The sequence below is a fragment of the Pavona decussata genome, unplaced genomic scaffold (genome assembly GCF_977016875.1).
Source record: "Pavona decussata unplaced genomic scaffold, jaPavDecu1.1 SCAFFOLD_73, whole genome shotgun sequence".
Taxonomy (NCBI): Eukaryota; Metazoa; Cnidaria; class Anthozoa; order Scleractinia; family Agariciidae; genus Pavona; species Pavona decussata.
Window position 1 is genome coordinate 628495 of NW_028145492.1, and position 71890 is coordinate 700384.

Consider the following 71890-nt stretch of genomic DNA (forward strand, 5'->3'; position numbering starts at 1 on the left):
GAAGCTTCTCAATTCAGCTGATCCATATGGAAGCTTGACCATGTTCCATTTACTGATAGGAGTTTCCAGGCAAATCGTGTTCAGTTTCACCGCTGATTGGAATCTTAGGAAAAGTTACTTTTGAATGTTATGTACATCGGTAATGATTTGCAATCCAGGGCCTAGTTGTTGGTCAGAGACTGGATCACTTAATCAAGCGGATAAGTCGCTATCCTGCGAACAAAATGTTTTAGTTGGAGTACTGGGTGTTTTATCCACTGGATTTGCGATTTTCGTGGCTTGTTTAGTCCTCTCTTGGTTATGCTTAAATGTTACTTATCCGTCATTTTAATCTTTTATCCCCATTCAAAACTGTGAAACTTCTTTGTATTTTTATATTTCACACCTTCCTGATTTATTAAGAATTTTAATTTTAAAACTAAAGTTGAGCCGATTCAATAACCGTTTAAACCTGAAAGAAGTCTTTCCAGAAAGCAGCTGAAAATTTTCGGGGAGATTCTAAGTCGGTAAGACCAAAACGGTGAGGAATTCCACGAAGGAAACACCTCAGTTGTAGAAAACAAAGGCTTCATTCTCTGTGTTTCCCGGCGTTAACATGATAATATATTTTTTTTCAATGAAATTTTGAGGAAAGCCGAATTCGTTCATCCTATTTCAAATCATGCCTCCAATCATTACCAGCTGAAGTCATCACCTCTGTATAAAGCTTTCGTATTATTTCAGTTTTTCTCCGGCTACTCAGTTCGGGGAATATCTTAATAATATGGCCTTTGCGAACGAACGAACAACAACAACTTGAACAATAATTTATAAAGGTATTTCCATATATTCAATGACATGGCATTACCTTTCTAAAATTATTAAACCTCACAATATCATTTTTGGAGGAACACTGATTTTGTCTGAAGAAAGTTTTTCGTCTGAATTTTTTAAATCGTATGCATAAAACTAACACTGGTTTGTGCAATAATTTTTTTTTTTTTTAGTATGTTGCTAATTACCTACACTTCAATTGTTTTAATTCAGCACACAAGCAGTCATAAGTAGCCGAATGAAAACATATGGTTCTTTGATAGCTGGCCAGTTTCAGTGGCTTCAACGGCTCGAATTGCTTTTTACTGATTTTTTTCTTTCATTACCGGCTTGAGTTCTCAAGACGTTTAATTTGTAACGAGCATGGTCCTTAAATCAGCTCATCAGTCTGAACAGATTATAAACTTTTCTACTTTTCTTACCAACGTGTTGTGGAAGCGTTTAACTCCAGTGACAGACTTTGACAAATGATTTGTGCTTCTTTTTAGATTGACCTTGTATTTTCGAATTTATGCCTAGCAAACGGGTACGTAATGAATAGAAGAATAGAACTCTTCGTCAGTTACCGCTTCAATTCAATAAGAGACTAACACTGTGTTAGAAAGCAATTCAGTTTTCCTTGGGGAGGCAGCTGCCCCCTCTGCCCCCGCGCTATGTACGGCCCTGCTAAAATATAAAATAACATTTTAAATCAACTCATCAGTCTGAATACAGTAGAAACTTGTCTTGCCACGTCTTTGTGGGGGCATTTGAAGTTCTCAAAAGGTGTTCATTTCCCGTTAGAATTTAGGCTAGATGTCCAACAACCTCACAAATTTCTGGATGGGAATAAATACATTCAATTATTTTAGCGACATTATAGCTAACGAATTGGAGATGAGTGGCAAAGAAATTTCAGTGGAAAGCGGAAAAATAAGAAGTACATTTAGATTAATATTGTTGACGAGTTTCAACCTGTGGCGTGATCGATAATGATACAGAGCAGAGATTGTCAGTGAAAATGCACAAAAATGACGAAGAACTTCACGAAATAAGCGTCCCGCGCGCAGAAAATAATTTCATTTTAAATCAACTCATCAGTCTGAATAGATTACAGACTTGTCTTGTCACGTCTTTGTGGGGGCGTGTGATCAGTGACAGACTTTGACAAATAATTGGCCCATCTTAATAACACATGAGTAATTGGAGAAAGCGCCTGAAGGAACACTTTTAAGATTGACATTTCGAATTTATGCCTCGCAACGGTTACATAATGAATAGAAGAATAAAACTCTTCGTCAGTTACCGCTTTTAAGTTCAACAAGAGACTACCGCGTCGCAACTCTCTTGGAAAAGTGAAACGAATATTGAAAAAAACTCGCATTCTTCATCCAGAAGTAAGTCCCAGTAACTTTCTTGATTTTTCAGAGAATTGTTTATAAGGCTAATCAATTTACCTGCCGATTATGTCTCAGAAGGTATTCATTAATTTCCCGTTAGAGTTTTTTGCCTTTCCAACAACCATTCACTGACACATTTCTTTACCTAAATAAAGGCATTTTAGTATTTTAACGATAACAGCTAACAAATTGGAGACAATTTAGAAGTAAAGGAGTCAAGTAGAATTAGAAATCCAAAAAAACAACCAACGAATTTACAGACTCTAATCTTCAACTTGGGGCGCGATTTATCATGATTGTAGAGCGTGGAGATTCTGAATGAAAAAGCGTCGGCAAACTAGTGAAAAATTTAACTAAGCAATTGTTTTACTTGCCAAAAAGAAAGCCCTCATTCTCTGTTTCTTAATACACACCAGTGTAACAAACCTTCGGCTGCACCTTTAAAATTAATATTTGAGGGAAGCTAAATTCGTTTATTCTATTTTAAATCGTGTGTATCTACCTGAGCAAAATTATTCGATGTGAAAAACTTAAGCTTTCCTTGACTTTGGAAACAGTATAAAAGAATTTGTTGGTGAAATAAAAGGCATAAAACTGGCCATGGGCTTGTAAAGCTTTAATATATTTCTCTGTCTTTGTCTATTCAATGTTATTTTAACAGGTTTGATACTTCCCTTTGTTTGTAACAATAGAGCGCAAGAGGAAACGTTTTGAGATTGGATTTCTGTTATAGAAACTTTGACTATTACTTTTCATCAATGAATAGAATATTAAGTTCACCCGTCTTCAGTTCAAGAGCCGAGCCTATAAAAATCGCAACTCGCGTGGAAACTAAAGAGAATATCAAAGAAATTCGAATCTTCATACGAGGGCAGGTCCCAACTTGTGTATTTTCAGAATAGTGCGACACTGCTTTGTCTCTTTGAAATGCACCATGAGTTATTTGGTGAATAGTTCCCAGAATGTGTTCATTTCCCTTTAAAATTTAGGCTATATATCCAACAAGCTCACAAATTTCTGGATCGTGAAATAAATACATTCAATTATTTTATCGACAACAGGTAACGAATAGGAGATGAGGTGGTAAAGAAATCTTAGTAGAAAGCGGAAAAATAAGAAGTAAACTTTAATTGCTGAAGAGTTTTAACTTGTGGCGTCATCGACAATCATACAGAGCAGAGATTGTTAGTGAAAATGCACCAAAATGGTGAAGAATTTCACGAAGTGACTTCCCGCGCACAGGAAATAATTTCCTTCCCCGCGTTTCAACTGTTTTATAACTTTTGTGGCAAGCTGAGTTCGTCTATCCTCCGTTTAACTCATTCTTTTACAAGCCCAGCAAATTTATCACTTCTGGAACGGACAACAAATTTTTCTGCTCGTGAACTTTTTAAACCTCATAGAAAAAAGTCTTTCTAGGGAATGAAACTGATACTGTGTACAAGTATACTATTAACGTTTTTCCCTATTTGTATAAAATCATTTTCTTTTCTAATGTGTATGCTAGTTACTGTTGCTTGTTACATTACAATATACTATTCTTGAAAACAAGTTTCCATTCAGCACATAGCAGACTTCTATTTTTCTAGTATAAATAAGCGAATGCAAATAGATAGTATTTTGATCGGTAGTGGCTTCGACGGTTCCTATTTATTTGGTTGAAGTTAGACTTGAGTTCTGTTTCCTCTGTTATTTTTTTTTCTCTTTCTTTCTTCTTTCTATCTGCGTAATTTGTTTGTTGTTTTGTATTTGTTTTTTGGCATTGCAAGGCTAAAATATAAAATAACATTTTAAATCAACTCATCACTATGAATAGATTACAAACTTTTCTTGCCAACGTGTTTGATTAGTGACAGACTTTGACAAATGATTTGCGGTTCTTACTAATAACATAAGCAACACATGTCAAGTTATAGTAAAAGACTCAAACAAAATTAGATATCCTAAAAACAACCAACGAACTTATGTAATGTATAAAAACGAGCAGGAGTGTTTAATTGGATTTAAAACCACGAGGCGAAGCCGAGTGGTTTTAGACCCGGTAAAACTCGTGCTGCGAATTTTTTGAACGGCTTCAAAAACATTACCGGAAAGCGTGAATTATGCTTTTGTAAACGTTGTAAATTAGCATACGAGAAAATCACCGCATCCTAACGAGGAGTGTTTTATCAGCTGATAAAAAACCGTAATAAGGAGGAGGTTTATCGATATTTGAGGGAAGCTGAATTCGTTTATATTATTTTAAATCGTGTGTAGTTACTGAGCAAAATTATTCGATGTGAAAAACGTAAGCTTTCCTTGACTTTGGAAACGGTATAAGAGAATTTGTTGGCGAGATAAAAGGCTTGTAATTAAAGCTTTGATATATCCCTTTCTTTGTGTATTCAATGCTATTTAAACAGGTTTGGTATTGGGTTTGTTTGTAACAATATAGCGCGTTTTGAGATCAAATTTCTGTTATAGAAACTTTGACTATTACTTTTCATAAATGAATAGGACATTAAGTTCTCCCGTCTTCAGTTCAAGAGCCGAGCCTACAGAAATTGCAATTCTGACGGAAGCTAAAGAGAATATTAAAGAATCTCGAATCTTCATACAGAGGCAAGTCTCAGATCGTGGTTTGTCAGAATAGACAAAATTGCGACACTGCTCTGTCTAGTACATGCACAATAATTTATTTTTCGATAAGGCCTCAAAATGTGTTTATTTTCCATTAGAATTTTGTGGAACATCCTCAAACTGAAATTTCTGGGATGGGATAAATGCATTCAGGTATTTTAGCGACAACAACTAACGAATTGAGATGAGGTAGCAAAAGAAATTAGAAAGCGGAAAAATAAGCAGTGAATTTAGATTGATGAAAAGTTTCAACTCGTGGCGCGATCGATAATGATACAGCACTAAGATTGTTAGTGAAAATGCACCAAAATGGTGAAGAATTTCATGAAAGAAAGGTCTCGCGTGTAGAAAATAATTTCGATATTTATATGTTTTTTTTTTTTTTTATCCTGCTGATTGTCGTGAAACTTCAATAAAAAAAACGTCTAAATTAACAAAGGTTTTAACATTTGATGTATGACTTCCCAAAACTACACGCAGTTTTCCTGGAGATTCAAAATAACGCTAAACCACGGTGAAAATATGGTGGAGAAAATGTTCACGTGCATCATTTGAAGAAAACAGAAGTTTCATTCCGAACTAAAACTTCCTTTCTTTATGCTAATGCTAGCTACGGTCCTGATTTGTCTCTCTAAAAACAGAAGGAGTTAGTTTCCTAGTGTTTGGAAAGTTTGAGGTGCTATTTCGCTAAAGAAAACTTCAGTTTTCGATTACAATTTAATCCAAATTTCTTGGACAGAAAAGGTTTTCCGGACAGATATTCCCGTTAATACCAGTCATTGGGTGCCTTAGATAATAACGCAATTTTGATCTTTTAATGTTTACCCAATATTAAAAACTATCCTACAGCTTAAATGAATGTTGGCATTTAAATACCTTCATATTTGGTCGACAATAGCCGACAGCCCAATTGAATTCATAATGATACAATTAGCTTATGCAGGAATAATATTGTCGCAGTCCAGTATGACCAAAGTTGTTATAGATCTTCCGTTTGGTAAATTTTCACTTTCCTTAACAGAGGAGCATTTCGTAAAAACAGGTTCGCAATACCAGTCGGTGAAACAAGGACATGATGTACAGCAAGGAAATTCTTTTCGTGCTAACACTTACAACCCTGGCACAATGTAAGTATGAATACATATGACACATTCAGAAGTTTATTCAGTTATATGTACTCCGGCTGTAATAATGGGCCGGTTGCTGATAGAGCATCAGTTCCTTAAACACTGTAATGCGCACGCACACAAGCCTGGTGAAGAAAGCTGTTCGACATAAGTAGATAAGATCGACTTCTTTTTCCTTGTGTCTATGTTGGTTATGTCATTTATCCCCGCAGACTTGGCACAAGCTCTTCATAAGTTCATGACAATGAGTTATTACTACTGTTATTACTCATGCCTCGCTTTTGTTTTATTTCTTAGTCAACAGGACCCTGTTGATAACAGTACTCTATACTGAAGGGTTCGCCTGCATAAATAATCAATTATTATTATTATTATTATTATTATTATTATTATTATTATTATTATTATTATTATTATTATTATTGGCCAGTGGTGAACCGCGAAACAGACAGCGACGTTTGTGAACTCAGGTTATATAAGTTCCTTAATTAATTAGACCTGCCAAATTTCAGTAATTACCGTCAAATTTTAATTCTGCATGCTTTATTGGTTTAAAGTCAAAAAGTGACGCCTTAAAAGTTAAACCGGCCGATTAGACTAGGCTTGAAGAAGTACAACAACTAAGCAGGTACAAAGAGGGACTTGGAAAAAAAAATCACGCTTTTGAGGGTTCGCCGCAAGCTAACAAATCCTCATGTTGCCGACTTTATTGCAAGGGGTTCTTCGATAGTACGATTTTTCGTGCTCGGTTCCCATTGGTGACTATTTGACGTACACTCGATTGCAAAAACGTTGACACCTAAAAAGCATAAACCGTGAACGATGAGACCCAATGGCCTTATGGGTATAAGTGTACTACATTTATTTGCATAATACTCTATTCTCGTGCGACGGCCGATAACCAAATTAAAATTAGTTGCTCGCAGTGAATGATGGAAACTGTCCAAGCTTTCCTTTAAGTGTCCAAGTTGGCCAAGAAGGGCCAATAAATTAATTAGAGTGATATACAATTCGCCATTTGCCTAAGTTCAAATCAGTTAATGAACTTAAGCAATATTTGGTAGAAAATTATTCGGAAGAATTAAGTCAGCACTGTATTTTTTTATTGCCAAGAATGAGAATGCTAAATTATTGATTTTGGAAACGAGGTTATTGTTTAAACACTACCCACAAATCTGTGGGGTCTCATCGTTCACGGTTTATGCTTTTAAGGTGTCAACGTTTTTGCAATCGAGTGTATTCGCAATCATGAAAACGTGTACATGTTATTGTCCTCCGAAGTTTCATAACTAAATTGTTTCTTTTCAGCATGGCTTTTCAAACCAAGACCGGTGTGTTACGGAAAGTATGGCTGCTTCGAATACTTTTCACCTATATTAAGGAAGTTGCCACAGGAACCGTCCGAAGTTGGAACAAAGTTTCATTTGTTCACAAGACACAACATGGAAACTTCTCAGATCATTGACGATGAGGATGAAAGCAAGCTGAGAGCTTCTTATTTCAACCTCTCCAGACGAACGATTTTTGTGGTTCACGGGTTTACTGGTAGGTGTGAGTTAGTTATTTTAAAACAAACTGAATTTCCAATCCAGTAAGTCGAATTAATAGCTTAAGTCAAAAGGTATTGCGGGAAAAAGTGTTTGACAACGTTTAACGTAGATGAGATTGACTGTTTAGCGTCATGCATCATCAGTTCAGTGGGAGAAATGGGAGAGGGGAAGGGAGAAAGTAGGGGTCTTTGAGCCCTAGAGGCCCTAAATTTTTGTCATGTGGTTAGAAACCGAATACCTATTAAAGCCTGTACGAAAATACTGTTGATGGCTAAATGGGGCTCAGGGGTACAACCATTGAACACTAGAGCTCTTATTTTCAGGGCCTAGTATCAGTGTGCGCGGGGAGCCCTGCAGCCCTGTAATTGATGGATTTTAATCGATCGTCATTCATTCGTGATAGACTGATAAGGATCGAAATCATCCAGAGTCAGCTCCCCGTCCCCATATTTACGCCAACGAGTAACCAGTCAATTTTATCGCCTAATGAAGACTTGCAGCAGGCATGTCAAACAATCGATAATCGCAGGTGTTATTGAGCACGACAATCAAGGCCACTACCCTATCGACTTCCCTTCAATTTTCTTCACAGTTAGAACCAGCCCTTGGCCTGGACCAATGAAGGACGCACTTCTAGATCGAGAGGACTGCAATGTGATTTTGGTTGACTGGTCCAAAGGAGCAGGATACCCTTATGGACAGGCTGCTGGAAACACTCGGCTTGTTGGGGCTCAAATAGCCGTTCTCATAAGGTTCCTGATTTTCAGTAGCAATGGTTCCTCTCCTTTGGCTGATCGATTCTACATTGTGGGATTCAGTCTTGGAGCTCAAACCGCAGGATACGCTGGGAGCAATATGCGGGCTCATGGAATGTTGTTGGGTCGTATAACCGGTACGTGGTTTATATTACTTTCTAATACATAGACGTGAAAAGAGATAGTAAACACTCCCGTGTGTTTGTTGTTTTGGTTTGTACACAACAGGTTTGGATCCTGCTAGCCTGTATTTTACCAACTACGAGAACAACGTTCGGCTGGACCCAAGTGATGCTCGATATGTGGACGTTATTCACACTGATGCTGGAGGTTTTGGCACTTCTCGGAAGGTTGGTCACATCGATTTCTTCCCAAATGGTGGCTCCCAGCAACCTGGCTGCAATTTCAACCTACTTCGTAAGTTATAGAGAGGAACCTTATTTAAAAAAAGAAAAGTTCTGAAACTAGCAAAAGCTCTTTTAAGGAAGTTTTCGTTTGGACGGTCACACCACATAGATCGTATCCGGAGCGGGCTGACTGTTGCCGGCCTTCGGTTTCATTTTTTCGTTTGTTGGTTGTTTTTAGTGGGGAGGGGAGAATCAGTTTACCTCTGCTTTCATCTTGGAGAATGCTTGTTACATGCACACTGCTTACAATCCGTAGATAAATAATTCACAGCTATATCACAACTATAATAATTATTACAAAGAAAACAATCCTCCGTTATTGATGAGCTGTGTGTCACTTGATATCCTTAATATCACTGAGGAGCTGATGACTAGGAGCCTCTATCTGGATTAATTCCTCGAACAACACTTGCCCGAGTAAATTACTTTCAGAACTACTTTTCCCACGAAAACAATTCATTGATTGGGTATTTGAACAGTGGGCGTTTCAAAGTTCCCCAAAGACCCATTTTTTTTAAAAATACATGTACTCGGCCTAGCATGAGAGATAGAGACTTTGGGTCATGGTCTCCTGTTTGCATCCACTACAAGTTCGTAAAACCTTTCTCGCAAGCTCCAAATAATAATAATAAAAAAAAAAACCACACACACACACATACACCCACACAGATCAACAAAGTTAAACATCGTGTTGTTGTTGTTGTTGTTGTTGTTTTTTTTTTTTTTCATATTAAGAACCTTCGTCAGTGGCATGCGACCATAGGAGGGCGCCTGAATACTACACTGCTTCTGTAAAAAGACAATGCTCCTGGACAGCGTATCCATGCTCAAGCTACAACGACTTTGAGAGTGGAAAATGTCTGAATTGTAATGGCGAATGTCCAGCCATGGGCTATGATGCGGATCGTACCGAAAAGACTGGAACGTACTTCTTGAAAACAAACAGCAACACTCCATTTTGTGGTAAGTCTGGGGTAAGTGCCCTGATTCCACATTTGATAATTGGTGAATGTTTATTCAGCACCCAAGTGCATGCTAGGCACTACAGCTACGTACGTTTAAGGCTGGTTACGAACTTACAGAAGGCCAAACTCCCCGCTCTGATGCAATTTGCCTAATCTCTTGCCTTACGTCTTCACAACGTACTTAAGAAAATCGATTCTATCTCTTTTTCAGCAATCACACCCTGAGGACGATAATACGCTGAAAGTCCACAAGAATTGGTGTCGATCTATAGTATAGTTTCGTTTGTGTGACTGTTCTTCTAAACTTTATCGGTTAACGCTGTAACATGGACTAATAAACTTTACCGTAATAATACCCGCCGCAAAAGTGTGATTTGATAAACTACAGTCTTTAACGGCCTGTTTATATTGGAGTAAAATTGTCCAGAGTACCATGGGCGAATAAACAATAAAATCACATTGAGAATCAAACTTAATTGTCCTGTAAACTAAACGCAAACCACAAAGTTTTTAAAAGAATTTGCTGGCAATGTCCTTGTGATATTAACCTTTTAATTGTCTTAAAATAGTAAAGGTTACCTGTATCGCATTCGGACAGAATTTGTCCAAGGTAGCTGATTTGTTGTCCTAAAGAAACAACACCTGTGATTGGCTTAAGGAAAGCGCGGTATCTCAGGCGTCTAAACCGGTTTGCAAGACGATACTCGTACAGAAGCATGGCGGTTGCTTTCGGATATTCGTGCTTTTCAAAATGCCGTTCTGTACGCTTTAGCTTCCAAGATTTTAGAAATACGGAAGCGAAAACCAGTTCAAGAAGAAGTGCTAATGGAGTTTATCCAACGGAAAGATGTCGTTTGTTGTCTTACCAACCATTGATATTTAAAATTGCATGCTTTCTACATTTCCTTATTGAGTGCCATATTCAAGAACTTGCCAATCAAGGTATTACTGCGTGCTCTCTTGGTATCGATGGCCTTCTCGAGACCGACATTTTGAAGCACTCCGTGGCCTGGCATTTACCAGCCTAGCCGCTCATTGTTCGCGATTAAAGCTGGCGAAAATTTTACAAAGCAAGGGCGTTTAACCCTTTCACTGCTAAAGGCGACTAATGTCGCCGTTTTAGAGGCTACCACTTTCAAGATTGGCCACGTTCTCAAATCCAGAAATCTGGTTATTATGGTCTACTAATAGTATTAATTAGTAAGTGTTTTAGGCTTTAAGAGCAAATAAACTGAGTTTATCTTCCGTTTGCCGTTCCATATCAACATTTATTTTCAAGCAAAACCAAAAATGCTCGTTTTCTGCGGCATCGACAAAGCTGAAAAACACACATCTTTGCTTCCAATTTTTTTAATTCAAAATCTCATCTTAAAACCAAAATTCCTTCATGACAGCAAACTTTAATCTCATGACTAAGCATTTATCTCCAATTTTGCCTCTCACGCGTACAGCTGTTCGAACTTCAGCCATTTGATTCGAGCCACTTTTCAAAGCCCGTAATTTCCCCTTTGCCGTCCGAGTTGCATTCTGGGTAATTTCGATACAACGACGAAATGGAGGTCCCGCCATCTTAATTCAGTAGTAGTAGTGCAACCCGGTCCTACTGGCAAAATATCGCACACATCGTTTTCTTTGCAAGTCAAATCTCCCCCAAATTGCCTAGGTAGGTCCGAGAATCCACCCACAGAACGGCCAGAGAGACAACTTCACTCGTCAGCCACCATGACTCGATACGAACACTTTTGGCGTCCCAGTCGCTATGAAATCATCTCTCACCTCTGGATTCTTTCTTTCTTTTCTTTCTTTCCGAAAGTACACTTATAAACCGACAACTTACCGATTAGAATGTGTTTGTGCTCGCGAGCAAAACAACAACGGTTCAAATAGGTGACGTCACAAAAAAACTTGAGTCCTCGTTATTGCAGAGCAGCGAACACTTCAAAGGAGATCTTCATATAGGACAACTAAATCCGTTTTGGTCATCTACATCGAGATAATTGTCCAGAGAGACCAAGAAATTTGGCAGTGAAAGGGTTAAGAAAATGTTTTTGGTTTAGTCACCGATGAGCCTCACGTACGTTGTCCCAAAATGGTAAGTTGACGAAGTATACTGCTTTGTTCGTCCTTTGGTTGTTTTGTAATTATTACATAGTCAATGAGAGGTTAGATAAAGCTTAACTGGCTTAGTTTATAAATAAAGTTTGATATTTTGGATCGCTCCGGGACGTGCAAATATTACCAGCGAAAATGACAAAAATGAAAGCAAACAGATGCAATGCCGCTCCGCGAGCGAAAATCGATTTGGTGGGATACCTGAAACAAGAAACTGCATGGAAATGAGGTTCTCGGTATGTGTGACCAGAGGTGTTTTTCTTTTTCTTTTTTTTTTTTTTTTCCCTCCGCTTCGCACCTCGTTGCGCTTCGTCGCGGTTCTCTCTCTCGCGCAAAAAAATATCCTCTGGCACCCAGGACAGTTGAGGCTAGTCGGTTTTGTGTATCTATTTTCTTTTTGTATATGTGAAATCCGAAAAACCAATTCGCCTCATGGTTTTTTTTATATGGTCATGGTTCATTTTATGCAAATGAGCACTATCGAAAACCGCAAGAAACGAACAACGTAAGTCAATAATTTATTAATTTATTTCTTTTTCACAACTTTTGTGGACTCCCTGTGTCTTAACTAAGCTAAATTTACAAAAAACTTGGTGTACTAGGCTAAATTTACAATTTTAAGAAAACATGTCATATAGATGCCTCTCTACTGATTGTTGATGTCACTCTATTACTAATTTATGACACCGCCTTGATCTGAAACCATCAAGAATAGCATTAAAAAAATTAAATAAATAAAATAATGAGTGCTACGTATATTGTTACGCAATCCGGCGACACCATCGCCTGATAAAGACCAACAGTATAGCGGTTGGAACGTCACGATCCACATCTGTGTTACTCAATTGTGAGACAAACGATTAAACTAAGCTGTCATTTCAAACCACGATGACGAACACCTTTCATAATAATGAGTATATAGCAGCCCGGCGTGTTATGCAAAATAATTTAAGAAAACAGCGTTTAGAAAATGAAAGCGATAAAAATGTCATTGTTTTTAATTATTTACCGAAATTAATTGATACAACGGTTTAAAGTATATAATGATTACCAAACGAACTTGTTGCATAAATAGTACGCACAAAGATGCTTACTTTTATGTAGGTCCGCAGCGAGAAGTGATTTCTGGATCTCCCCAAAACTTATGAAAAAATGAACGAAAAGTAATCAAAACCAATAAAGGAACACTAAATAAAAGGAGATAATATATAAAAGTAATAGCAAGGAAAGTTATTTCTGTTCACTTTAAAAAGGCATTTCAATTTTCTGAGAAAGCTGCCTGTCAAAACTTGGTGTCTATGGTCAAGGGACTATGAGGTAAGAAAGCTAATCCCTGTGCCCCATGATAATTATTTTCAATCTTTTTTTAGTTCGCACCATGCTATTTTGGAAAATTATAATCCGCCATTGAGTTTAAATTAAATGACGTCACTCTTACTGACCAATAAGATGTCGATATTAAAATAGCAACGCAAACAAAAGTAGATTGAAAAAAAATTTCATAGGAAGAGGGGCATGTATAGGGGATTCGCTCTCTTACCTCATAGTCTCTTGCTATGGTAATATTAAATTTAGTGAAAGCTAACAATCGGTCCACATCAATTGTTTCCCAGACAAATTTCTGAAAAATGTAAGGAAGTTTGATGGTGGTTTCTCAAATATTGAAAAAGGTATAAACATGTAAAATCAGTTCGCGTAGAGTCCGCATATCCCTACCCCTCCTCCCCTAGTCGGAATGAGGCCGAATGAAATAATAATAATAATAATAATAATAATAATAATAATAATAATAATAATAATAATAATAATAATAATCTTTTAATTAAAAGGGATTTGCTGAAGCAAAGACATGCAAAAATTACAGAGAGATTGAAGGCTCGACGTTTCGGAGTCAACACATTAATAGATGGTTAAGCAAATACTTTAGCGCGAATTGAATCAGTTTGCACGTTCAGTTCTGGTTTCAGTTTGCGTATGAACGTGCAAACTGATTCAATTCGCGCTAAAGTATTTGCTTAACCATCTATTAATATGTTAATTTTCAGCTCTAGCCTATTTTCTAGCCTAGCCTATTCACAAACTGATTTTTTCTCTTGATAATAGAGTCAAGATGACTCCGAAACGTCGAGCCTTAAATCTCTCTGTATTTTTTTAATAATAATAATAATAATAATAATAATAATAATAATAATAATAATAATAATAATGATGATGATGATGATGATGATGATGATGATGATGATGATGATGATGATGATGACGATGATGATGATGATGATCAAACGAAGCGAAATGAAACGAAATTAAGTTTGCCTGTCTAATTGTCAGGTGACTATCTTGACACGTGATAAAAACGCCCAAATTGAGACCGAACGGATGCGTCACTGTTATGTACTGATTATTTTCAATAGTAAGGAAAAATATAATTCAACGAAACATATTGACGATAAATCTTTATTAACTTACGTACGCAGTGAACTCAGCGTTAATAAATTTTAAGGGAAAGTCGAACACATGGATTATTAATGTACATCATCTACTTTTTATATAGCATTGAAATGGCTTGTCGTTATTGTCTATCACTCCCAAAGTAAAGCCACGATTCTTTTCGAGCAATGCCGTCGTTATACTTAACTTCTGAATGAAACTATCCCGTGTGAACCATCAACTGTTTATCTTCTGGGTAGTATTTTCTAGCGACTGGTAACTAAAGGCACTGTTGCACATGCAAGCTGTACGATTCGTTAACCTGAAATGAACATTTCTCGCCAATATTTATGTTGCCGCAACAGACGAGAAAAGTAGAAGTCGGTTCTACTTCCTCGACGGTGACTTCAACAAAAACAATGTGAGACATGTTCTTTGTAGCATTTCAGGGTATGTTACACTACGCCACGTTTCCTGCAACTTGTGTCGCAACTGCGCAACGGAATTGCGAGACAGGAAAAGGACCCACACATGACGTTTGTTTTCTCTCAAAAGGAAGTAAAAATCAACCAAGGATTGAGTCCATTTAAATGCTCTTGACAAAGTAAATCATAGATATTTAATTGGGAAAGGAGTGTCGCTATTGGTGGGTTTATATTAAGGGAAAATTAATTCTAATTACTTATTTACTCAAAGAACTGAAGTGTTAGTTTACCTCGCGGAGAATAACCTGGATATAGCATTGACGTCTCAAAATATTTTGAGATGATGACAACTGATGATATAAACGAAGTAAAACACTCGTTTACTCTTCAAGGTGAAATTTTTGGTAATTCAGTTAAGATATCTCTAACCAAAAAGACTGCGTTCGTGTAGTTGATCTGGTAATAAAATCAAACCTCTCAAACGCACTGAAACGGAAACACTGAAAATCAAACAGCGCCTCAAATAAAGACCTTTTACTTATTTATTTTCAACGTCTTATTTTTTGGACACTTTTTATGCAACTGAACTTTCTTTTGCCGTTTGGTCTAGCACAAAGGCAACTGATAGCTGGATATTGAAACAGCTGCCTCGAGGACTCACAGGGAAAAGCAACAGTTTAAACAGTGCGAATTGAACTCAAATTATCTAGACCTTTTAGAAACAGGGAGATAACGGAAATTAATACAATACGTTCATTACAGTAGTAAAAGAAAGAAATATAAATTGCCATGACGAGTACTTATAAATTTTTTGAGAAAGCGTTAATTTTACTGGCTTCAGTATATTCCAGAGTTCATTGCCACAAATCAATTCACACGCGCTCCGTGCAATCAACTTTAGTTCCAAGATTTGAACAGCAAATATTGGGATTTGCTTTAAAGGATAACAAAAATTCTTTTCTTCAGAAAACATTAAGCCTTAACGAATATTTAGAAAACGTCATACGGTGATATATTCAAAGCAAACACATCAAAGCAAGTCAGTTCATAAACCAAGCACGTACTCAGCTGCACGTCCATTTTTTCGAAGAGAGAAAGACCAGTAAACTAATACTGGCGCGGTTTCGTCTAATAAGCTCTAGGTAGGAGATTGTTAATGCACGTTTTGGGTCACAATTGCGGATTAAGCTGAATTAAAACAGCAGTGGAAGTAGTTAGGCTTTTGTAAGCGTCAGCGAGCATCTGTCTTCGTCACTGGTAAGTGAGCAGGCCTCGTTGCTTTAATTAAACATAAACTTAATTGAATCTGCTTATTCGGCAATGAATTGAAGAAGGTTTTGCAAACGAATTTCTCATCATTTCCTTTTTTGTAACCTGTCGATATCTTCTTTTTTTTTTCCCAACAGTACAACGGTTATGCACTATATTTATGTGACGCTTACAACAATTTTATGAAAGTGAAAAGCACAAACCTTTATACTATACTGCATTTGTCTAAACGATCTTGAAAGAACATTTTAAAGTCACTGATTATAAACTGGTACGGAGACGGTTGTAATCCCGTCGAAGAATTGTCATCGTTTGCGAACATAATAGGCAATGACAATGGCAACAAGCGATGGATTTCCAACAGCAATTGTCGCTTCTTTCATCTGTTTTTATTCCGTAGTGTTTCTGTTATCGACCGTGGGAAACTCAATTGTCTTATATAGCTGCTATAGGACGTTAAAAAGACGACCATCTTCGATAAAATGGTTTATCGCAAACTTGGCTTTCGCCGATTTAACTTTTACAGTGCTGTCTCTTTTGGACTTAACATCCTTTTTATGGACCTGGGTTGGTGGTGAAGTGTCTTGCAAGTTGCAAAGTTTTCTCATTGAAGCATGCTACACTACTTCAGTATTAACACTTGTCCTTATAAACTTTGAGCGACGAAAGGCGGTGGTTGCGCCGTTGAGGGCGAGAGCAAGTGTCTCTGACGGGACCTTTAGAAAGCTAGTAGTCGTTTGGATATTAAGCCTAGTTGCTGGCTCTCCTTTGCTTTACGCCTATCAAATTGAAAACGATATCCTTGGTTCCTTGATTTGCTCGAACACCAAATTCGGAGATGTAGGAAAACAGGTGTACTACAGTATCCATGCTGCTTGTATTTTCATCGCTCCTTTAACATATATGATCTATGCGCAAAGTACCATTTTCCTGACTTTACGCTCTAGAGTCTTCCCGACGGAAAACGCTTTTTCAAGGGTCCACTCCAAGCGGCATCGCAAGGTCGCCAAGCCACTTGCGGCCTTAACTGCAGCGTTTATAGTTTGCTGGGCGCCATTTATTATTGTTCGAACGCTGATGTATTTTCACCTCACTGAAGGTGGCTATTACTGGAGAGCATCACAACTTCTAATTTTCTTAAACACGGCGTTAGATCCAATCCTATATGGAATTTACGCGGAGGACTTAAAGGGATTTCTTCAACGTTTATTCAAGTGCAGACGTTTTCAGCTGTCTACAAGAATTCAAAGTTTTTCCATTAATGGGTCAACGAAAATAAATAAGCAATACAGCTCTACGATGGCAAGAATGAAGAAAGAAGGATTTGATTTAGAAATCATTGAACTCTCAAATGAATTCAAAAACACTACAAACAGAAATTCAGCTGGCTGTGTGATCCAGCAGGGTGTTGACAATAATGAAGATCCAAACGGTATCATGGAAACGCAGGAAAGCAATACTGTGGTCATCCATCATTTGAAAAGATGACGGAACTTTTCCAGTGTACTCAGTGGGCGCATAAACTGATCATGGAAACATACAGGTTGAATAATGTGGAAAACGCAACATATTTCGGTAGTTCCCCTCACAATGAAATATGCTTCGGTTGCATTGACTCAAAGAAGGAATTCGAGCTTTATAACCGTAGATGTATACAGTTATTAACCAGATACGTAATATAAGCATGTATTGCAATTACGTAGTTAACTGTTTGTATGTCTTTGCTGTTTATTTGTAATTGTTTATTTATATTTATTTATTTATTTATTTATTTATCTTTTACTCTTTTCAAGTAGTTTGTGTAGATGTGTTGCAAAAATTAATAAACATCATTGTAAAACTCATTAATTATTCATCAAGGTTTTGACCAATCAATAGGTAGTATTTGAGCCACATGTACACCTCTGTAAACCTCAATAAAAAATCAAATGTCTGAAAGCACGAGGAGGGATTGAATAGGTAGCAGAGAAAGGCTGGGGTTGATGAATTATTAAACAGTAGAATTAACTTTTGATACAAACTCCTGCTGAGCTAATTAGTATTCGTTAACTTTTGATACTATACAGATCTCTACTGATTAAAATGCAAAACAAAAAAATTGTTTCTTCAGAGAATGTCGTTTTACCTCCTATCACTTTTGTCCAGTATGCTGAAAGCCATTTTTCCCTGTACATATGCATTTGCCAAATTTCAGTTAATACCGCCAACAAGTAGGAAGAGCTTCTTAAGAGGGTACCGTTCCCTCAGTTTGCTTTGCCACTTCACAAATGAATTTGCACAACTCTTTGAAGACATGTGCTCGAGTGGGGCTGACAAGTCCTCGACATTAGTTCTCTCAAGTCCGTTCCCTCCAACTGTTTCCAACTGTGCTTTTTTTTTGTTCATTCTCGTGTTCTGCCAGGTAGTAAAAACGTTCACTGCCCATTTTGTATTTTATTACTGTTTCTGACAGTAAGGCAATTTCTTCCGCTCCAGTTTTGGGAGAACGAAAACGACCCGCCGCCATACTCACGGTTTACCAGTGACTGAAAATTATAAATTATAAATAGTTCTTCTATTGTCCTGTGCTCTCTCTCCTGTGGGACCTATGATATTTTGACATGCATGGCCAATGACCAAATCACATAAAAATGCTTTGCATTCAATTCAGTGTTGTTTCTCTTCACAAGTACGATAAAATATTCGCGTCCGATCTGTATGGGCTTTACAATGGCGATACAGATCTCCCGCTTATATTTTATCTAGTACATAATCTTTTTTTTTTTTTTAGAAGACACAGAGTCAGAATTTGGTCGTTACAAAGGGCACGATAAATACGTAGAAACGGAAGCCTCTAGACAAATATTCTCTGGCAACGTTCTCTGACAAGAGAAGTCACATGACCATGCATTGGTCCACCAGCAGTTGGTGAACAGGGGCACTGCAGCATTATTTAGGGTCACGTGATTTGCTGTTTGAAATAATTTCCCGTGCAAACAAATCTATATTCTATCATTAGTAGAAAACACACGGCACAGCCTAAATCCCAGTTAAGTTCATAAGCAGTGCAAATATATGAAGTCTGATATATTTACTCGATATAAACATTCGTATGAACGATTTAAAAACACTTTTGCTTTGTTAAATTCAACACTTACATAAGAGAAAACGTTTTGTTATTTTAACTTTGCTTTGCCCGAGTGTCCGAGAGAATATGAAATTTTTTCACGAACTAGTCTCCTGCTCATAAAAAACTGTCTGGCCTGGGAACTTGTCAAGTAGGAAAAGCTTCAGCGGAAACATTGCCAAACAAAACTTATCAGGGAAATCTTGTCATGACAAACTTGTTATTTTTGCAGAGTCAATCAAAATAGAAATGTGATGGGCACTTGTAAAGGTTATTAACTTGTGCGAAATAACGCCTGGTTTGCATGCATGTATCGAAAAATCCCAGACGATCGGGAATTTTGCGGTTTCTCAACTTTTCCAAAATTTATCGACTTTATCGAAGGTATTCGAAGGCCACCCCAATTAACCATTGTGTTAGCTTTTCTGGTGTTACCCTCATTAAATACTGTCTTTATTATTATTATTATTATTATTATTATTATTATTATTATTATTATTATTATTATTATTATTATTATTATTCCCCATTATTTGGCATGGGTGGCTATAAATCCGGAAAATCTAGAGCGTTTCCATTTTCCCGATGCGTCCTAGATTTCTACGATGGTGAGTGATTATTCCCGACATATGAAAACATAAATGTTGACTGTCAGGGAGCATGGCGATCGTTAAAATCGGTACAGGGCCTCCTTAAACCTCAAAAATTCAAAATGGCGAACTTTCCCTAGCTTCTTTATTCCGACATCTCCGACAGTCCACCGACACTTTTGTCCAATTTCAGTAGCAGCTGGGATGATTCGGAAACAACGCCTCCGCCGATTGTCTGGGATTTTACGATATGTGAAAAACAGGCGTAGACCCACAAACCTCTGAAAAAAAGCTGCCCCTAGCTAGCCCTTCCTATTAAAAAAAAAAAAAAGAAAGAAAATCTCGAGTGATGAATCACTTCAAGTTGATAAATTTGAAAGGAGCAAGTCTTTTACACAATAACCAATCATTCAATTGGGAGGTATTGACCACAACTTTTAAATGGTGCTTTTATGTTTTCCTGGATACTTCTATTCGTCCTCAGTTCTGAAGATAGACAACGTCTAATTGTTACATGTTGAATTTTGCGGGTAAGGAGAATATCAGTTAAACTGGATGACTGGACTTCGTAAGTGGTCCAAGCAGAAACGGCAAGAAGGAAGTGTTAGGGATCAAATTAGTTATTCGTCTTCCCTTCCTCTTTTTCCCATATCGGTTGAGAGAAGATCAACTGAAGAACAACTTTTATATTAACTTGCAAGTACCATCACTCACAAAGACACTGCACTTTTATCACAACTATATCCGTTCAGACCTTTCAGCACATTTTCCTTCCAAACGAGCCTTTGGATGCCCTCATCTAGCCATGTCTCTTTATGGGCGAAGATGCTGGTGTTTAACAGTCAGTGACAAAGAGTGTAATTGTAGTCCCAAGGAAAACCTTTATGTTTTAATATAGCATCATCTTTGCGTCTCTCAAGCTATTTTTCTAGAAAATGGAAAAGTTTTGCGTCGCTGTCAATCATCAATGACAGCCAATAAAATCTCTCGTTGGTTTACTTTTTACCTCAGAAATCGAATGTTGATTAAAGGTGCATTGATGTTTTTAATAAACTGTCAGTGGAAAGAATGTAATTGTGGCCAGCCAAAGCCGCCGCCGCCACGAACACAAAAATAAAATGCCACAGCTTGAATGCACTTCCAACGTTTAATGAAGAAGAAAAAGGCAAAATACGAAGATGACGTTTAATCCAAAACAAGTGTGCTAGTGAGTAATTCGACTGAAATAAAATAACACGGGAATTATAAATTACAAACTGAAAAAAGCAACAAGAAATACGTGAAATAAACAAACCGAAATATACAAGCAAACAACTGAGAGAAATACTACAAAACTGTGGCCATAAAAAAACTAGAAAGTAAAAATGAATGTGAAGAACGCTTCCCAGCCAGGGGCGTAGCCAGCCATTTTTTCCATTTAAGCCCAAGTTGCACAGTGTAAGTCACGCGGCCATCGTCCAACGTAAGAAAAAGGTGTTCTTACAAGTTTTATCCAAAGCAGTCAACAATCTTATCCTTTGAAATAATAAAGATGCACAGCGGATTCCTTTTCTATGTGGGATTTTGGTATGTTAAAAGGAAAATTTAAAATTAACAAAGACCGCCTGGCATGATTATGTTTATGACTATTACGGACTAGCCATCAGTCAAATGCAAGCCTACTTGGTTTGCTCGCACAGAAGTCGCTGGTGACTCTATCGGGGTTAATCGGCATCTCCCTGTATACGTGCACAAGAGCCAGAGATGATAGTCGCTCTGTCAGCGTAGTGGACTGCAAGTGTGTTTTCACTCTTCTCGTGGCGCTAAATGATCTCTCTGGTGTAGCAGTGGACACTGTCATTGTGAGGAGAATAGTAAGCACGGTGGCAACCATTCAGATAGAGATCTTCACTTGTTCAACTCAGTGTATCCTCCATGTTGTTTGGTTTTCTCCCCCTCTGCAAGCGCCCATCTCGCGATATCTGATAATTGCTTGGAAACCTCTGTGAATCCCTGCCATGTTTGCCGCCCCATCATACCCTATGCGTGCATGCGGTCAATATCTATCCAGGCCATAGCCCTGCTGGGTCTCTAGAAACCTCTCGGCTAGCGCCTGTCCTGTGGTCCTGTGGTCTCAGCTTGTACAAACCCAAGGAACTCCTCCCGTACCTGCACCTTCTTGTTGTCTTCTTGTGTGTGCAACACGCTTTATTTAGTTCTCTTGCTGATTGATCAATTGAAGTCATTGAAAGCATTTTGAATGATCAGCTTATGTCCGTTCTACTTTCTTTCTTACAATTACAGGCGCACAGCTGTCAAAGCCGCTGTAAGGCGAAAATCAACAGTCATGCAACTAAATTTTCGTGCGCAAAACTGTTTCAAAGTTCTATAGTAACAGTTCTATCCTTTGTTTACCTTTCAGCATCTTTTAATATCTAAGATCAAAATCCATTATTTTTTTTTTAAAATAACACGTTGATATAGCGGGTATTCGCTATTGCATACTAAGCAAAAGAAAATACGGCCTTACGGCTAATTAGCTAATTACGAAAATTCTTATTAAGCCCGTGCTTAATGGCTTAAAGGCCAGCTACGCCCCTGCAAGCTGAGAAATATGCCCGCTCGCAGAACACGGCGCAATACAAACTTGAGACGGAAAGAAAATAACCTAGCTGGAAAACATTAGCTTATATAAATGTTTATGTAACACACTGAAATAATTCCGTGCAAACTCCTTAGGGATAAATTGATTTCTAGGCGCAACAGTAATTGTAGCCCTTAGGGCAAGCTTTATGTTTCAATATAGCATTATCTTTGCTCCTCTCGATCTATTTCTAGAATATGGTAGTATTTTGCGCCGCTGTCAATCATAGACGACAACCAGTCTAGTTATTACCTTAGAAGTCGTATATTGATTAAAGGCGCATTGATGTTCTTTATAAGCTGTGGGTGGATATCATTAATTTCTCAAATCCAATAGGGAAAATATCTTGAAATGTATTTGCAGGTAGTGAATTAAAGAAGGATGTCTCCCGTCTTAAATTAACGCCATTAGCGAATTAAACACGTCATCAGTAATGCATCATTTACATACTTTTGATCATTCCCTACAACTGCTAAACAACAAAAGCCAGATAACATCTGCTTTTTTTCCTGATCATTGTACCCGATATCATCACGTCAATGAGCCTACTTTTTTGACGATTGTGTTTGAGGTATTACCAGGCTTATGAAAGATCGGAGATACAATGTTGGCATTGTAAGTAATACCGACGTATCTTTAGCATTTGCAGTCCGCGTCGGTGCACATTGTGGATATTTCCTCAAGAAAAAACTTAGGAAGTGAATTTCATATGCGATTTGAGAGGCTGAGACCGTATTAAAACCAAAACGTCGCCGAGTATGTTCATAAGCTATGTCATATTCGGGTTCGTAAGTATAAGACGATAGATCGTGAGATAAAAATAGCGCAAAAACTCAAAAGACTGCCTTGTCATCCAAAGCTTCACCAAGTGGTTGATGGTTTTAACATTAATAATTCATTGTTTATATTTCTGGCGATGTTTTAAACAGTGTTAAGGGGAAAACTTTAATTATTCCGCAAGCAGGATATCATGTTGACAAAAGAGAAGCTCTCTCGGAATAAAGCGTTGTCATTGCGCAATTTAAACGAGATGTGAGGTTGGCACGAAATAGACGATTAAAGAAAACTATATAAAGTAACTAGATTTCGTTCCTTTCTCAGAGTTTCACCTATGCTATTTTCCCTGCGTGTGACTGGTGTGAGCCAAACCGAACTTTTCTTGTCTTCGAACTTTTCCTCATCTTCGTGTTCTGCCAACAAAAGGTATTAAACGTCGCATTGGAGGGCAGCGTTGGAATACGAAGAGGTGAGAACTCAACATATTACTGCGCTGTATACAAAACCTAAAACGACAGGAAGAATTTATCTTTTCTTTTGCGTATTCTTATTATTGCCCAAAACAAGTACCTAGCACAGATTTAACAAAACCAACTGCTACTGCAAGGAAGAGAATTGCCATGTACTCCAAAAACTAAAAGCGAAACTTAGTACTGAAGAATATGGGAGCAATTGAAGGCATTTCTTTGCCGTTGGTTATCTTTGGATCTTCCTTCTACTTCGTGGTGTACACATTATCTATCGGAGGAAACTGTTTTGTCCTATCAGTCTGCTACCGAAGACGTCCATCTTCGCTGAAATGGTTCATAGCCAATTTGGCCATTGCTGACTTGACATTCGCGCTGCTGAGCATATTGGACATAATAAGCTTTCTTTGGACCTGGCTTGGCGGTCAGGTGACATGTAAGGTACAGTGTTTTTTGATTGAGGCCTGTTACACTACTTCAATAATGACTCTTGTTGTCATAAGTTATGAACGAATCAAGGCAGTCGTCGATCCATTCAGTACAAGATTGAGTGACCCGGTACTCGCGTCTAAGAAGGTGCTCGCCTTGTGGGTAATAAGCCTTGTGGTCGGCTCGCCGTTGCTTTATGCCTATCGAATAATAACAGACGACAGTAGTGGTAAGGTCGTCTGCACCAACAAGCCGTTCGGAGATTTAGAAAGGCAGATCTATTACAGTATCCATAGCGTTTGTTTTTTCATTGTTCCTTTAATATACATGATATATGCCCAGACCACAATTTTCCATACTTTACGTTCAAGTGTACGGACTTTTCCATCACAAAACTCTTTTGCAACATCGTCAACCAACAGACACCGCAAAGTTGCCAAGACTTTAACAGCCCTAACCCTTGCCTTCGTCATATGTTGGTCGCCTTTCATGATTTTCCGGACGCTGATGTATTTCTATGTGTCGAGTGAGGGACACATCTGGAGAGCTTCTCAACTTCTTATTCTTGCAAACACAGCAATAGATCCGGTATTGTATGGAATTTACGGAGAAAACCTAAACATAAGACGATCACTTCAACGTTTTTTCATGTTTTCCTGCTTTCCAAAAAAATCTTCGACAGTAGGGATTATCAGCTCAGAGAAAGGGAATGAGCTAATCGTGAGGAGTAGTTCCAAGATAACCAGGTTAAACGGAAGCAAATTGACTAACTTAAATACCAGTGAACTATGACAATTGAATGGTTAAAGCAAAATATCTACATTTCGCCTTTATTTAGGACTTAAAATTTCGATAATTTCTGTACCAGAACTAGATTATAGATATTCTTTACTCATTGTGACAGAACGATTTCGAATTCTTGAAGGAGAAAATGTAGTTTATCTACAGACTTGCTGAGTAATTGCGAATCATGGTGAAAACAAAGGCACACACCCCCATACTTATGTTAATACCCAGTGTGATCGAACGCGACAGCTGGCATTCTTTGTTGTCATTTATTTTTACCCTGTTTTAGTCTGCATGTGTGGGTGGAAGCCTTAAGACTGAAAGTTAATGGCTGCGTGCAAGGCACAGCAGGTGGCTCTTCGCCCATCAGGCAGTAAATGGACTGGCGTTCCCACGGTTTGCAGGAAGCCGGCATATAATAATGCTTCCGTTGGGAATATACAACACTAATTCGAGTGTTTTAAACGAAAATGTAGTAGTTTTACTGCGCTGTTTGTTCTAAATATATTGGCGTTAATTTGTAGAACTAGCATTGATTCATTCTCGACTACAGTGAACAGCGGGTAACCACTTACTGGAGAATTTCGTGTTAGGCAAATTTACCTTTCTGCTCCATTTTAGCTGGAAATTAGCCATAGCAAGCTATTTTTGGTTACTTTCTGCTACGTGTTACTTTAACAGCTCATAAAGAAAATATTTAAAATAAGACTGTAAAACAACAACAACAACAACAACAAAATTAGACTGCTATCTACCCATCATGTGGCCCTACAAAATGATAAAGGAACCAGCTCCGTACATAGTGGGATCAGTTCTCAGGATCAGTTCTCAGAAGTCTTAGAGAGCATCTAATCAGTATATTGGTCAAATACAAAATGGCAAATAATAGGAATTTCAAACAAAAGGTTTCGTTTTCAGGATCGAAAATTTATGTTCAAGCACAAGCTTTCGATTTCCTCACGGAATCTTTGTCAAGTAATAGGAATTTATTTATCAAAATGTGGGAGAGGAGAGTGAAAATATAAGGGGGCTTCACACTAGAGCTTGTAAGTATAATCTAAGTGCACTTGAAACCTACTTTGAGTGTGAAGGGGTAAAACCCACCAACTTGAACTTTACTTAGTGACCATGGAAACTTCCGCAGTTCAAAGAAGCCGAAGTACGCCGCCAAGTATGGCCAACACCACACTTGAGAACGTACTTGACCAATAGGGAAAGGGAAACCAATTGAAAGCCACGTGCTGCGGTGCCAGGACAGATAAACATTTTGCCGTGAACTAAAATTAATTAAAAAAAAAAAATCAAAATGAATGGTTGGAGATACGCCTCGCAGTTTGAGGACTCCATGGAACAGTCTTTTTTGAAAGTAAACATAAAAAAAGAAGGAAAAGCCGATTTAAACTTAAGATCTTATTTGAATTTCATCTTTACGGACAGCCTGAACCATCGATTTTCAGTTCAGAAGATGTCGTCTGTTCTTTTGTTTTGTCGCCAAGTACTCGTAAACAATGAAGTACCTATGCATTTCCTGTAATGTTAAAACTCTCTGAGTTAAAATTAAAGACAAAATAAAGAGTAAACAACACAAAACGTTTTTCCGTTGTAAAGGCCTCATGATTTTGCGGCGAGCAGTCGCATTCAGTCTGATTTTACCGCGAACGATGATTGACAGCTTGTGCTTCAAGTGTATACTTTGTCACCAGGTGTGAAGCCAAGTTTTCTAAAGTGCGACTTGAGATTTTCAAGTGCACTTGAATCAAGTGCTTACTTGAAACTAACTTAGCTTGTAGTGTGAAGCCAACAATAGAATAACTTAACTACGGAAGTGAAAAATAAAACTTTATTAAGCCTTTTAGGAGATTAGTACGATAGTTTACGTCAAGAATCCATTAGAAATATCGACTGATGTCTAGATCTATTTTAATTAGTACAAAAGACAAAAGCAAATGAAAATGTCACGTTTGGAAATACAGTCGGGCCTTCTTAATACGGACACCAAATGGAAGAACGAAGTATCCACATTACAGAGGTGTCCATATTGCAGGGATAGGATTGTATGAATTTTGCGGGTATCTTCCAGACCAAGTAAACTGTCGAAGGTGTGCGTATTACGCCTGGAGGTATCCGGCATATTTTTTGATTAGAGGCTTCCGCAAGGCGGACAGGTTCGACCAAATAATCATATTCAGTAGCAACTTTCGAGAAGTTAAATTGTAATATGGAGATTTTCCTAGAAAATTGAAGTAGTAGAGATTCTTTAAAGATCACCTATCATCATATGTTAGTAGACATAAAGCGAGGTTTGTGAAAGTGTGATCATTATAAAATATAGCTCGCAGTTAACAAATACGAAACAATGGATTCACTGACTGAAGGAGAGAACAAGAAACTGAAGGGAGCCATTGATAACCCTTTTTAAACAAGAAATACATGGGCGGTCTTGCGAAAATTTATCAGCGCAGGCTCAATCATTAAATCGTGGAAGACGCTCTTAAATGCCTATTGACCAGCGTCAGGAAACAATTTTTAGCACTCCACATCAATTTCCCAAGCTCATCTGTTAAATGCTTCAAGTTTTTTTTCTTTGTTGAAATTTATAGATAAAGGCGGAGTGAGTCATGCTTTCTTAACAAAATTCCGATCGGTAATATCATTCTTTTTGTGAGAGATTATTTTAAAGACTCTTGTAATTTTAAGCAATTTCACAGAAGGGTTCAATCTGATCCCTCATTTAGGAATTCAGATTTACTAGTGCATAAAAATTACAAAAGTGCATTTTGCATTGTCATACTTTTGCCTTTAAGCCTGATTATCCATTCTATATATTTTATGCATTTCTGTTTTGTAGGTTAAATAGGTAATAGTTACACACGACCCCTCAAGCATGTAATGCTTTTATTCTCATCGTGTTTAAATAAAGGATCTTACTTACTTACTAATCGTTATTCTTTTAAGTTCCTGCTGACATGCAAAAGGCAAATTGATGTAGGTAAATCGCTAACAGTAAGTACCTTTTCTCTAGTGATACTAATCCATAAGACGTTTTAAAAATAGTCAATAGATTGAACATTATGTTCAACCTCACTCCTCCCCTCTTCCCCAACAACTAGCACTGTTTGTTTGCCCTCCAAGTTATCCTTGACAAGTTACACGACTTAATTTAAAGTAATTTATAAACGACTTAATTTAAAGCAATGCAGCATCTGCGCCAATTTTAAACAAGAATTTCAAGCATTGAGAAATAACGCTTGTCAAGAAAAATTAGAATTCTTGTTCGTTCACACGAAGTATTACTTTTCTATGTTTTGAAGAGATAGCCAATAAACTACAACCTGTTTGTTTTCCAAATTGGAAAACAAATCTTGTCAGAAAAAATTGCCGCTGTGCAACACTGACCAGCCTAGCTTGATCTGAGCATAGTTAACAAAAAGTAATGGTTATGACGCCCTACAGACTTTTCTATTATATATTTTTGTTAGCATTTTTGCCTTGATCGTGCAAAAAACGCAATAAATTTTAAAATGTCTCGGAGCAACTGACCAATAAAAACGTTCATGGTACGATGTTTAACTGCAATGTAAACGTTAAAATAAAGGACAGCGCACGATTGCGGCCCTTCCGACAAATTGTGTAGCACCTTTCGGTGTTATCAACTTTGAAGGCGGCAAAGTTTCATAACCAGTCCCTCAACTAACGCTGATTTGTGGAAAGTGTAAATACAGAGGGAAATTGTTTTCATTTGCGGGGAAAGATGAACACCTAGTGTTACTAGAGTAAATGTAGAATAAAAACAATATTCCTTAAACCAATAATGCATTTGGCAAAGAACATAATTGAAATGCAGATTTTCCTATTGCATGATTAAAATTAATGATGAACAACTCGCGAGCGTTATGCTTTTAAATTCCTGCTGGCACGCAAAAGGCAAACTGATGTAGGTAATTAATCGGAAACAGTAAGTCAGTTCCTAAATAATGAAGACTGCATGTAGTGAAGCTGTGGGATATATGTCCATGCAAACTCAAAACTATCATAATTATTATTCATTGCCTCTCGATGTTTACTTAAAAACTCCGGATCAAATATTCTTTAAACCATTGAACCTCATTATCAATCGAGCTTTTCCTGATAAACAGAAATAAGTGAAGACTCTCCAACACAGAGTATAATTAACAATTATTCCATGAGCGCGCGTTGGATATGAGATGGTAAATAGCCAACGAGGCGCGAAGCGCCGAGTTGGCTATAACTAATCTTATATCCAACAAGCGCGAATGGAATAATTGTTTTATTAAATTCTCCGCGTTTGGACATTGCTGTTGAAGTTTACTGAATTTTTCTATTTTAAGAAAAAATTTCTTTCAAATTTAAACGACCGGATGTTGACGCAACCTCCGACCAAAGCGCGCGAAACCTAATGATCACATGACACGCGAAGCGCCTTGCAAACGGAGTTGAATGAAAAATCGAAAGCGAAGAAAATCGGACACAGTCGGACATATAAAATTCAAGAAACGTTAAAATGTACGAATTATAACCTTTCTGAGACTAGCATTCAAGTGCTTTTGAAGTTCCAGCTCATCGAGAAGCGTAATAGTCGTGCACATTTGAGCAAATGCTCTGCTGCGTGATGCCGAGCGAAGGAAGAGATCAGGGCAAGGACGGCTTTTTTCATGCTGAATTGAATTCCTCGCGGACGATTTAAAACACTTCAGGCAAGTCCAAGTGTACGAAGTACAACCTCACTGAGACAAGCATTCAGTGCAAGTTTTTAAACTTCAAGCTTATTTGAGAAGCGTAAGAGCTGTGCACATTAGTGCAAATGTTTTGCGGAGTGATGCAGAGCGACGGAAACGAACATTATGGCCGCCGCTCGTACGGATTTCATAGATGAACCATCTGAAGTCCTCGTAAATTCGTAAAAACATAAAGACAGGCATGAAGCTCTTCCTGAGAAATTTCTTCAATTGGCTTTAACCTCTTACCGCCAGGATTTGTAAGCCATCCTGAAATTTTTGAAGGTAACTGGTTGTTATTGTTGTTGTTATGTGATCTAAAAAATCGTAAAATCTTGTAATTTTGAAGATTTTAAAGGAAACTTCAGAGATACGTACCATTAAATAGTGTCATACCGAACTTTGTGGCTTTTATTGTTGTTATATTGAGATGGCATTGTTTGGTATTTCTTTCTTTTCCTTTTTTTTTTTCTACATTTTTCCGAAGAAACTTTTGCTTCCCGCCGAAAAAAAAATTTAGCTTAGCGACACCTGGGGCTTTCGCTTTCCATATAAGGTCAAACTACGGTATATGAGCTGATAACCGAGATTTAGTGAACCAATCAGAACGCTAGAAATGCAATATCCGAGGCTGAGAATTTAATAATACACAGTAGACCACCGCTAACTCGAAAGCCACTTCGTATGGACACTGTTTATCGTTTTTTTTTTTCTGATTTGTGAGGCTTTTATTTCTTTGAGTATTTAAATAAGAGACAGTGTGAGTTAACTATACTCTCTAAAGGATAGTTTGCAGTTTTCTGTAATTTGACTGGTTCTCTACTATTCAAACAAACTTGTGACACATTTAAAACGTCATGCCTTATTCGGAAAGCTAGCGTTTTCAAAACATCTAAAATTGTATTTTTTCTCCTGCATTCTTTTAGCATCTGATTATCCTGACCAGGATATTTCTTTTCGTCTTCTGGAGTCCGGGAGGGGGGGGGGGGGAGGGGTGGAGCCTCCCCCCCCCCCCCCCCCACCATAACTTCATAAGTAAGAGGGCATTGGAAACGTATCTATTCAGGCAGGCGTGTAACCTGTGGCATGTTTATGTATTTTCCACTTCTATTTATTTTTCTCTCTTTCTCCTTATAATCTTTATCAGCACGATGAAATGTAATTTTAATTTTATCATGTTGTAATTGACATTGTGATGGTACTGTTATTATATTATTACTGTAAAGCGATTATGACAAGTAGTGGTTTTAGCGCTGTATAAATAAATTTATTGTAAAAAGTATAAAAGCTATGGCAACGAGACTTGGTGGATAGATATTACATCCAAAGATGTTTATTCTGAAGTTAGCAGTCAAGAAGTGAGGACGTCATATGATGTGTAAGGACATCATGATTGCCAAATGGCGACCACCTTGAGCTCTCTGGATCTTCCCAAAAATTCAGGAAAGCGCCAAAATTAAACGAAAAGTAACCAAAACGTACAGGCGAACACCAATGTAAAGGTGGATTTCCACGTAAATTTTACCATGTGTATGGATGTACATTGGGCTGGCTTAACGTACGTAAACAAAATAAGAAGCGACGTATGAACGGCTTCCACTGTCGCGTAAATTTTATGGTGAATGGATGTACATTTGGGCTGGCTTTACGTAAGTAAACAAACTAAGAAGCGACGTATGAACAGCTTGCGTAAACGTAAAAAGTTGAGCGCTGTTCAACCTTTTTACGTTTACGCACGCGGCTCATACATCGCTTCTTATCTTATTTACGTACGTAATGCCAGCTAAATCTAATGACCATGGCCATTTCCAGCATTTCTGTGTGTTCTCTGCGGAGTTAATAATATTAAAAATCCAAAGGATTTTGGCGCGTCCTGGAGTGTAGTGGATCGCGGATTTGCCTACTCTTTTGAACGAATTATAAATAACTGCACTTTGCCTATAATTTATTTAGGATCCTGGATCTTATCCTTACTTGTTCTCACGGGACTGATATATCGGTTCGTGTGAACTTACATACAACGCGCTGGGACCCAAAGGTCATTGACATTTCTACAATAATAGTTCTTCAACTTCTCGCTCGAGAGGATCCAGCACATCTCATCACCACATGAGTCCCAGGTTGATGCAGATGAGAAACACGTAATATACAACAGTCAGAAACCAGCTGTTCTCAGTTGTGACCGTACAACGGCAATAATCTATAAGCGGAAAGCCTTGTAAAGCTTTTTTGGTGTAAACTGATCCGACTCACTGTGAAGCTACAAAAACGGAAGTTTGAATTCAGGTCACGATCACTCTAAGCAAGCGCCTAACTATTATAAAGAGCTCAGATGTACCCGGGCTGTACATACCAAGCACTCAAATATCAAAAAAAGGTAAAGAAAGATGTCATCGACTTTTAGAGTTCCCCGAATGGACCGGAGCTTTTCAAGTTCTCCACGCACAAGTATGCCAGAACACAGTGAATCAAACATTTAAATTATGTGATTAGATATTTATGCGTGGTTCAATTCTACCTGTTACCATCCCCCCCCGGGCACACCCCCGGGCATTTGTGTACTTGACGTCCTATTCCCCACCCCCGGGCACACAGAAAGAGACAATTCCCCACCCCCGGGACTCATGACATGGACTAAAAATAAACTGCTTCGTTTTGATGATTTATTTCTTTATTTAAAAAAACCAGGACTCTGAAAAATCCTAAACTTTTAGAACAATTAACTCCCTTCCGAAGTAAAGCGAATATTATAAAACTCGACACACACACTAATACACTAGGAGGACGTTTCAACCAAACTGCCTCGAAAATTGAGATTTGTCTCTACAAAACAACTCTTAAATTCCTAGAAACAATATGGAATAACGTCTTTTGTATTTTCAGTGCAAATAAATTGCTTTTCTACAAGGAGATCAAAATGGTTAACTCAGTATATTTACAACATTAAAACTGCGCCTGAAACAAGCTGAAGCGAGTGAATTCCATTAAAACAAAACCATTATTAATTTTTCTTCTGGAGGAAATCCTTTCCTCTTTTATGTTTTGAACTTAATTACTTTTTGTTTTCTTTCATCAGGTCTTCGTCAGCTCTCTGACTGCAAATTTACGAAATGTGAAAACGAAAAACGTGGCCTTTTCCGTGTGGTTCCAATAGCCACCATTGTGTCACCCCATAAGTCCTTGCGCGAGTATTTATTTTGATTTGCCCCGCCCCCCTACCCCCAGGCAAGACCACTTGAGGAAATTCCCGACCCCCGGGCCAGACGGGGTGGGTTTTCCCGGGGGTGTGCCCGGGGGGGGGGGGGATGGTAACAGGTAGAATTGAACCACGCATTATTGCTAAAAGGAACGTCAAACCAAACATTACAACAATCTTTCCACTTACTTTAGTATTCAGCTTTCTAAACTCGGATCCCGCTGAAAAAACTTATGGTCCGTACTTGTACATGTGTCTCTGACTCCCATGGCACAGACAGTTCACTAGAAACTTTTTAGCGGAATCAATTCTATGAACCGTTTCTCGGTGCACTATGCCACAAATGATTCTATGACAAAGGCCGGAAATGTGAGGGGAGTATATAACATATTTCTTTTGTTTAATGACTGTGTGCTGGCAGAGCTCGTCACAGAATTACACCAAAAAGGAAAAAAAATACATTACGTAGTACGTGAAAGACTTGATTTTACTTGTCGAGGCTCTTGTCTTCAAGAAAAGTAGCATGGGAGACTTCACACGAGCCTAGTACGTGACGAAGTCGGTATCTGGGTTGTATACGCTCCCGGGGGGGTGGGGGGGGGGGAGTACTCCCCTATTTGGGCTATACGGGGACGTGCCGCTGGATAGGGTATGGTTTTTGGCCTCTCTGCCCTGAACAGGGTATATAATTTCAAACGAGTCTGCCCTGGACCCGTCCTAGACAGGGTATGGTTGCAGGGAATGGTTGCAGGGACCGTCGTCGAGTATTTGGCAATCCGAAATCAGAGACGTTAGTCTGTATTTATTTTAGTGAATGATGCTTCACGTCGATTGAGTTTCCACTTATGGTTCACCGCTGCAGGAGCTCCTGACCGCATCGCATATAAAGAGAGAGAGAGAGAGCGATGGAACTAAAACTCACTGAAATCGCGCTAAATCGCCCTAAAAACCACATAGGAGGCAAGAAATACACAAGAGAAGTAAGGTGGGTGATTTTTATTTAAAAATCCGATCATATTTTTAGCCCCTAAAATAAAGCGTTTTTCTCCCATACAAATCCTTATATTTTTCAACCGTTGCGTAACTAGCGCTCATATTTCGAGCTTGGGCTACCTGTGATGGAACATCACGTCCGGTAAGTGACAGTGGGCCTTTAAATGTTATTACTAATGCCAATAAACACTTGTGTAACACAAGAGCTAGATGTTGTTCTTTGTCCTAAATAGGGTCTTAAAATAGGGGACACTGTCCTACACAGGGTAGGTATCTAAGGTTATTTCGTCCTAAACAGGGTCACGGTTTCAAACCCCCAGCGGCACCCCTCTACCCAAAAATGGGTCAAGTGCCTCCCCCCCTCCCCCCCCCCCCCCCCCGTATACGCTTCACCATAACTGTCACTGTTGCGCCGACAAAGAGCTTATTTTGTTTTCCATCTGACTTAAAACTGCACATATTCATTTCCCTGGACAAGCATATAGAACTCCGTGATCATCAGGCCATACAACTGCCTTTACAGCTTGTAATACAACGTTCGACAAAGAACAAGAGCTGATGCAAATTTGGTGTGTACTAACTGACCAACGAACAGTGGATGAATCGGTTTCTAAAAACCAGAGATTAGGCCAGTGCGACTATAAAACCGTTAGAAGACATGTTTCCCGCCGGGTCACGGTAAGAATGAAATCTTTCTTGTTGCTGCCAATAATAATAGGGTCTACAAAATATTATTTAACTTGCACAAATTTCTACATTATCCTTCTGAGTAGAATTTCAAGACCTTTTGATACTAAAGAATATTAATATGATAGGGAACCTGTTTTCAGCGGTCACCCCGTGTATAAGCGGACGCCTGGGCAAGGGTCCTGAGCCCGAGGGTGTCCGCTTAAGGACGGTGCCTACTATTGTTACTGCGCATACGTTCTGCGCATCTCGAGATAGTCGGGTTTCCTATGGGTAGTGCGCACTAATACAGGGATATTTTTGCGCGGTTTAAAACTATGCAGAGAAAGCAGAACTTATTAAATGCTTTTGGTATCTCAAAAGAAAATTGGGGGTAACCATGCATTTTTCAGAGATAATTAAGCTTCAATTTAGGAAAAAATACCATACATTGCTTTATATTTTGGCGGCTTTTAGAGATATTATTGCTTAATTATCTCTAAAAAATGCGTGGTTACCCCCAATTTTCTTTTTGGATTCCAATAGGCCTTGCTGAGATCTGCTTTTCCCGCATAGTCATAAACCGCACAAAAATACTTCGGTATTAGTAGGCACCGTCCTTGATACAAGTGTGACTGTATGACGAATATTAGAGCTCACTTGATGAAATTTTCATAGCTCCCCGCGAGTATTACTTTATTTCGTCATGACAGCGAAGCCTGCGCTCAACCCGCAACGCTCAGATATCACTTTGTTTCCTTTAATTTATTGACTTGTGCGCGAGAGATCTCTCTTTTCGCTTTTCGCCGAAAATCTTATTATTATTATTATTATTATTATTATTATTATGTTCCTTTTTTTTACATGGATATGTATTCCTTTACCGTGCGAATGAACGGAAATAACTGACAACGTACTTTCAACGTTTGGATCTATCAATTAGCCTTTTCGTACCGCGGGGCGAGTTGTTTAGTTACCGTTCACTACCGCGTCAGTAACCTAAACTAATGTTAAACTTTGACGATTTACTGAGTAGTGCTGATTTTGTGTTGTTACTTTTATTTTCAGGTGCAGTGAAAGTCACTTCTGCAATTCCAATTGCCCGGCAGTCGACCGTCACGTTTCTGCCAAAATTAAAACGGCATGTGTGATATGAGATAGATAACTGAGATCAGAAATTAAAAAAAAAAAACCTCATTTGATTTAAACTGATAATTTTGATAAGTACAGAGTGGCCCAAAATCTAATGTATTAAAACTTGTAAACATTTCAGCAGTTTATTTCCAATTTAGTAATAGTAGAGCATTATCGAGCACTTAATGTCATCCATACCACAAGATTTCATGTTTTTTATGTTATCGAGGTGTTCGTTCTATATTTCTTTGCATCATTTTTTTTGTGTGTGTAAAGAAAGTGCAATTTGTAAAATGAAGAAAATGTCTTGGAAGAGGTTAAAAGAAACGTCGAAAACTTTTCGCGCTCATCATTCATTTCCAATATTTCCAATGATGTTTACGCTGTACATTTAGCATTTCATCCAGAAAAATAACGATACAGTTTCAATGTTCACTTTGCCCTTCCGCTAAAAAATGACGTTGGGAATTTCCATGGCGATTTTGCCTTTGTATCAAAACTGACGTGGAAATTTCCATGGCTCTTTTGCCTTTGTATCAAAACCGACGTGGGAATTTCTATGACCATTTTGCCTTTGTATCAAAAACGACGTGGAAATTTCCATGGCCATTTTGCCTTTGTATCAAAAACTGACATGGAAATTTCCATGGCCATTTTGCCTTTGTATCAAAAACTGACATGGAAATTTCCATAGCTATTTTCCCTTTGTATCACAAACTGTTGTTGGAAATTTTCATGGCCATTTTTTATTTTATTTTTGTAAAAGGCAGCAAATTCTAAAAACAGACATTTGTCGCAATATCTTGCAAAACAAAGCAAAAGTTTGGCAAAAAATACCCTCTATTAGTGAAAAATTGCAAACCTACGTTCGAATTCGGTAAAATTTACTTCTTTTTATGAAAATTTTTACATACGACTGGCCGATTAACCCAAATCTTGAAAAAATACGATAAAAGAGCCACATTTTTACCAGAATTGGGCTATTTTAGAATACGACGGAAGGTTTTAGAACGTGTTTTACTAATACAGACGACGGACACTTTTCTGTGATCCAGGCGGGACTATTTGAACAGGTATAGGGTTGTCCATTTTGAAATTAGTTACAGTTAGCACATGAAATAATATTCCGTTGCTTTAAAATTGTATTCTTAAGTCTTTGTACCGATAAAACTTGTCCATTACATTTATTCTGAGAACCCTCTAGGGTACCCGTATAATAAGGACAGTTTTTTCGTATTAACCGGGTTAATCTGGCGTCCACTAAACAATCCGCTTATTATTTGGTACACTTGTAACGGCTTTGATGATATGCTGATCCGCTTTTAATTAAATTTGGCTTCTACTAGCTTGCGTTACATCTCTTACCGTACGGCTATTTTGCTGGTAAGCCCCAGTCTAGTTAGGCGGCGTTGTAGCTGTACTGGGTTTGCAATTAATTGAAAAGGGTGTTAACGCTACTACATTACGAAATTAGAACGCCAGCGAATAAACATTCACTTTAAATAAATTTAGAAGATACGACTATAGAAGCCACATCGCATTCAATTGGAGTGATGACTTTTCAACATTTTTTTTATTATTTGTACCCTTTTTATCTTCGAAACGAACACACTGATTCCTAATCACATTTTGTTTTTTAGGGGTGGAGGGGAGGAATTCCTCATAATGGTTAAAACGAATTTCGTTCAAATGCCCTATGGGGAGGTGAATGGCCATTGGACTAAAAGTTGTTAGAATTATGGTATTTGTCCTCACGCTGTTTCAGTTTATTGAATGCTAATAGAATTTTGACTGCTTAGGAGAATGAAAATCGGTTGGCAGGAGCAGGCAGTTTAAATGCTTTTTTTGTGACTCCGTCTTTTTGTGACGCCTTCCTTTAATTTCAGCTAAGGCATAATTTAAATGTGTAACTTTTGTTATATCGATGCGAAGCAGAGAAAAAAAAATTAAAAAAAAAATTCTGTAAGTTTGACCAGCTGCCACAAGAAAAGACAAGAAATTTAAACAATATGCTTCAATGAAGTTTCCGGTTTTCCATGTTTTCCAACGCTCAAGGGCAATTATATTAGCCTGTTTGAGATAAACTTTTCTAAAAGGAAGCAAATTTTGAATAGTTGTTGAACCAAACGTGTAAGTATCTTCTGAAAATAAAACAGTTCTTAACTTTTCATTACTCAAAACACGTTTTTCAGAAAAAAAATATAATTAATATTAATATTTGAATTAGCAATATTGACCTTAAAGTAGACACAGATATTAAAATTTCAAATGATATCTTTTTTGCTGTAGACACTAGATAATTTACAAAGAGAACAATTGTCTCGTCCATTACAACTGATGCTTTTAAATTAAATGTTCTTTTCTGCAAGAGTTGACCTTGGAAAATTTCACACCTGTAAAAGACATTTGTTTGCAAGCTCTTAGCGGCCGACACTGATTAATAACCCACGCGGTTGCCGTCTGTTTAAATTTTTATCGTTTTTCGGCAAGAGCGAATTAAACACTGAAATAATGGCAAGTGATGGATTTCCTGCCACAATAGTTGTAGTTTTCTCTGCGGTTTACTTGCTAATTTTCCTGTCATCCGTCGTGGGAAACTCGTTCGTCTTATCACTTTGCTACAGTAAGTTAAAAAGGCAAGCATGTTCGCCGAAGCTGTTTATCGTTAACTTGGCCGTCGCCGATTTGACGTTTATTGTTCTGACCATTCTGGATTTGATAGATTTCGTATGGTCTTGGGTTGGTGGACAGGTGACTTGCAAACTCGAAGGTTTCTTAATTGAAGTATGCTATACAGCTTCAGTAATGACCCTTGTTCTCATAAGCTATGAGCGACGAAAGGCCGTAGTTGAGCCCTTTAATGCGAGAATCCTGGTTCCAGAAGGTGCACATCGCAAACTTATCGCCGTATGGGTAATTAGCTTAATCATTGGCTTTCCCTTGCTTTTTGTCTATGCAATTGAACAAGACTACACCGATGCAATCTCTTGCGATAACATGGCACTTGGAAATTTAGGAAGACAGATCTACTACGGTTTTCAAACTGTCTTCTTATTTCTTCTTCCTTTGACATACATGGTTTACGCACAGATTATCATTTTTCGAACTTTGCGCTCCAATGTCTTTCCAAGGCAAAATGTCTTCACAACGGTATGCTCGAATCGAGGTATGCATCGTAAGGTAGCCAAGACTTTAGCTGCCCTAACGTTTGCATTTGTCATTTGTTGGTCGCCATTTATTGTTGTTCGAACATTGAAGTATTTTGACCATTTGCCAGGTAAAGGCTATGTATGGAGAGCGTCTCAAGCTCTGCTTCTATTAAACACTGCCGTAGATCCCATCTTGTATGGAATCTACGGAGAAAACTTGAGGCCATTTCTCGGACGTTTCTTCAAATGTGCAAACTTTGGATCATCTACGCGAGTGGAGAATATTGCTATGAGGAGGAGAATTGAATTGAGTCAACAATAATCTCTAACACAACAGTCTAGTATTGGACTGAGAAGAGACTGGCGGCAAAGAAATATACTGGTAGCTTAACGAATTAGTTTGGGTTTTCTTCTAATGGCCAGAACTTTGCAACGTTGATCGCGAAAGTGAATTTCGGTTAATTGTTAATTTGCATGATAACTACAAGAAACGGCTATAAGTAAGATAATATATATTGACCATACTGAAATAAAGCACGATTCAACAGATATACAAACGGAACTACATGGTCAAGAAGTAAGCAACTGACTACAAAAATCACTAGCGACTGTCAACAAAAGACAAGGATTGGTCTCACTTCATCAGCTAGGGTACTACTATCATAGATTGTGCACGCACTATTGACGAACGGAAATTCGCAGAGGTAAAAACCCTTGATAGTACGTATTTCATTTTGAGAATAACGTAAACTGTAAAATAACACATCTCGTCTTAGCCACACATTCGACACAATGATGTAAAACTATAGTTGAAATATGCCACTTTTCGAATCTCTTCGGTCATCCGGCGACTGAAATTTCTAAAAAAACTGCGGAAGTTGCTTCTGATCCTCTTGTTTATTTTTCTATTATCTATTTATTTACTAGTCGTTAAATTGCCAACATCATGAAAACGCGTCGTATCACAGGGCCCACTGAGGGGATTTCGATCGCACAAGACACATGTCACGTTTTTAATTCCAAAACATCTCTACGTTTTCCAACAAAGGTTGCCAAAATGAAATCCTTTTGAATTGTAGCCATTTTCTGTTTTCATATCCTTCTATATCCCTCGATCTTGAAATACGACCACAGGGTTCAGGAAAATCCTATTGGCGATCGTGCGAGAGACACCTCTACGATGAACCATTTTTACTTTGAATAATAAAGATTGCCAAAATGAAATCCTTTTAAATTGTATCCATTTTCCGTTGTATTCTGTTCTACTTTCTTTTTTTTTTTTCATTTATCGAGTTACTTATTATGTAATCTATTTTTAAGAAAAGTTGCTGTGATGTCTCACGACTTTACCGAATTAATTAAATACAAATGTAGAGGTAGATGGATCCCTCGATCATGTCACGTTTCCTGGCGGAAACCCTACCAGGGGCAGTACGAGAGAGGCAATATCGAGGAATAGAAGGTTCTGGAAGCAGAAAACGGTTACAATTCAGGGCCCAGTTGTTTAAAGCCCGATTAAAGGCCGATGTTCACGGTTAAGCGCATGCGCGAGCAGACCGGCTCAAAAATAAATTGTACGGGTCGACACTAAATTCGACGTGAGCTTGTGGTGAAATAATCTGTTGAAATCGTGCCCGAATTTTGATCATCCGCTCTTTGTTCTCCACTTTTTGTAATCTAGTGTTTCCTCTTATAAATATAAGTTAGTTTTTTGTAAGGTGAAAAGTTTTTAGCCGCCGAAATCGACATTTCAGTCGATGGATCGTCAAAGAAGACGTCGCAGCCGACCGGCGACGGGACGTTCTGTGGACTCTATGGAAGCACAGAAGTAAAAGCGGACAGAGTGGAGTGGATGTAGATGTCCAGTATGGTTAACAAGATACGTCCACCAACCGTGGAAAATTTGTAGAAGGATGGGTCTGTTTATAATAGACAACATCTGCTTTCGCTGGAAATGGCAAAGGTCAGTGGTTGCAGACATGTACTTCACCACAGCTGGCTTTGGATCAACTCCAGACTTCCAATTCCCCTCGACAGTACCCTGATGGCAAGTCTCCTCACAGTTTCCTTTTCCGTGATTTGTAACAAATTCTTTGCACGAATAAAACAGAGAGATTGTGCAATCTACGGTGTATGAGCGGAAGAAATATTTCACACCTTCAGTGAATTTCATAATGCCAAGCATTACGATTTCACTCGCGAGGATTTTCTTGATTTCAATCGTACTGTTTGTTCATATGGAAGTCAACTGTCAAAAACGGAGAATTCAACGGACAAACAGCATCAAACATCAGTGTTTTGCTTTGGATGGAAAAAACTGAGACGCAAAGCGAATAAATTTGTGATCAAATGTGAGTTAGTTGAAGTCGTCTATAAGCGGGCTCAAATAGCGGGCAGTAGAAAATAAAAACAAAAGATTTGCAGCAAACTACAAAATCTATTGTAAGGCATTCATTCATCTATAAAATTATGGTTACTGCGAATGGCAAACGCAGTTTTGATTTGCCACCGCAGCTGCGTTTTCTCAAATGCATTCCAGCATCTCGGAAGGACGCTCAATGTTGTTGTTACTAAACGATCGCATCTCTTCTAGAAGCTTGCGGATTTCTCGTTCTTCGCCTTCTCGCTGGTCTAGTAAAATCAGGCTATCGAACGAACACAATATAGTCAGTTTATTACCGAATGCTGATGAAATGCTGGTCCTAAGTACGTAAGTTTGAGGGAGCTTCTCGGCTTTTCGAACCGCGCGTAATCAAAAAGATCCATGCGGCGAGATAGACTGTAATACATGGTACTGATATAAAACCGGTATGCGTTCGCATAAGTTCTGTCATTTCTTGGGTGTCATGAGACATTTGCACGACGCGTTGCAAAAATCCCCATGTGTTTTACATGGGCAGCCTTTTCGTTTCTTTTTGAAACGTGATTGAAACATTGGCCGGTCAGTTTTATTTTATGCCAGCAAGTTATAAGACTTGCCCGCCGTATCCCGCCGATGTTGTGTACTTGCTTCTAATTGGTCCAAAAACAATAAGCTTGACAGCGCCTACGTCATCGTTCGCGCATGCGCCGAACCGTGAAACTCCCCCTTTAAGCTAATCTTTGGTTAACGTGAACTTTGGTTCGAGCTTAATTACTAACCCATACGAATTCTTCCAAAAAATTTTTGTCCCTCAGTTTTGCCTTTACCATTACCTTAAAATTAGCCTTAAAAACATTCTAAAAGAGTGAGAAGAAAACCTCGGTTAACTCTTAATCGCAGATTGGCGTTAATCAGCTTTCAGACAACCAGGCCCAGAAGGATTTCATTTTGGCAATCTTTAAATTTATTGCAAAAAGTAAAAATGGTTTAGAGGTGTGCCTTGCACGATCGAATAGAACTTCTTTGGACCCTGCTTGTGGTTTAGACTTAAATCACAACCAAAAAATATCACCAAAACACCAAACTGTCTCGACCTTATCGATGTTACACCGACGTGTCTCTCCTGGAAATATCGAAAATTCCCACATCAACAAAAGCATAGAACAGCTCACAGGGGAAAAAAAAAGTAAAGAAAACACGCACACACAGAAATGTGCTGCGGCAGCACCAAAGTCCTAAGACAAACTCGTGCTTGGTATAGAAACAGAAACCTCGATATAAAAACAGTGCGAAACTACTTGTGAGCACCCACTCCAGGGCCTAAGCCATAGACACGCAAGGATGAAAATTTTCCTTTCTCTCGTGCTTGAACTAACGTTTTTGTCGCTGGAAATTTCCACCGAAAGAAACGCCATATTTATTTAAGCAATATTAAACACTTGAATTCGGCATTTCATCGTGGAAAGCCGATATTACAGAGGAACGAGTATGCTTGTTTCTCTTTTGTGCATGTTCAGTTACTTTTGATTACGTATAATAGAGCTGTCGTTTTCACTTCAAAGGGGTTTTACGCTAAGCTTATGATTGCTCTTCTCATCGCATTGCCAGGGAAAAGATTCCTTACAGGCAGGTAGTTCCTGGTTATTTCATAGTACCCTGTCCACCTTATTATGTATGCAGACGAGGCCCTCGCATCAATTATGTAAAAAAAAAAAAATAGCAAAAGATCACTTCTTTCACTGCAGTTCGTGTTATGTTACTAGCTGCGGCCATTTCGAATAATTTGAGCTCAGTCGTCTATCGCAAGGAATTGTAAAGTTCGGAATATCTCAAAAAAATTTTCGACCACGCGCCGAGAATTATCTTTACGAGAGTTTTACAAATTTCCGGAGGAAACTCGGTCCCAGCCCTCACGTTAGTTGACCGCGCATAAACTATTCAAAATGGCCGCCGCTTGCAGAAACAGGTACGAAGAACGAAGAACAACAGAGGTTTTCACCCTCTCCTATAAAAACAACATTTCCAAATTCCAATTCTATTATACGGAGCATTAGCATTTATTTAACGGTCACCGTCCATTATATTGATCTCCCTTCAGTTTTAGAGCGGAGTTTGTAACTACGGAGTGACTTCAAAGATATTGCCTCGGGTCCAGGTGTCTCATAAAGTCCAATATAGTCCCATACACCAGGTACATTTTTTCGTTACATTGGAATTGGGTTCACTGAAGTAAAAATTCAGTCACATTCTATTTGTTAAAATTTTGCACACGGAACATGCCATAAGCAAGTGGAACAGTTTATAATGTGTTCTTAATCGAGAAGAAGGCAAAGTCAACTTGAACATGATCTTACATGTGAAATCAAACGGAAGTCGCCGGTTTCAATATTCGTTGAGTTATGATTTCATTTCGCACAGGGGCTCTTCAAAATAAATAAATAAATAAATAAATAAATACCTTTCGCAACAAGGACAAGAACCAACAACAAAGTCAACCCCTATATCACTCGTTAACCACTCAAACATCATATGGATGGCAGCTTCAATGAAGTGATGCTGTTCTCTAAAAGAGCCGTAGATCAAAATGCAACTTTGTGCGAAACGCAAAAGGCGGATCATTCAAAAGCATAATTTTATGTTAAAATAGAGCCACGATGAATGAAAATACACGGCAAAATAAAATTAATTAATTAAAGTACACAGCAAGACGTCAGCCTTCAAGATAACTACTTGCCTCGAGATCACTTTGCCATTCCGGTTACTTAAAACCGTAGACATGGGATAGTGACATAATTTAAATAAGTATTAGTGGTTCTTGTTAGGAAAAGAAACAAAGTTATATTTAACGAAATAGAGCATTCGTTAATGTAAGTTTGAAACGAGTGTTTCATTTCTGTAGTTTTCTGAAGTTTACTGTCGACAAAAATGTGTTTGTTAGTTTTCTTTCAAGGGCGACATTTGGCTTAGATGATTTTGGTGAAGCGATAAATTAGCACATCCAACAACAACACTTTATTAAAAATGCTTTCATCCGTAATCCTTCATGAACAATGAAGTGTTTATTTTGTAGGCTAAGCCTAACTGCATAGAGCATTGGGAAAATAATATGAATGCAGGGAAAATTTCAAGTCATTAATGTTCGATTTCACGTGTAGAGTAATTAGTCTTAATCACTGCGGGAAAAAAAGGAAAGCTATTAACGGTCCACGAAGCTTCCTCCGGCTAATTCGGAATACAAAAGCCCAAAAACGCAAAAATAACACGTCCTTCTTAAATGAAGTCACCCTCAAGGATGTTCGAAAAAGAAAACAACTGTACATAATGGGAAATGGCAGACTGCGTTTGGGCACATGTCGTATGTAATGAAGGTACAATAAAACACAACAAAAGAACCCTCTTCTTGCTCAATTTTAATTATCTACTCGCTTGAATTAAAGCTGGCAGTCGATCAAACACAGGAAATGGAAACTTGAAAGGAGGCTAAATAAAGAGTCGCAAGATAAGGCAGCATAACAGAAAAGCTTGTATTTAATATTTAAACATTGGAGAATTCGAGACTGTTTTCACAAATCGTTACAAAACACTCGAGGAAGTACCAAGGGAAAATTGCTAACACTGTCTGTTCTCGCGCTCTGTTGTTTTTCTTGGGCAAATATCCAAATTAAACTCGTAGACAGAAAATTGTGGTTTAATGTCACCTCACTTGGGAGCCGACAGATGGCAGCTAACGACGGTTTTCCGGTATGGATGGTGGTTTTTTTCGGCATATTTTACAGCACTGTATTCATCATGTCAACTATAGGTAATGCATGGGTCATCGTAACCTGCTACAAGAACCTGAAACAAAGACATTTCGCTTTGATGTGGCTGGTAGCAAATTTAGCGGCCGCGGATCTCTTGTTTACTCTATTAACGATTCTCAACGTCATCAGTTTTTCCTGGCGCTGGGTTGGTGGTGACAGCTCTTGCAAACTTCAGGGATTTTTTGTCGAGGCCACTTACACGACGTCCATCACAACGCTTGGCGTGATAACCTTTCAAAGATTGAAGGCCATCACTGACCCCTTCCATGCTAGAATGAACAGCTGGGCAAGGAAAGAACACGTTAAACTAATCATAATTTGGTTTCTGTGCTTAGCCGTTTGTTCACCTTTACTTCACATATACCACGTGGAGACACAAGAAAACGGCGCCATCGTTTGCGCTAATACAACATGGGGAAATACTGGCCGGCAAATATATTATAGTTTGCATGCGGCATTCTTCTTTGCCATCCCTTTGTTTTACATGATTCTTACGCAAACGATCATTCATCGCGCTCTACGCACAAGAGTTGTGCCCGTAATAAGCAACTCTTTTATCGAGAAATCAAACCAACGACACAGAAAAGTTGCAAAGACGCTTGTAGCGTTAACTGTAGCGTTTGTTATATGCTGGTCTCCTTTTATGATCACTCGAACACTTATGTATTTTCACTTGGCCTCACCTGGCCTTGTTTGGAGAGCGTCTCAACTTTTGATCTGCCTCAATGCCGCGTTAGATCCCATATTGTACGGTTACTACGGCGGAAATCTGAGGTCTGCATTGAAAAGAGTTGTGACCTGCAATTTCGCTGGACAACGGGAGTATTATTCTGGTAGCGTGATAATGCTTCGATCGAACGCCTCGATGTGCGTACGCGAAAACACTCTTCGAAGATAAAACGAAAACATAACAACTTAATGATATTGTTAGTTATTTACAGGCTTTCACAGAAAAGCTAAAAAAATATCGAACTTATCTTAGTTCTAGCCTGGCAGGCCAAGATTTGGCACGTTGGTGATCTAATTATAAACATTTTTCGAAAATTGCTCGCAGCTTATATCGAACTTAAACTCTGAGAAAACAAAAGGCTTTGAATAAACATTTGCAAAAAAAACAAACTGTTTTCGCACATTTTTCATTATATTACTTAATTGTCATTTTGGAAACTTTTCAAAGGCTTTCTTGAAAATAGTAAAAAAATAATAAAGCAGTTAAAATTGATCGTAATCCAAGTTTTGTATGGCACGATGATGAAATAATCGTCCTTCAAGCGTTGCGGCTAACAGCTGCCCTCACTATCGAACACAAAGAGAGCAAAACCTTTCGTAAACAGAAATGGAAGGTTTCGGCCTATCTTTAAGTTCTTTTGCATGTCTTTGTTATTTTATGTTATTACTGTTAACTTTTGTAAGGAAGAACAATTAAGCTGAAAAAGGAGTTTACATACGGAGATTGGCATCCCTAAAAGAACACCTACTCCCATTTCTTTACTCTCCTTTTGTACGTTCTGTAAATTGTCCAGTGGTGTTAAAAATTCCCCACCGTCGATTTTAAATTTACATAATTTTTGCGGATTTAATGCAGATCTCTTCATAATAGAAAACTTTACCATTTTGACAATTGTCTAAATAACCTTATACCTTCAAAGAGATTGAGTTTAAAATTACTTCACAGCGGACGGTAATAGAGAGTTAATTAAAAGATGTTGCGATAAAATATTTCTTCAAATCATTTTAAGAGTAAAAGATTGCCTAAAATCGCCGACGTTTCGACGTTAGCTAAACGTCATTATCAACTTGAGTCAAAACATGTTTGTAAGTTGCAGTCTATAAATACTAAAAAAAACAATAGCTGATTAAAAAAGCTGTAACGTGAGAAAAAAAAATAAACAAAAATTTTGGCACGCATGGAGTCCGTCTGGATATTTAAATTGGGCTTGAGATTCTTGATAAACAGCATTTCAAAGACTAAACAATGAAATTTGCCTAGGCACGTTCTTTAAAATCTAAATTGGCTTTCTTTCAAAAGGTTCTTGTTACCGTGAGCTTCTAATTAAAAGAAACGTCTACCGGTTGCCGAATTTTTGTGCTCAGCAATGCGTTGATGAAGGTATCGGGCTGTGTACCCGACATAATCTGCATCGCACAGATCACATGAAAAATGGTAAACCACATGTACACACTGCTTATTAAGCACACGGCTTGATTTCTTTGGGCTTGATTTCTTTGGGTTTAACTGGCTGCAATACAGGGCCAATCTTATGGCTAAGATCGCGTAACTGCTTCCGAACCGCATTAGCGACCACTTGATCTTTGAATGGAAGTCGACTTGTTATTACTGTGCTACTATCGTCAGTGTTTCTTTCTGTTATGTTCGCTGAAGCATTTCGAAAAAGGAAATTGTTCATAGCGGAATCAATACCATTGGATAGTCAAGGCGACTAAATATAGAGCGCAATTCGGCACATTCTGCATTGAAAGCCTCTGTTGTAGACGGCAAGGCATAGACACGATGTATCACTGTCTTTAATAAAAGGTCCCAATACGGAATATATTTCCCCCGACTAGCCGTCAATATAAAGACGTATTGCCGTCTCAAAATCGAATTTAGTTTATATAATTGTAGTTTAATTCTCGCTGCGCATTCGTAAATTGTTCGCTATCTTGGCTCGCAAGGGTTTAAAGGACTTCGACGGATATGACGTACTGGTTCTAGGCCAGGGGATTTTCGGTGAGGTCGACGTATCGATGAATTTAAAAATGTTTCACCAATTCAAGGTTTCCAGTTTAAAGTTTCAATAAATTAAGGAATTCGATGAAGTCATGATTTTGAGTAATTCAATACTTCTTGGGCCTCGAAGTGTTTCAGGATTGGAAATTTTGATAGATTTGTATTCGAGGAAATGAGCAAACCTTTGGTGAATAAATCTTTCAATGAATTAATGGGGTCAAAGTTTGAACCGATAAAGCGCCATAACAGACTACTGAATAAAAAAGATAAATAACATAAAATAATATATACATATTTAGCCAAGCCTAAAAGCGGAGCTCCACAATTCCTTTTTAATAGCATTTATATACATGCAACTCTGCTTATTGTATGAACGTAATAACGTTACAAATTCTTCATCCTCTCTTGAGTTATATATATCTTAAGTGCATATAAAGCAAACTTTTTACGCGTCAGCGGAAAATGTTTTGAACCATAAGCTGTTCTTGTTGATCCTGCAAGATCACATTGCTGAATTCCGATGACGTTCGAGAGCATAAAACACTTGTGGATGAAAAAAATTACGCTCTCTCTCAAATATTTCTCCTGTGGAAACTATTAATGCATTTGTGTAAAGTTTGAAATGCGTACAATAAAGAAAATTTGGCTACCACGTATTTAATGTTTCCACGCGTGCAATTTCGCCGCTCGGTAAAAATAAAACATTTGTTTCAAAATTTATTACTTTGTAAATATTCCTCGTACAGAAATATTTATAGTCTCATAATAAACGTTACAAGAAAAGAAAGAAAGGAAAAATAATGTTTGGTTACGGTTCGAAATATTTGAACGTTTACTTTAAAATTAGGGCTACCGTTTACAAATATGCACTGCGAATGACGAGCACAAAATGTTAAAAACAATTAATGACTCTAGGAATATTTCTCTTAAAGAAATAATTCTAGTCTCTAACTAAAATTTGAGTAAAGAATACAGAAAAAATAACGTTTGGTTGTGGCCCGAAATATTTCAGTGTGCGCTTAAAATTAAAGCATGTTTACAAAACTTATGCGCTGTGAATTGCGAACGAATTACACAAGTCCAGCACAAAATGTTCAAAACAATTCATAACTCTGTAAATTTTTCTCCTACAGAAATAATTATAGTCTCTAAGTAAACGTTAACAAAAGGAGAATACAGGAAAAATAATGTTTGGGTGTGGCCCGAAATATTTCAGTGAGCGCTTAAAATTAGAGTGTGTTTACAAAACTTATGCGCTGCGAATGGCGAATGAATTAGAGAAGCCCAACACAAAATGTTCAAAACAACACATAACTCTGTGAATATTTCTCCTACAGAAATAATTCAAGTCTATAAGTAAACGTTAACAAAAGGTGAATACAGAAAAAATAATGTTTGGTTGTGGTCCGAAATATTTAAACGTTTACTGCGTGTTTACAAATGTGCCCTGCGAATGAATTACACAAGTCCAACACTAAACATAACTCTGTGAATAGCTCTGTGAATGTTCAAAATTAATTTATCCACGAATATTTGTCGTATGGCAACGATTTAAGTATTTGTGTATAATTTGAAGTATGTTAAATATAAAAAAAAATTACCGACAGTTGCCTGCAAAAATGCATTTAATTTCTAAGCGACTACTCACCCAGCTCACCACATGTTTGTTTTCAACTTACATTTGGCCTGTTTGTTCGTCGTTCTCGGGGTTTAAATTTGCTTATTAGTCAACTGCTTTCTCGACATATGTAGTTTGACAACATATTCAACGAATACAAGAAAACAGTGTTCTTCAAAATTCTCGTTTGTTTTTAAAAGAAGTATAAAGCCATCCCACTTTCCGCCGAAAAAACGCGGGTAGCCGCACAGGTTGAGTGTGACATTTCACCGATGGCTTACAATGAGGGGCGGACGTACGTACGCCGGACGGACAGTGACGTCATAACCAAAATTTTTCGCATACATGGGTTTACCAAAATCTCTTATCAATGGGGCTCCGCGCGCCCGCCCACGGCGTGCGGAGCTCCACTATAAATAACGTAAAATGCAAATGTGAATTCAAATTTTTACAAAACGTAATAATTCGAAAATGCAATATTTTGAATGGCTCTTTCTCTTTAAAATATTGGCATTTGCATTGGTAATCGCCGGAATACCTACCAATCGTTTATCTGACAGGCACTTTTCTTTGTGAAAGAGTTGAAATAATATAATTTCCACTGGTTCATTGCCACGGGCCAAAGTGAAACTTTGTGCGAAATAAAAAGGCAGCAAGTTAAAAAAAAAAAAACAAAAGTTTACACTGAACGAAGGTCACGCCGTTTCTTCAAGCGACTGGAAAATGACACGGGAGAGTATCTTTCCGCCAATATTTAACTGGTTCATGCGTCAGCAGCGTTCATCGAAATATGAAGCACGCGGGAAGTTTGGAGAGCACGAAGGATGCGTAAGAGTTACGCCGAGAGCAAGTCTTGCTCCTTGAGTGCTCTCCAAACTTCCCAATCAATTGTTTTATAACATTTTCAACACGGTAGTGTAACCCGTCGATTCTAGGTTGAGCAGAGGTTTTCCAAGCATTCACCTAATGTGAAAAATGATAATATGCAACCCCATGTTCAGTAAAAATACACAACTTACCCCTTTTGTTTGGTCTAAAATAGTTCTTCAGAATAAAAATGAGCGATATAAAGAGTGAACCGTTACGACGTTTCGATGACTCCATGTCATCTCCATTCATTATCAAGTTTGAAATACATGGTAAAATTAATTATATATATAGTAACAAAAGGGTGAAAATAAATAAAGAGTGCTTCACGAAACCTTTTATTATCTAAAATAGTTCAAGTTTCTTATTATCGGAAAAAAAAAAAAAAAAAAAAAAAGCAAACTTGAAAATTTGATCCTCGCATTACATGGGAGAGTTCTTTCCGCTCGCGAGGACATGTTTCTTTACGCAAGATTTAATACGCAGTTTGAGTTGTCACGTTTCATCAATGGAAATAGCAAGAAAATAGAAAACTTAAGCTTTTCTAAATGAAATTTTTTTTCAGCTAAGTCTTTGTCCTAAGAATCAAAGGCGTACAATCTGATTTTTAATCCGAGACGATAAACGCGTAAGCGATTTGAAGGAATTGCAAGTCCATTTTGAAGTGAATTTATCGAACCGTGTGGAGCAAGGTTTTCAAAATTATGGCAAAAAAAAAAAAATTCTTAGGAATACGAAGAATCGGTCAATTAGAAAAGTATTTAACTACAAATTTACCATCAAACCTGTAATTTCTTGTGATCTGAATTCCCACAAGTACTTGAACATTACCAAGAAAGTCCGTGCCTTAAATAATGATCTGAGATGTCCGCTTGCTCGTCGGCTGAATAAAACGACAATTTATTGTCCTTGAAACACAATTTCTTCGCCGTTTATTATCGGATTTCCGCTGTTGAAACTGTGGAGTATTCCTCAGCATTTTTTCTATTCAGTTTATCGTTTCGAAAAGGTGTGTTTAACCTGTGAGAAAGCAAAATTGGCGTCCGAAAATTAATAGTTTTGCGAGACACGATGGCACGGGCCTTCCTTGTTCTCTTTTTTCCCCTTTTCTTTAGGTTTTTTTTTTCTTCGGGAGTTAAAAACTCCAATTTCAAAGAAAAAGTAAGCAGATCTTCTTCATCAGCTGGTTCGCCTGTTGTCATCTGTAGTTAAACTTTTTGCTGAAGTTTTTCACCGCTTTTGAATGCAAAATGCCGAATTCACTCACGTAGAAATTTTTCTTCTTGAGGCATTTGTTTGCCGACGTCATCAGCGTGCACAATGGGAATATGCAACTGGAGTTGATTTCACGAATTTACTAGCTATGTTATAAATTAGAGTGAACCCTTTTTCTTCCTCCCCTCCCTCATGTGGAAATTTCCGATGGCCTCAGACGGGTGACAGTATTGAAAAGTGTGGGTAGGAAATGATTTTTATCTTTAACATTGCGCTTAAGAGAGCATTTTTCGGAAGAAATGATGATGTTAGTAAGTCAATTATCTTGAGAAATTTAGGTGAGAATGCCCCCGAAAGATGTAAATTAAGTAGAGCGCGAGACGCTTCAACGTCAATATAGGTGTTTGTATCCGGAGAGATTAGGGTCTTTAATAATTCCATTAGGCTATAATAAAGAACATTAAGTACCGGAAACTTCTGTTCCTGTTTAGAATGCAAAAGGTCTAATCAACTGCTTCCGAAGTGAGATTACAACAAAATGCTGCTCGATAAACTAAAAGAACTGCTTCTCTGCAGCCCATTAAGGCAATTGAGAGATACGTGTGAGTGGAAAGACATATAAAATGCACTTTAGTGTAACAAAAAATATATACATATATAAACCCCTTATCTCTTTCATTCGGTCATCAGGGCGAAAGGTGCCGCAGAAGGAACCCGAAAAGAAAATATAAAACGAAAAGTACACTTACAGGAGGCTAAACGCAACAGGAAATACTCAAGAACAGAAAAAAAAAGAAAAGATATTTATATTGAAATATTAAAGATTTAGAGTCACGTATGTAATCTACAAGTTAATTGCGCAATGATGACGATAGCATGCAGGTGCAGCGAGCCCGAACTTGTCGCAATTAGTACTTATAGGGGCAGTTCCAAGGTTTTATACCTTACGACATCGACGAATTCCTTACTAGAGAATTCCAAACTGATCTCAAAGCTTCACGAAATACTTTGAAGAAGCACCAATGAAAACACTACCGGCGACCGCTCTGTGTTGCTTTTCTTCAGCAAACAAAAATTAAGCTCGTCAGGAATTTTTGGTTTCCTGTAAATACGAACAAGCTAAGATATGGTAGCCAACGAAGGTATTCCGCAATGGATGGTGATTTGTTTCGTCATATTTTACAGCACTGTATTTATCATGTCAACTGTAGGTAATGCATGGGTCATCGTAACCTGCTACAAGAACCTGAAACAAAGACATACCCCTTTGATGTGGCTGGTGGCAAATTTAGCGGCCGCGGATCTCTTTTTTACTCTTCTAACAATTCTAAACGTCATCAGTTTTTTCTGGCGCTGGGTTGGTGGTGACAGCTCTTGCAAACTTCAAGGATTTTTCCTCGAGGCAACTTACACGACGTCCATCACAACGCTTGGCGTGATAACCTTTCAAAGATTGAAGGCCATCACTGACCCCTTCCATGCTAGAATGAACAGCTGGGCAAGGAAAGAACACGTTAAACTAGCATTTATTTGGTTTCTGTGCTTAGCCGTTTGTTCACCTTTACTTCACATATACCGCGTGGAGACACAAGAAAACGGCACCATCGTTTGCGTAAATGCGACATGGGGAAATACTGGCCGGCAAATATACTATAGTTTACACGCGTCATTCTTCTTTGTCATCCCTTTGTGTTACATGATTCGCACGCAAAGAGTCATTCATCGCGCTCTACGCACAAGAGTTATGCCCGTGAAAAGAAACTCTTTTATCCAGAAATTAAACAAACGACACAGAAAAGTTGCAAAAACGCTTGTAGCTTTAACTATAGCATTTGTGATATGCTGGTCTCCTTTTATGATCACTCGAACACTTATGTATTTTCACTTGGCCTCACCTGGCCTTGTTTGGAGAGCGTCTCAACTTTTGATCTGCCTCAATGCTGCCTTAGATCCCATATTGTACGGTTACTACGGCGGAAATCTGAGGTCTGCATTGAAAAAAGTTGTGACCTGCAATTTCGCTAGATAATGGGACCGGTTTGTTCGTAACGCTAATCCACGATTTAACGGTAACCGACGTCTTCATCTCACTCATTAAAAATGATTTCAAAGGCTCATTTTAGGCTTATTGTAAAGAAAAGTCTCACGCAAAACTAAGGGACAAACATCTTTGGACTAACCTTTACGGATTGGTAAATATACCCGAATCAAAGTTCACGTTAACCCAGGATTACCTTAATCAGGCTTTGAACAACTGGGCCCGGGAGTCTTATTCTAGTAGCGTGATAATGCTTCGATCGAATACCTCGATATGCTTACGGGAAAACACTCGCCGAAGACCAAACGAAAAAAAAAAAAATTAAAATAACCAATTGTTAGTTGTTTACAGGCTTAAACAGAAAAGCTAAAAAATTAACGAACTTCTTAGTTCTAGCCTGGTAGCCCAAGATTTAGCACGTTTGTGAACTAAGTATAAACATTTTTCGAACATTGCTCGCAACTCATATCAACTTCGAACTCTGAGAAAACGAAGGGCTTTAAATAAGCATTTGCAAAAGAAAAAATGCTTTCGCTCATTTTTCGTTATGTTACATAATTGTCATTTTGGAAACTGTTTAAAGGCTTTCGCAAAAATAGTAAAAAAATAAGGCAGATAAAATTGATCGTAGTCCAAGATTTGTATGGAAGGGTGATGAAATAATCGTCCTTCAAGTGTCGCTAACAGCTGCCCTCATTATCGAACACAAAGAAAGCAAAACCTTTCATAACATTTGCAAACAAAAATGAAAGGTTTGAGCCTTTTTAAAGTTTCTTTGCATGTTTCTAATATTTTATGTCATTATTGTTAGCTTTTGTAATGAAGAACAATTAAGCTGAAAAAGGAGTTTACATACGGAGATTGGCATCCCTAAAAGAACGCCCACTCCCATTTCTTTACTCTCCTATTTTACCTTCTGTAAATTGTCCAGTGGCGTTAAACATTCCCAACCGTAGATTTTAAATTTACATAATTTTTGCGGATTTAATGGAGATCTCTTCATAATAGAAAACTTTGCCATTTTTTACAATTGTCTAAATAAACTTATACCTGTGAAGAGATCGAGTTTAAAATTAGTTTACACTAGACGGTAATAGAGTGGTAATTAAAAGATGTTGCGATAAAATATTTCTTGAAATCATTTTAAGATTAAAAGATTGCTCAAAATTACCAACGTTTCGACGTTAGCTAAAGGTCATTATCAAGTCAAAACATGTTTGTAAGTTGCAGTCTATAAACAATAGCTGATTACAACTGTAACGTGAGAAAAAAATTAAAAAACATTAAACAAAAATTTTGGCACGTACGGAGTCCGTCTGGATATTTAAATTGGGCTTGAGATTCTTAATGAACAGCATTTCAAAGACTAAACAATGAAATTTGCCCTGGCACGTTCTTAAAACTCTAAATTGGCTTTCTTTCAAAAGGTTCTTGTTACCGTGAGCTTCTAAGAAATGTCTACCGATTGCCAAATTTTTGTGCTCAGCAATGCGTTGATGAAGGTATCGGGCTGTGTACCCGACATAATCTGCATCGCACAGATCACATGAAAAATGGTAAACCACACACTGCTTATCAAGCACACGGCTTGATTTCTCTGGGTTTAAGATCTTGCCCCAATTTCTTTCTCATGAAAACTGGCTGCAATGTGGCGCCAATCTTATGGCTAAGATCGCGTAACTGCGTTCGAACCGCATTAGCGGCTACTTGATCTTTGAATGGAAGACTAATTCTGACTGTGCTACTATCATCAGTGTTTCTTTCTGCTGTGTTCGCGCTGAAGCATTTCGAAAAAGAATTGTTCATAGCGGAATCAATAAGACCCATTGGATAGTCAAGGCGACTAAATATAGAGCGCAATTCAGCACATTCTGTATTGAAAGCCTCTGTCGTAGACGACAAGGCATAGACACGATGTATCATTGTCTTTAATAAAAAGTCTTTGTAGAGTTTATCGGTGTGACTTTGGAAGTGTAGGAGCAATCCAGTGTTTGTTGGTTTTCTGTAAACTTGAGTTTCAAGTTTGAGTTTTTATTGGCCATTAGAGGGCCGAGGGGCGAGCCCATAGCCACACCATCTGTTTGTTGGTCAAGTTGACTATTAAACTGGAATAGCTGATTAGTTGTGGCAATTCTGATCCTACCAACCAACCTATGCCACTGATGTTAGTATTATAAAGAAAATAAAGGGAGATGTAAGGAATCGACCATAAGAAGGACACAGCAAAAATCTGAGCCCCAGATGGGATTCGAACCCACGAACCCCACCGAATCCCATCTGGGGCTCAGATTTTTCCTGTGGCCTCTTATGGTCGATTCTTTACATCTCCCTTTATTTCCTTTATAATACTGATCCTTTTGCAAATAAAGGCCATAGGTTTTGTTGAACCAATCATAAGTGAAGGCTTTGTTGACCAAAATGTTGGTAGTCTCATCTAAAAGCACATTTGTGAAAAGTGCTGTGACGTCGTAAGAGACCAATATGTCTTCTTCATTTATAGAGTGGGTACGAATGTCACCCAAAGGCATCAGTGATCGTATACTCATTTATGGAAAGTGGCTTCAGCTTTTCTTGAAGCCATATATTTAGCAAGGTTGTAGTTAATAGTTCCGGTTGCTGATAAAATAGGCCTTATACTTAGCGTGGCTTTGTGAGTCTTCGGTAAGCCATAAGGATGCACGAGCCTGGCACTCTTTGGAGAAAGTGAATTGGCAATTTCTCAGTTCAGGCAGAGTTTGACGCAAAGTTTTGAGCAACTCTTTCCCTTTCTGATGGAGCAGGTGGAAATGTTTAGGTTTTCGTCCACGCATTTTAGTAAATTATGTAAACTTAGAGGTGTTGTCAACTGAAGCTGCCCTTAGTAGGTTGATGCATTCGAGTTTGTCCATCACTACAACCCCAGAACCTTTATTGGTCTTAGTGATAACGATGTCGAGACGTTTCTGTAAGCTTAAACATCCAGACTGATAAAGCTCATTAACAGACTAACGCAAAAGATAAATAAGGTTGTTAACATAAAATATAATTATAATGACCCAAAATTTATTATTTTGAATGGCTCTTTTTTTTAATATTGGCATTTGCATTGGTATTAGCCGGAATATCTACCACTCGAATAACTGACAGCCACTTTTTTTCGTGAAAGAGTTAAAACAATATAATTTCTAGTGGTTCATTCCCACGGGTCAAACTGAAACTTTGTGCGAGATAAAAAGGCAGCCTGTTAGAAAACAAACAAACAAACAAAACAAATTTTCTAATGAAACAAGGTCACGCCGATTCTACAAGCAACTGGAAAATGACACGCGAAAGTATCTTTCAGCCAATATATTTGATTGAAGCCTTTATCTTCCTCCCTGCCCACATGTGGGAATTTCCAATGACCTCAAACGGGTGACAATATTGAAAAGAGAGGGTCAGAAATGATTTTTATCTTTAACATTGACCTTAAGGGAGCATTTTCAGAAAAAAAAAAATGATGATTTCATTAAAAGACAACTATTCTGAGCAACTTAGGTGAGGATGCCTCCAAGAGATGTAAATTAAGTAGAGCGCGAGACGCTTCAACGTCAATATAGGTGTTTGTATCCGGAGCGTGTTTGTATTCCATTAGACCATAAAGTGCCAAAAACTTATGTTCACTGTTTAGAATACAAAAGGTCTAAACAACTGCTTCCGAAGTGAGATTACTACAAAATGCTGCTCGATAAACTAAAAGAACTGCTTCTCTGCAGCCCATTAAGGTAATTGACAGGTATGAACTACGGATGAAAGATCAAATAGAAGCAAGATCCTCGCAGTTACTACGCAATTTAAGTAGTTGCTAGAAGAAAGCCTGAAAATTTTAGGCTTGAACGGGATTCGAACCCATGACCTTCGCGATGCCCATGCAGTGCTCTACCAACTGAGCTACCAAGCCAACTGGGAGCTTGCCATATTGTGAGTTTGTAATATACCCGTGAAGGATGAATAAATAAATGTCAATATTTTAAACATATATTTTGAACTGCGGATGAAAAATTAAATAGAAGAAAGATCCTCGCAGTTACTACGCAACTTAAACAGTTGCGAAAAGACTGAAAAACAATTCAGGCTTCAACGGGATTCGAACCCATGAGCTCTGCGATGCCGATGCAGTGCTCTACCAACTGAGGTATCAAGCCAACTGGGAGCTGGTCATATTGTGAGTTGAGTTCGTAATATACCCGAGAAGGATGAATAAATAGATGTAAAAATATTAAACATATATTTTATGATGACACTCTTACTATAATGCGGGATAGAGTAACCGCTGACCACTTCTTACGCACGCTCAACCATTGCCATTCTTCCGTGAAATTCACTATGGAGACCGAACATGACGGGTCGCTTCCCTTTCTTGGCGTGGAATTACTCAATCGAGCTCCCAAGATCGAAACCAAAGTTTACATGAAGCCCACCAATACAGGCCTCCTACTTCACTACCAGAGCCACGTCAATGATCGTTACAAACGGAGCCTAATTAACACCATGCTAGACCGGGCATACCGATTATCTTCTGATCGGTCACATTTCCACGAAGAATGCGACTGGCTGAGAGAAGTGTTCTGTAAGCTTAAATACCCACAACACTTAATTGACACGGCCATCAAAAAGGTTATCGACACTAAGGTATCTAATCCACAGCTCTATCCATCGTCACAAGAGAAAACGAACACCGTTAGAGTCATCCTACCGTTTAAAGATCAGAGTTCAGCGAACATTGTGAAACAGCAACTAAGTAAACTAAGTTTAAAAGTAGGAACTGCCATCCAACCTGTGTTTGTAAGTCGGAAACTCAATGAAGACCTTAAGGTGCAAGAAGCCAAGCCCTCCATTGTCAACCAACAGTGTTTAGTATACAAATTTAAATGTAACCTGTGCGATGCAGGATATGTGGAGCATACGCGCGGGCACCTGCATAAGCGCGTAGACGAACACAAAAGAAAGTCGTCTTCCATTTACAAACACTACCATCTTCAACATAATGACCAGATACCACAGCGTTTTTTAGAACGGTTTCACGTACCTGCGAAATGCACCAACAAATTTGATTGCCTCATTCATGAGATGCTATTCATACGCAAACTCAAACCAGAACTGAACATGCAAACTGATTCATTTCGCGCTAAAGTATTTGTTTAACCATCTATTAATATGTTAATTTTCCGAGCTCTAGCCTATTTAAATATCCGCGTTCACAAACTGATTTTTTCTCTTAATAATGGCGTCAAGATGACTCCGAAACGTCGAGCCTTAAATCTCTCTGTAATTTTTGCATGTCTTTGCTTCAGCAAATCCCTTTTAATTAAAAGCATTCTTATTTGTTCCCTATTATGGCTCGTGAGGGTTTAAGGTACGTACTTCGACGGATATGACGTACTGCTTCGAGGCCAAGGGATTTTCGGTGAGGTCTACGTATCGATGAATTATATGTTTCACCAATCAAGGTTTCCAGTTTAAAGAGAGCATTTTTCCGAACAAACGATTATTTTAGTAAAAGTCAACTATTTTGAGCAACCTAGGTGAGGATGCCCCCAAGAGATGTAAATTAAGTAGAGCGCGAGACGCTTCAACGTCAATATAGGTGTTTGTATCTGGAGAGATTATGATCTTTAATAATTCCATTAGGCTATAATGAAGAACATTAAGTGCCAGAAACTTATGTTCACTGTTTAGAATACAAAAGGTCTAAAAACCTGCCTCCGAAGTGAGATTACTACAAAATGCTGCTCGATTAACTAACAGAACTACTTCTCTGAAGCCCATTAAGGCAATTGACAGATATGTGTGAGTGGAAAGACACATATAATGCACTACAGTTTAGCAAAAATATATATACACGTATATATAAAACCCTATATCTCTTTCATTCGTTCATCAGGGCGAAGTTGCCGCCGAAGGAACCCGAAAAGGAAATATAATGAAAAGTACACTTACAGGAGGCTAAACGCAGCAGGAAATACTCAAGAACAGAAAAAAAAAACGCTATCTATATTCAAATATTAAATAGTTAGAGTCACGTATGTAATCTACAAGTTAATTGCGCAATCATAGCAGGAGGTGGTCAGCGAGCCCGAAATGGGCGCAATTAGTCCTTAAAGACGCAATAGCTTAGGACATCGACGGATGCCTTACGAGAGAATTCCAAACTGATCTCAAAGCTTCCCAAAATACTTTGAAAAAGTAGCAATTAAAAAATAGTTGACAATACCGGCAACTGCACTCCATTGCTTTTCTTGAGCAAACAAAATTAAGCTCGTCCTATAAAAACGCACAAGCTGAAAGATGGAAGCCCACGAAGGTATTCCGCTATGGATGGTGGTTTTTCTCGTCACAGTGTACAGCATTGTATTCATTATGTCAACCTTTGGTAATGCATGGGTCATTGTAACCTGCTACAAGAACCTCAAGAAAAGACATTTCGCTTTCGTGTGGCTGGTGGCAAATCTAGCGGCCGCGGATCTCTTGTTTACGTTTCTAACAATTCTCAACATGATCAGTTTTTTCTGGGGCTGGGTTGGTGGTGACAGCTCTTGCAAACTTCAAGGATTTTTCCTCGAGGCCACTTACACGACGTCCATCACAACGCTTGTCGTGATAACATTTCAAAGACTGAAGGCCGTCACTGACCCCTTCAATGCTAGAATGAACAGCTGTGCAAGGAAAGAACGTGTTAAACTAGCCATAATTTGGTTTCTCTGCTTAGCCGTTTGTTCACCTTTACTGCACATATACCACGTGGAGATACAAGAAAACGGCGCCATCGTTTGCGCTAATACAACATGGGGAAATACTGGCCGGCAAATTTACTATAGTTTACACGCGGCATTTTTCTTTGTCATCCCTTTGTGTTACATGATTCGCACGCAAACAGTTATTCATCGCGCTCTACGCACTAGAGAGTTGCCCGTAAAAAGAAACTCTTTTATCCAGAAATCAAATCAACGACACAGAAAAGTTGCAAAGACGCTTGTAGCTTTAACTATAGCATTTGTGATATGCTGGTCTCCTTTTATGATCACTCGAACACTTATGTATTTTCACTTGGCCTCACCTGGCCTTGTTTGGAGAACGTCTCAGATTTTGATCTGCCTCAACGCCGCGTTAGATCCCATATTGTACGGATACTACGTCGGGAATCTGAAGCATGCATTGGAAAGAGTTGCGAGCGAGGTGCAATTTCGCTGGAAAACGAGGGTCTTATTCAACTAACGTAATGAACACTCGAAGATGAGCAAACGAAAACATAACGAATCAAATTAAGCAATTGAAAATTGTCTAAAGACTTTCCAAGAAACATTAAAAAAATTAACACACACATAAAACAATATGATGCATCTAGGCTAGCAGTCTAGCAAGATAGCAGTGTTCTACGCAAGCAGTCCAAGATTTGGCACGTTTATCAACTAATCATATACATTTTCCGAACATTGCTCGGGGCTTATATGAATATGCTATGAATATTATAAACATTTGCAAACAAAAATGTTTTTGCACATTTTTATTATATCACTTTGTTGTCATTTTGGAAACTGTTCAAAGTCTTTTGGAAAAATAGCAAAAATTAAAAAGGCAGAAAAAATTTATCGTAGTCCAAGATTTCCATGGCAAGGTGATGAAATAATCGTCCTACAAGCGCAGCCAACAGCTGCGCTCACTATCGAACATAAACGTATATCATAAACGTTTGCAAAGAAAAATGGAAGGTTCCTGTCCTTTTAAAGTCGTTTTGCATGTTTTTATTATTAAGGAAGAATGATTAAGCTAAAGAACGAGTTGACAAACGGAGATCGGCATCCGTAAGAGAACGTCCACTTCCGTTTCTTCATTCTTCCTTTTTTGTACCTTCTGTAAATTGCGCACTACCGTTTAACATTCCTCACCGTCGATTTTAAATTTACATAATAACTGTGGATTTGATGCAGGTCTTTTCATAATAATAATAATAATAGTAATAATAATAATAATAATAATAATAATAATAATAATAATAATAATAATAATAATAATAATAATAATAATAATAGTAATAATAAACTTTGCTATTTTGGCGTTCTTTAAAGAAATATATACCTGTAAAGAGATTAAGTTTAAAATTAGTTCATATTGAACGGTTAGAAGAGAAATTAAAAGTTTGAGAGAGGAAGCTGTCATTTTATTGTTCAGGACCCAGTTGTTCAAAGCCCAATTAAGCTAATCCTGGATTAACGCAAACTTTGACTCGAGTTTAATTGCTAATTAACAAAGACTCTTCCAAAAGATTTTTGGCGCTCAGTTTTGACTTAGAATTTTCTTTACTTTTAGCTTGAAATTAGCCTGTAAACCCATTTTAACGAGCGACGATGAAATCCTCGATTAACTTTTAATCGTGGCTTTCGAACAACCCGGTCCAGAGCATTTGGCTTTATCATTAAAGGGGCAGTGGCAGCTATTTTCATTGTCCCTTTGAATAGCGAAAACTTATTGGTATCGATGGAAACGCTAAACTAATGGTTCTGATCAGTTTTGTTCACAGTTACCCTGTGTATAGAAACAAGTACTTATTACTTTTGGCTGTGGATGGCTAAGTTAGAAACGGATTCCAACCTGAAAAACATTAGCCAATTTTCAAGTTCTTTTATTGTATTTTGCAGAAATTGCTTGAAAGTTATTATAGTCTATTCATCCTTGGAGAAATCATTTCATATTTTTCTCCCGCTCCTCTAAGAGAAATTTCATGCTAGAGAAGAGGTTTTTTTTTTCAAAAAAGTAATAATAATAATAATAATAATAATAATAATAATAATAATAATAATAATAATAAAATAAATAAATAAATACATAAATAAATAAATAAATAAACAAATAAATAAATAAATAAATAAATAAATAAATAAACAAATAAATAAAAACAGTACCAAAATAGTACGGCATTCTACAAAAACGTCCTAGAGTTTTATGGCGTTTGCTCAAATTTTTAAAACCTTATCCAGGTTCAAACTTGCCGTGGGCAGAATCCATCCCCCACGCCCTCCTTCGGTCTAGATAGGGTTAAGGTAGCAGATTGTTAGCCAATCTCAAGCCCTGTTTTTCTTGTATGCATTAGCAAAAAGAATTGTCCTCTTGTTATAGATCATAAATTACGCAATAAAAACAAACTTCACCTTCTCATTCTCGGCGCGAATTTTGACCACGAGGAATAGGCCATTTCCTAGTTGCTTTGAACTCCATTATAAAAGCGAGGCTTTGTGTATAGCTTTTATTCATATACAAACAAAACAAATTTTCACATGAAAAACTTTGTACTTAGCCCCGTTTTCGCAATAAGGTTCAAAGCAACTTGGAAATGGCCTATTTTGAATACATTTCTAACCTATTACGGGAAAACCGATAACAAAACTGTGTTTAAAACAAATAGAATTCCATTCAGCCGTACGTCTGTAATCAGATAAAGCACAAAAGACGTCAAACCGCGGTAAGAACATCACTCACGGTACTCGCCTGCGGCTTTGTTGTTACCACATTCTGACGTCATGTGTGCGTTATCAGAGTACACACGCACGGCCAAATAGAATATATTTGTTAAGTGTGAGGGAAATTTCCCCTATCTCATTAAATAATTTCGTGCGAATGCCCTAAACTCATGTACTGGAGCCCTGTGAAACTTCAATATGGCCATTCAACTGAACGTTGTTACGACCATTTTCCATGTTGCCGTTTTAGTTTCAATAAAATGGAAAGTCAAATGAATTTTGGTCACCATGACGAGTCTAAGAGGTTGCTAGAAGATTCAATGCTTTCTTGTGACCCTCTGTTAAGAGAAAATGGAAAGCGCTTTCCAATAGTTTTAGGTCCGACATGACCTCAATTGCAATTTCTTGTCACTTCGTTGCGAAGTACGGGAAATTAGAAAAAAATGTACGTTTGATTAACTGCCGCTTGAAACGACAACATGCTCCAAACTAGTAGAGAATATCTAGAATATAATCTTTGAATTGGATCTAATGGACGCAAGGCGAAAACGTGACGTTATCAAATCGAAGATATTGTTTAAGAGATTGAGGTGTGTTTGTTGTTCGCATTTTGCAATCAGTTTTTCCATGCCCTTTCACTTTTCCCTTGTTTTTGAATAAATAATAACTTAAAATTCAATATACTCAGTCAGATTTACATAATATTGTTTAACGACATCGTCTTCGGTCTTCCCTTCAACGTTCAATGATGACATTTACATTTTAAGATCGAAATTTCTCAAGAAACAAACTTAAGCGAATTTTGAAGTTGTTGAACGGACAATGAAAGGATTTTATGAAACACAGGTCCTTAATGTTTCATTATTTTAGACAAGAGATAACTTAAATTAATTATTCAAAGTAACAATAGTGACGTTCAAAACTAGACACTAAAATTAAATTTCAAACCGTAGTTTTTCTTTCCTTTTCTTTCTTTTTTTGTTACAAAAATGCGCATATGGTGATGCACAATTTACGAAGATAAATAAACTGAATGGTTTTGTTTTAATTTGAGACCTTTATCCATTACAACAGATGTTAAAAAAACACTCCTTCCTGCAAACTTTTATACTTGTTTAAGTTGTATGTTTGACTGCTTCAGACAGCTGACACTGATAAAAAACACTCGCATGATCAATCTCTTTTCTAGTTTTCCCTGCTTTGTGACCAGAGCGAATTGAAACGCTGAAAAAATGGCAAATGATGGATTTTCTGCCACAATAGTTGCTGCGTTCACTGCGGTTTACTTCCTAATTTTCCTCCCATCTATTGTGGGAAATTCGTTCGTACTATCGGTTTGCTATGGAAAATTAAAAGCGCAAGCATATTCGCTTAAGTTGTTTATCGCCAATGTGGCTGCCGCCCATTTGACATTTACTGTATTGCCATTCTGGATTTGAGGGGACTGGGGCTGACTGTCATGGCGGCCAGGGCACGAAAGAGCTAGCTCCGTAAAACCTGGGCGTCCTTATCTGTTTAACCTTATTGAATTGGTATGCGGTGAGCTTGAGTAGATTAGTAACGGCAGTTTACAATTTATTGGACTAGAAGTATGTCAAAAACGTCAAAAGCCAAAGAGAAAAAGCGTTTGCGAAGCTCAAATTCGTCAACTGGAGAAGTAGAGGACGACTCGCAAATAATTGAGAAACTTATAAGTATTCAGGATAGAATTAAGAACGGCTTCACCAAGATTAATGAAGAAATTGCAGCCCTAAAACTTGAACTTAAAAACGACATAAAATCTGTCAGAGAGGATCTAAACGAGGCTACAAAGTCCTTAAACGCAGTTTGGGAGGAGGTCACTTTGCTACAAGAAAAGAATAAAACCTACAACAGCAACTCGACAGTACCACAGAAGAGAATGCGAAGTTAAAGGAGGATTTGGAAGCCGTAAGAGTTCGAATGGTGAAGCAAGAAGACTACTCCAGAAGAGAAAATTTGCGCTTCTATAATATCCCAGAAAGCGCTCAGGAGACGAACGAGGAATGCATTCAAAAGGTGAAGCAAGTCTTATCCGATCTAGGTGCACCTTCTGACATCAAATTTCATGCCATCCACCGTACAGGAAAGCCCAATACTAACTCTGGAGCTTCCTCGACATCAGAAGGAGAGCCTCACCCGAGACCGATATTGGCACGTTTTGTCTCACGCATGGATTCCGAGTCAATTTGGTTCAAGAGGAAAGAGCTTCGCAAAAGTTCGCGCTTCGCCACCGTGTCAATTGGTAAAGATCTCTCACCTGAATCGGCAAGAGAACAAGCCAAACTCCGAGCTGCCTACAGGAAAGCAAAGGAGTTGAACATTGGAAAAGTGTTTATTAAAGGTAAAAATTTGATTATTAACAGTAGTAAATACTCGGTGAACACTTTGCCGGAATACCTTGTAGCACATCAAGATGGTAGTAACAACTGATCAGCCACTTTCTTTTTTGTTATGGAAAAAAAATCGTCGTGGCAACTAGCTATATTTTGTCTTTGTAAAGCTAAATATCGATTAAGCTTTCTCAAGCACCACTAAATTTACTTAAAGTCTTTTCTACCTTTCTAATCAGTTTCAAGAATGTTCTACCGATGTAATATTTTGTGTACCTTTATTTACTTTATCAGTACGGCGCTTGTGCTCGGTGAAAATCAGAGTTGTGATAAAATTTGCATACCATTTAAACACGTATTTAGCATATTCAAACAGTTAGGTTCGCCACGGTTTCTTTTCGTACCTGGCATTGTTATAAGTCCAAAGTCTCAAGGGTCTTATTAAGGTTTAAATCTCAAGACCCTTTTAGAACCTCATTATTATTCTTTTGTGTGTGTGTGAGTGTGTATTGGTTTTGTATGTATGTGTCCTATTGTTTCCGTGTTTGGTGTAAAGGCGGTTATCATGAAGCTACCGTTTTGAAAATAATTCGTTTTTGTGACACATTGATTATATATTTGCAAGCAGCAAGGAGAATGTAAATTTCAAACTTCTTTCACTTAACGTTCGTGGAATTCGATCGCCTGAAAAAAGGAGAGCTTTGTTTGTCTGGTTAAAAAAACGAAAAGGGGATATAATTTTCCTTCAAGAAACATATAGCTCGAAAGACATTGAGAATATATGGAGAACTCAGTGGAGTGGGAAAATGTTTTTCGCGCACGGATCAAACCACAGCTGTGGTGTGATGACACTCTTAAGGAAAGATTTAGATTTTGAAGATGAATCGTGCCTATGTGATCCAGCTGGGAGATTTATTATTTTAAATGCGACTGTGCAAGGAGTTAAATATATTTTTGCCAATATTTATGCACCAAATAAAGTGCGTGATCAGTGCACATATTTTAAAGATTTACAGGAGAGGTTGGATGGTATAATCTCAAGCCCTGAGCAAAAAGTTGTCATTGGAGGCGATTTCAATGTCACTTTTGATTCTAATTTGGATTGTCTGGGTGGGTCGCCAGCCCAAAAAGAGTCGGTTAAGGTACTAGAAGAAATTTGTTTTGATATGGACCTCGTTGATATCTGGAGAATAAGAAATCCGGATGGAAAACTATTTACTTGGAAGGAAACAAGACCTTTGATCCAAAGAAGACTCGATTTTTGGCTGATTAGTGACGTTGAACAAGTTAAAATTATACCCTCTATAAAATCAGATCATTCAGCAATTACACTACTTTTCAATGGAATTGAAGAACAGAGACACGGTCCGTCCCACTGGAAATTTAATTCTAACTTAACTAAGGACGAAGAGTACATAAAACTTATTACGGACAGCGTCCCAGCTTGGATTGTGGAGTTCAAAGATGTAAATGATAAAAGAGTGCTTTGGGATCTAATAAAATATAGAATTAGACAAGTATCTTTGAAATACAGTAAAGAAAAAGCACGGTTAAGAAAAGCAAAAATACTTGAAATTGAAACGTCTCTTACATTTTATCAGAAAAAGTGCGCTGCCGATCCGTCAACAGAAAATTTTGAGCAGCTTGAAATTCTCAAAAGTAAGTACGACGTGCATTTTGATTATCTTTCAAAGGGTGCTATCATTCGATCTAGAGCGTCTTGGTATGAGAAGGGGGAAAAAACACTAAGTACTTCTTAAGTCTAGAATCTCACAAAAAAGCTAAAAGCTGTGTTCGCAAACTATTTACTAAAAACGGAACTTTAAGCTCAGATCCTAAGATAATTATGAACGAACTCGAAGATTTAAACACTGTTTTGTACGATAGTGAGGGTAACGTGCCAGACTGTGCAAATTTATTCCTCCGACATCCTGAAATCCCTAAACTATCGTCAGAGAAAGCAGCTACGTGTGAGGGCAAACTAACAGTGGAAGAATGTCTTCAAAGTCTTCAGTCTTTCAAAGAAAATAAATCACCAGGCAATGATGGACTGACTGTAGAATTTTATAAAACATTTTGGGGTATCTTAGGTAAGTTATTAGTAGAAAGTCTAAATTGTGCCTTTGACTATGGCGAGTTATCGAATTCACAAAAGCAAGCGATTATAACACTTATAGAAAAGAAAGGAAAAGACAGGAGACAAATTTCAAATTGGAGACCGATTTCACTTATAAATTTAGACACAAAGATCGGATCAAAAGCAATTGCAAGGAGACTTCAAAAGGTGATACCCTATATAGTACACTACAATCAAAACGCATATGTAAAAGGAAAGTCTATATTTGATGCAGTAAGGGCAATAGATGATATTTTAGAATTTACAGAAAGAGAAAAGATCCAAGGCTTAATGTTAGCAATCATATATCCTTTTCGTGCCTCGTGGCACATAGCGCCTTGATTGGGATCGCCACCTTGTCGTGGTGAGGCGGCTTGCGTGCTCCAGTGACCCCTAGAGCTATGTTGGCTGGAGTCTTGTACTCCTGGCAGGGACACCCATGCCAAACAGGTCAAAGGGTAGGGGCCAGACAAAGAGTGATCCCACTGGCCTTCCAGGTTGGGGGTTGGGCAGAGGGCTGATAACCCTCTTCCGTAAAAAAACAATTATTACAGAAAAAAAGGCCCTAATGGTAGCAATAGATTTTAAAAAAGCTTTTGACTCGATTAATAGGAATTTTATGTTAGAGACGCTATCCGCTTTTAACTTTGGTCCTACTTTCATGCGGTGGATTAGGACCTTCTATCAAAATATAACTAGTTCGGTCATGAATAATGGTTTTTCGACAGGCCCTTTCAACATACGTAGAGGTGTTAGACAGGGCGACCCTCTATCACCATATTTGTTCATTATCTGTTTGGAATCCCTTGCCATCACCGTGCGTGGAAATAAAAACATTCAAGGAATTCTAGTAGGCAAGGAAGAAATTAAATTAGAAATGTTTGCTGATGACGTCACAGCTTTTCTGAGAAATACCAGATCTCTTGAAGTTCTTCTTCATACTGCTGATCTGTTCAAGAAGTGTTCTGGACTCGAAATAAATTTCGAGAAAACTGAATGTATGTTTTTAGGTAATCATGTCTCCTCTATGGCCGCAACCGTCATTTCCTCCAAAAACATATGCGTGAAGCACACGATTAAAATTTTAGGTGTGTATTTTACATATAATGACAGTCAGAGGAAAAAGTTAAATTTTGATGAGATTTTAAGATCAATCAAAGAGAAGTTACAAATGTGGAAGTGGAGAGATCTAACTATTTTAGGGAGGATTCAGATTGTAAAGACATTTGTGATACCAATATTCATGTATCGTGCCGGTTTAATTTGCGTGCAAAAAGATATCGTGACAGAGGTCAACAAATTACTTTTTAAATTTATTTGGAAAGGGAAAGACAAAGTCAAACGTTTATCTCTCATATCTGACTTGGATAAAGGTGGACTGAAAGCACCCCATCTAGAATCAATAATAAAGAGTCAAAGGATCATGTGTTGTAAGAAATTTGCTGAGAATCAACAAAGTAATTGGAAGATTATCCTATCCCATTATATGAAGAACGTGGGATCGAAATTGATTTTGCGTTGTGCATTTGATCTAAAGAAATTATGTATTCAATTACCCAAATATTATGAAGAGTCTTCCCAATGTTTCGCAGAATATTCAGTCGCAAATAAGTTAACAGAACAAGCATTGTGCCAAGAGATACACAACACAGTTATTTGGAATAATAAGTTTATCTGTATACAAGGCAAGTCTGTTTTCTGCGAGGCATTGCTTGAAAAAGGAATAATTACACTGGAGGATCTTAAGACTGATGGGAATGATGTTATCACAGGCTTTCAAATTATGGCTAGTGCGTCATTTACACCTAAAGAAAAGTTTCAGCTTATGGCGATTATAGACGCAATACCAACACAGTGGCGACATCATTTAAAAATATGCAATAACTATGAATCCAATTCTTCGGTTCCCAATATTGCTCAGTTACATTTGAATGGTCACAATATTCGTCTCGATAAAGCTATCTCGAAAAATATTAACAAAGAAGCCCGCTCAAAGGTCGAGATTATACCAACCGCGCAGTCAAAATACTCGGAAAAATATAATTATCAACTAGATTGGCAAGAGATATATTGTATTCCCTTTAGAGTGACTGTAGACTCCAAATCACGTGAATTCCAGTTTAAGGTGTTACATAGGTATTTAGCGACGAATGAATTTCTCCATAAAATCGGCCTGGTATCTTCGTGTCTATGTACATTTTGCAAAAGAGAAAGTGAAACCATTGAACACCTCTTAATAGAATGTGATTACTCGAACAAGTTTTGGCAGGATTTAATTAAATGGCTCAATATGATAGATATCAAAGTGGAAGCGTTATCAGAGATTGACAAAATTTTTGGAATCTGGAAAAGGCAAGTAGACTTTCATCTTCTTAATCATTTCTTGATTCTGGCGAAACAGCATATTTACTCTTGTCGAAATAAAGGCTACCCGCCTTCACTAAGAACCTATCTTGCAAAAGTATCCCTAATATATCAAATTGAAACGACGATTGCTGAATCAAATGGTAAACGTGCTTTTCACGACGTTAATTGGAAAAAGTTTCTACTCAAATAATTGTAGTTCATCTGGTAGCTTGTAGTTTATTTATTTATTTATTTATTTATTTATTATTATTATTATTATTATTATTATTATTATTATTATTATTATTTTTTGGTATTTATTGTCTCATCTATTAATTTCCTACTGTTTGTATTTTAAATTATAAAACCTTTGTAATTAGCTATATACAACCGCTTTGTCTGAATCAATTCTTGTAAACAACTTTAATTAATAAAAAATTATCAATAAAAAATTCTGGATTTGATACGTTTCTAATGGACCTGGGTCGGAGGCCAGTTGACCTGCAAACTGCAAAGCTTCTTAACTGAAGTATGTTATACAGTATCAATAATGACCCTTGTTCTCATAAGCTGCGAACGACGAAAGGCCGTAGTTGAGCCATTACATCCGAGGTCATCGTCCAGGACGGTAAAAATTATCTCAAAATTGTCTCCGTATGGGTTGTAAGTTTACTTGTTGACTTGCCTTTGCTTTATGCCTATGACATTGAACAAGACGACAGTGGTGTGATGTCTTGCGATAATTTGGTACTTGGAGATTTAGGAAGGCGGATCTATTATTGTATTAATGCTGTTTTCTTTTTTGTTCTTCCTTAGACATACATGGTTTATGCACAGATTATCATTTTTCGAACGTTACACTCCAATGTCTTTCCAAGGCAAAACGCCTTTACAACGACGAGCTCGAATCGAGGTATGTATCGTAACGTAACCAAGACTTTAGGGGCTCTAACCTTTGCATTGGTAATGTGTTGGTCGCCATTTATTGTTGTTCGAACATTGACGTATTTTAGCTATTTGCCAAGTAAAGGCTATGTATGGAGAGCGTCTCAAGCTCCGATTCTCTTAAACGCTGCCGTAAATCCCATCTTGTATGGATTTTAAGGAGAGAACCTAAGGCCATTTCTTGGACGTTAATTCACACGCGCAAACTTAAGATCATCTAGGTGAGTGGAGAATATTGCCTTAGAAAGAGTTACAAGGAACCTCCAATTAAGAAAAGAATGATCTCCAGGTCAGCAATATTGGACTGGACGAAGATGCTGAGAGCAAAGGAACACTGATATGGCAATTAAACGGATCGGTGTACTGTTTTGGTTTTAGCCCTGTACCAAAATGCAACTACTGTATGCATTGCAGATGGCAAGAGTGAAGTTCACAACAAATGGTTGCCAATTCACACAATGAAGAATGTGGCTTAGAGCAACAATATTGTATTGTGGAAAGGCATTGGGAGCAAAGGAATATATGGTAATCAAACGGATCGGACCTCTGTTTTGGTTCTCATCAGTTACAACTATTATTTACAGTAAGATGGCAAGAGTGAAGTTCCGAACAAATCGGGTTGCCAATTTATAGAAAATGTTCGACAACTATGGCGCTTTATTGTCGGGTTCAAAATCCAATCTTATAAATTCACTGAAAAGTTTCTCCAACGAAAGTTTGAATTATCTTAATCCGTCTTTTTCTCGTACACAAATCCATCAAAAGTGTCAATCCGTCGAAAGCCTGAAAACCTTGCATGATGACCAAGAAGTGTTGATGTCAAATTTGTCAAACTCTTGAATTGAATAAAATAAAATTCAAAACGTAATTATTTTTTATTATTAATAACTTTATTGAATATAGACATAAAACAATATTACAAATACAAATACGAAATATAAATGCAAATACAAAACAAAGTTCAGAGGTCACTGACCAAAACTATTCAAGGAGGCTTAATCTCGCTGGGGAGGGCGGGGGTGGGGGGGAAGGGTAGAAGATCTTAGCGGCCGCGAATGCGGTATAAATGCGGAATGAATCCCCCCTTTATTGATTTCTTGTCAAGCAAGACTTATATTTCCATTCCTGGGCCAGCCAAACACACTGCGAAGTTTGCTTTATACCTTTCACGCAGGTCACACTCCATACCCGCATGGCGTCTACAAGTCCTTGTAGCTTAGTTTGATGAGAGAACAGCGGTACGGTTACCACTATCCACTTCCGCATTCACCATGTATTTGGCTTGTAGGAGTCTTTGATTCAATGCAGAGTGTGCAAGATTGTAGCAAGTTAATTGTAGTTTAATTCTCGCTGCGCATTCTTCTTTGTTCGTTTATGATTTTGGCTCGCAAGGGTTTAAGGTACTTCGACGGATATGACGTACTGGTTCGAGACTAAGGGATTTTTAGTGAGGTCTACGTATCGATGAATTAAATGTTTCACCGATTCAAGGTTTTCAGTTTAAATGTTGAGCAAATTAATGAAT

The 71890-nt window shown here is 37.9% G+C and overlaps 6 protein-coding genes, 1 long non-coding RNA gene and 1 pseudogene across 8 annotated transcripts; all 8 read left to right on the top strand.

Annotated features, from left to right (window-relative positions):
• The first annotated feature begins 7195 nt into the window (after window positions 1-7195).
• On the top strand, window positions 7196-10065 carry LOC146476736 (pancreatic lipase-related protein 2-like). Its single transcript, XM_085114161.1, has 5 exons — window positions 7196-7483; window positions 8081-8380; window positions 8472-8660; window positions 9386-9613; window positions 9827-10065. Exons 1-5 carry the CDS (start codon window positions 7381-7383, stop codon window positions 9838-9840), a joined length of 834 nt encoding a protein of 277 aa, XP_084970287.1. The 5' UTR covers window positions 7196-7380; the 3' UTR covers window positions 9841-10065.
• A 5343-nt stretch (window positions 10066-15408) lies between these two features.
• Window positions 15409-17838, top strand: LOC146476737 (galanin receptor 2a-like). Its single transcript, XM_085114162.1, has 2 exons — window positions 15409-15836; window positions 15986-17838. The coding sequence occupies exon 2, from the start codon at window positions 16179-16181 to the stop codon at window positions 17334-17336; it is 1158 nt and encodes a 385-aa protein (XP_084970288.1). The 5' UTR covers window positions 15409-15836; window positions 15986-16178; the 3' UTR covers window positions 17337-17838.
• Window positions 17839-22657: 4819 nt separating this feature from the next.
• On the top strand, window positions 22658-25653 carry LOC146476738 (neuropeptide Y receptor type 1-like). Of its 2 annotated transcripts, none has more exons than XM_085114163.1 (2): window positions 22658-22782; window positions 23269-25653. In XM_085114163.1, the coding sequence occupies exon 2, from the start codon at window positions 23607-23609 to the stop codon at window positions 24630-24632; it is 1026 nt and encodes a 341-aa protein (XP_084970289.1). In that variant the 5' UTR covers window positions 22658-22782; window positions 23269-23606; the 3' UTR covers window positions 24633-25653. The 2 variants fall into 2 exon arrangements, with proteins under 2 accessions (XP_084970289.1, XP_084970290.1); XM_085114164.1 differs by lacking the exon at window positions 22658-22782 and adding an exon at window positions 22832-22951.
• Window positions 25654-31295: 5642 nt separating this feature from the next.
• Window positions 31296-33128, top strand: LOC146476739 (uncharacterized). Its single transcript, XR_014865540.1, has 3 exons — window positions 31296-31594; window positions 31746-31810; window positions 33058-33128. It is a non-coding gene; the product is annotated as an uncharacterized LOC146476739 (long non-coding RNA).
• Window positions 33129-37643: 4515 nt separating this feature from the next.
• LOC146476740 (galanin receptor 2a-like) lies at window positions 37644-38974 on the top strand. The gene has a single exon (XM_085114166.1). The coding sequence runs from the start codon at window positions 37863-37865 to the stop codon at window positions 38820-38822; it is 960 nt and encodes a 319-aa protein (XP_084970292.1). The 5' UTR covers window positions 37644-37862; the 3' UTR covers window positions 38823-38974.
• A 4933-nt stretch (window positions 38975-43907) lies between these two features.
• LOC146476741 (QRFP-like peptide receptor) lies at window positions 43908-45785 on the top strand. The gene has a single exon (XM_085114167.1). The coding sequence runs from the start codon at window positions 44580-44582 to the stop codon at window positions 45561-45563; it is 984 nt and encodes a 327-aa protein (XP_084970293.1). The 5' UTR covers window positions 43908-44579; the 3' UTR covers window positions 45564-45785.
• Window positions 45786-51220: 5435 nt separating this feature from the next.
• On the top strand, window positions 51221-53129 carry LOC146476742 (QRFP-like peptide receptor). Its single transcript, XM_085114168.1, has one exon. The coding sequence runs from the start codon at window positions 52223-52225 to the stop codon at window positions 53123-53125; it is 903 nt and encodes a 300-aa protein (XP_084970294.1). The 5' UTR covers window positions 51221-52222; the 3' UTR covers window positions 53126-53129.
• A 6225-nt stretch (window positions 53130-59354) lies between these two features.
• On the top strand, window positions 59355-60389 carry LOC146476743 (QRFP-like peptide receptor; annotated as a pseudogene).
• Window positions 60390-71890: the final 11501 nt, after the last annotated feature.

Coding starts and splice junctions, on each gene's coding strand:
- LOC146476736 (XM_085114161.1), top strand. CDS start 7,381: ATGGAAACTTCTCAGATCATTGACGATGAGGATGAAAGCAAGCTGAGA. Junction 8,381..8,471: donor GTTGTTGGGTCGTATAACCG/GTACGTGGTTTA, acceptor TGTACACAACAG/GTTTGGATCCTGCTAGCCTG. Junction 8,661..9,385: donor CTGCAATTTCAACCTACTTC/GTAAGTTATAGA, acceptor TTTCATATTAAG/AACCTTCGTCAGTGGCATGC.
- LOC146476737 (XM_085114162.1), top strand. CDS start 16,179: ATGACAATGGCAACAAGCGATGGATTTCCAACAGCAATTGTCGCTTCT.
- LOC146476738 (XM_085114163.1), top strand. CDS start 23,607: ATGGGAGCAATTGAAGGCATTTCTTTGCCGTTGGTTATCTTTGGATCT.
- LOC146476740 (XM_085114166.1), top strand. CDS start 37,863: ATGGCAAGTGATGGATTTCCTGCCACAATAGTTGTAGTTTTCTCTGCG.
- LOC146476741 (XM_085114167.1), top strand. CDS start 44,580: ATGGCAGCTAACGACGGTTTTCCGGTATGGATGGTGGTTTTTTTCGGC.
- LOC146476742 (XM_085114168.1), top strand. CDS start 52,223: ATGGTAGCCAACGAAGGTATTCCGCAATGGATGGTGATTTGTTTCGTC.